We start from the raw sequence: 72,089 nt of genomic DNA, 5'->3' as shown, positions 1-72,089 counted from the left end.
GGAACAATAAGTTGATGTTTCTCTCTCTCTTTCTCAATCCAATAAATAAATAAATTTAAAATATACCTATGAGCTTGTACAAGGCATTATGCTAGACCTCTTTTGGGGAGGGAGATATAGGAATATATCAAATATAAACTGCATATATATATGTGTGTGTGTGAATTTATCTATATATCTATCTATAATATACACACACAGGGACCCCCAAAACAGAATTTATTTATAAAAATTGTACATTTATTCTTACATTTTTAAACCTCAGTCACCTCCTAAGTACTCTCCATTTGATGCAGTATACCTACTGAGACATTTCTTCCACTGTTCAAAACAGTTTTTGAACTTGTTGATTCTGATGCCTTTTAGTGCTTCTGTATTTTTTTGCCACATCAGCAAAACATTTCACTTTAGGACTTTTTTCATCTGGTGGAACAAAAAAAGTTGCTTGGGGTGAAATTGGGTAAATATGGAGGATCATGCCATTTTTGATCAAAAACTGGTGCACACTCATTAAAGTGTTGGCAGGAACTCTTGTAAATCACCCATCATGAAATGGGCAAACACACTGAAAAAGTCTTCAAAAAAAAATTCATGGAAGCCAAATGCAGCCTCTCATAACAGCACCAGCTGGTACACTGATACAGATGGGTTCCTAGAACACTCACCTAGCAGAGGAAGCCTGTACTATAGGGGGCCCACCCTTCAGAAGATAATTCTGGATTTTTGGAGTCCCATCTCATACATATACACATATACAAATGTAGATACACACACATACAGAAAGTGCCATAGAAATGATGAAACGATGGTGGTGGAAGAAGGCATTGCTGCCAGTGGAGTTGGATTAGGAAAAACCTCAGGATCTTAGTTTCCTCTTGAAAGATATTTAAGATTTGAACATGGAGAAGATGACACATTCCAACCAAAGAGAAAAGTATGAGTAAAGGCCTGGATCATGGGATGAGGCATATGAAAGTCTGTCCATAAAGTATCCAGCCATGTACTACAAAAAATAGAGATATTTACTGAAGAAGGTGCAAGATACATAGGACAATGACACCTCAGTCCCCTTCAAAGTAGGCACCTTGGGACCTCACACAGTTCTCCCAATTGCCATCAGCAGCCCTGTTGTATTTTCTTGAATCTCCTCAAAGTTCTGAAATCTCTTCCCTTTCAAAGGTGATTTTAGTTTTGAGAAAAGGCAGAAGTCACAGGGCACTAAATATGGCTGTAGGGGGGCTGAGTTACCTGGGTGATTTGATGTTTTGCCAAAATACTCTACACGAGATGTGATGCATGAGCAGGAATGTTGTTGTGATGAAGCTGCCAATCACCAACCAGTTGCCCATATCTGTGGTCTTCTGAGTCATGCAAATAGTTTCTGTGGAGGAATGTGCAAGCTTAACACAAAATTCGATGCAGATTCATTGCTCTACTCGGGCAGTCATTTTGCATCCAATGGCCACACAGTACACATGCTCATCCAAGGATGTCTACCACCCCTGCTGACTAGTACAGTGAAGTTGTCATTGTTCATGCATGCACATTCCAGTCCACTCTTTTTGGCTGCTAGGTTATGTCCATGGCTCACAAAGTGTTCTTGTTATATTATAATGGCTTGACTTTTTCCAGACAGACCTCATAGATTTGGAGGGAATATTAAGAGATTGGTTTTGAAAAGAATATGAGAATATTGAACAAAGGAACGTTCCAAGGAATATTGAGCGAGGCTTGGAATTTAACCACCAGTGAGACCTGAAGTTATGCCCATTCATTATATTATAACTTGGCTCTATAAAACATACAGTCTTCTCTTCACTCAGGATCTACTTTTCTGAATTTAGTTTCCTATGTTTGAAAATTTCCCCTATCTTCTTATCCTCCCACTTTCCACACTATTCCTGACCTCCTTTTTCTACTTAATTCTTATTCACTGTTCTGCCTAAAGATCACTTCCTCAAGGAAGTGTTCCTTAACTCATCTGATGAACTTGAGTCCCTTATTATAGGCATTCATAATATCCTGTGATTTTCCTGCACAGCAGAAAGCAAATTTTATTTATATAATCTTTTATGTAATGTTTATGTTTCTTGCTGGATGCTGAAGCTTCATGAGGACAGGAATAATTTTCATCTTACTTACTTCTCTATCCCCAGTGAGTTTTAAATTGTTTGGTACATAATCAGTGTTTAATCAATGTTTCTGTAACAAATACAAAAAACAAATGAAGATAAACAATGAGCAATATCTAAAATCAGGGAGGATAAAAACTTTTAGAATTCTTAAAAGTATAGGTGAGCAATAAGACAGTACTATTTTCATCCAATGTGTAGTCTTTAAAGTGTGTACTGGGAGCAATTCACTAATTTAAGCAAAATCAATTAAATACCAAATCTATAATATACATATGTGGAGGTGCTAAAAATATAAACAGAAGAAGAGCTCCTTATATCCAGGGCTTACAGTTTGCCAGCTTATACATGCATTACCTCACACAGAGATGAATAAGAGATGATACCAATCTGCGGAACTCATCACTGAGAGGTGAAAATAGTAATGATTAATGCAAATAATTATCTCTAATTTAATGTACGAACATTATCTCTAATTTAAGATAGAGGTAATTATAGAGAGTTTCAGAAAACAGAGGGCATGAGTGAGATTAGTTGTGCTGAGAGGCATCAAGGAGAGATTCAAAGAGGTGACATTGATGTAGGCCTTGAGTTCAGCAGGTAAATAAGTACAGTGGGACCTAATTTAAGAGTATTATTAAGAAAAATTGTCTGAAGAAAGCAATGAAAGTTTGTGAGTAGTTGGCATACTTAAATAAATAAGTAGTCTTTTGTGAAAGGGAAAATAACAGATAAGTAGTGCCACATAAAAGAAGAAAAACAGAATTGAGGCCAGGATGTGGAAGCCTTGGCATATGATGCTGAGGAGTTTGGACTTGACAATAATCTGTAACCTTGTGGAGAATTCTAAAGATTTTTTCCTCTCCATTTCTTATGTTGGTGTGGTAAACATCCCTATGTTCACAACTGTTAATGAATATAGAATATATTTTTTCATTCTGTCTTCTTTACAGAATTGTAAAACCTTAAAAGATAGAATAAACAAATTGCATAATTTGAAATCTAGTGGCCACATAAGAATACTATTTTTTCTTCTATAGGATTTTTTTAATTTAAAAAAAGAAAACATGGAAATATTATAAAGCCACATGTAAAGGAATGAAACTAGACTATGTTTTGTCCCCATGAACAAAAATTAATTCAAAATGGATCAAAGACCTAAATATAAGATCTGAAACAATAAATTACACAGAAGGAAACATAGATACTAAACTTGGTCTTAAAGAAGATTTTATGGTTTAACTCCAAAGGCAAGGGTAGTAAAGCAAAAGTAAATGAATGGGACTATATCAAACTAAAAATTTTACGCACAGCAAAAGAAACTGCCAACAAAACAAAAAGACAGCCAACCAAATAGGAGAAGATATTCGCAAACAACAGCTCTGACAAGGAGTTAATATCCAAAAATATATAAAGAACACATACAACTCAACACCAAACAATCCAATTAAAAAATGAGTAGAGGACCTGAACAGTCACTTTTCCCAAGAAGACATAAAAATGGCTAGCAGATATATGAAAAGATGGTCAACTTCACTAGTTATTGGGGAAACGCAAATCAAAACTACAATGAGTTACCACCTCATACCTGTTAGAATGGCTATTAGCAACAAGACAAGTGTTAGAGGTTGTGGAAAAAAAGGAACCCTCATTCACTGCTGGTAGGAATATAAACTGTTACAGTCACTGGAGAACAGTATGGAAGTTTCTCAAAAAATTAAGAATAGAGTTACCATATGACCCAGCAATCCCTCTTCTGGGTATCTACCCGAACAATTTTGAGAACATTATTTGCAAAGATGTATGCACCCCTGTGTTCACTGCAGTGTTATTCATGGTGACAAAGACATGAAAACAACGGAAGTGTCCTTCGATAGATGATTGGATAGAGATGATATGTTACATATGTGCAATGGAATACTACTCAGTTATAAGAAAAGATGAAATACTGCCATTTGCAACAGCATGGATGGACCTTGAGAATATTATGCTAGGCAAAATAAGTCCGTTAGAAAAAGCTAAGAACCATATGATTTCACTCATCTGTGGGCTATAAAACTGAAACTCAGAGACACAGACAACAGCATGGTGGATACCAGAGGGAAGGGAGGTTGATGAATAGTAAAAGGTGAAGGGATCAAATGTATGGTGAGGGAGGATGATTTGACTTTGGGTGGTGGGCACACAATGAATACACAGAACATGGATCACAGAAATGTACACTTGAAATGTATATAGTCTTATTAACCAATGTCACCATGATAAATTAAAAATAAATAAATATATCATTGAAAAATAAAACGTGCTTTCAGAATATTTAAGTAGCACATCAGAATATAAACATCTGTTGAAAACCACCAATGGCACTTGTTTTGATATATTATCATATCATGCATGGAAAACATACAACCCCATATTTATTCCTTGTGAAGCGAACTTGGCATACTGTGCATATATTTAGCTGTGTAATTATTTTAACAAACTATCATGAATAGCTTTTCAAGTCAATATTTGCAAACTAACAATACTTCTATAAATAAATGTACAATTGCCTAGCTTGAACATATCACAATTTACTTAACCTATTTTTTACCAATGAATATTTAACTGGGTTGTTAATTATTAACTCCTAAAATTAATGCAATAAATATTATTTGACTAGTTTGCACATTTTCAAGTATTCATTCAAGTACTTATATTTATTACTCTCAACATGTTAAGTCAAAATGTGTTTGCCATTTACATTTTGATTTTTCCAAATCATTAACCAAAAAGATGTAAGAATTTATACTTCCACACAAGTTTTAATGGACCTCCTGTGTTGTCCAACATGCGAACCATTGGTCACATGTAGTTGCTTAAATTTAAAGCAAATTGAATTAAAAATGTAATTCTCAGTCACGCTGGCCATATTTTAAGGAAACAATAACCACTTGTGGGTAGTGACTACCATATAGGACACCAGAGACATAGGACATTTCCATCCCCACAGAAAGTTGGACCACATCTGCAGCCAACATTGGATACTATGGATCTTTTATATTTGGGACAATATGATAAATTTAACACAGTCTCATTTTAATTTTTATGTTTTCATTCCAATTGTAAGCATTTTTCAAGTGCTATTGACCATATTTCATTTAATGTTAATGGGCTGTTTCTTATCTTTCAATATTTCTATAAGATTGTTTGACTTTTATTCTTAATATGCAATAGTTATTGAATGACTCAATATATTTGAGCCAGGAAAACAAAATAAAAATTAAATAATATTACAGTGATATTATTTGACCCATAAAAAGGGTTTTTAACTGTTAAATAATTTCTTGCAAAGATTCTTTATAGTAAATTATGTATCTATTCATCAAAATAATTTTCTAAGATCCTAGATTATAACCCTTGATTAATACATTTGTGACTACCAATAGAAACTACTTGAACTCCTTTTGCGGGGGGGGGAGAATTAAGTACATCTGGTTCATCTTAAATAAGCCCGACTTTATTCCCAGGTTTGCACACCGAAGAACACTTTACTGAACTGAAAGACAGACTGCTTAAGTCCTTGAATGTCTGGAAAAGCAACCTGCAATAAAGATAACATAAAACCCTCTTGTTTTGAGCTGGTTTCAAACTAACAGTAACCAATATTGTGGTTGGACCGGATCTTGTAGTTCTTATTATGATTGCATGGTCCTCTTCAGTGATAACAATTGGTAAACTTTGAAAAAATAATGGTTTATAATTCACAAGACCTGGGTTATAGTGTGCCTGGGGCCACACAGAAAGAGGCAGAGAGAGAGAGAGTGAGCACAGGCCTGCGGTTTGAGGGTGGAGGCCTGGAGTTTCCCAGGGTCACTCTTTATTGGTGGGTTTCAAACGTAACAGCAGAAATTTAGATGGTGGGAAGAGAGAGAAAGAGAGAGAAAGCAGCCCAAATGGTTAGTCATAAAAATCAACCAAAATCTCTAAAACAAGGGAACCTCATTGAGGGCAGTAACACAGCCTGGCTTTAGTGTACCTGTGGTTTAGATGTAAAAGTATAGAAGAAATCAAAATGTAAATGACTTTTTTAAAAAATTATTTATTTAATTTTTAGAGAGAGGGGAAGGGACGGATGAAGAAAGGGAGAAAAATATCAATGTGCGGTTGCCCCTCTTGAGCCCCGGCTTGGGGACCTGGCAGGCAACCCAGGCCTGTGCCCTGACTGGGAATTGAATCTGCGACCCTGTGGTGCGCAGCCCGTGCTCAATCCATTGAGCTACACCAGCCAGGGCATAAATGACATTTTTAAGGCTTTAGTTTTAATTAGAAATTTGTGCAAAGAATTACAAACAGTTGACTGAACGATGAAAATAACAAGTTCAACATTTCTATATACCACTTAATAATTTCCAAAGAACTTTCACATAAATCACTGTTGAGCCAGAATAAAAAAGACAACAATTAGTCCTCTGATTGGGACTTCGAGCCCAGCCTATTTCTGGCGCTGGCGTAGTAGCTTCAGGAAGGAGTCCGCCTTTGCTATCCGCGAAGGTGGAGCCCGGCCGGTCCTCAGCACACAGCACTGCACAGCGCAGCGGCTCCCTGCAGACTTGAGCGCACACTGCAGGTGGCTGGCCAAGCTCCCGCAGCCCAGCCAACACTGCTCCACCTGCTCTGTAGAGGACAGCACTGAAAAGCCGGGACAGCGCAGGCCTTGCAAAGGGCCTCTGAAGCAGCCCAGTGAAGTGCCAACACCTAAGATACCTCGGGGCTGATGAAAGGGGAGCAGAAACAAGGGCAGATGCCAAGACCCAGTAAACCACCATGACTCCGAGGAGGAAACCAAGGGTCAGGCCCCAAAATACTGGAGAAGATGGAAGAAGAGGGCATCTCGCAGGAGTCCTTAGAGAAAGAGCAGTGACAGTACGGTGCCACCTGCTTCTACACCAAGGAGTGGTTTCCTTCTGGGTCTGGACAGCTCTGCTCCCACTGCCCCTCGCCGCTTCCCGCAGGCCCACACTTACCGCCATCCACCTGTGCCCACACGCACCACCGCACTACCCAGCATACCAGCTGCTGCAGCTCCCTCCGTGGTGGGGCCATTGCTCACTGTGCTTCTAATTCGGGGAGGCCCCTTTCCCACTTTTCCCTCTGGCTTCCCATTAAGGGGCCTTGGAGGACTTCCCTGGCCTTAAAGCGGCTTGAGCGCTATCTGACTCTGACGTCGGCACTCCACTGTACTGCCGGAGTAGCACCTCTGGCCAACGGACAGCGCTGCGTGGCCCCAAATATTCTGCCAACCTGTGTGTCAGCAGGTGCAACTCACACCCACTTTCCTTCCTTCCCCACCTTGCCTAGCCCCTGCACTAGGATGCACGTTCCCTTTGGGACACAGGAAGGCAGGCAGGAGGGGTTTGAGTTCCCTACTCCATCTGCCTCTACTCTAAACCTCAGGTTCCGCTTTGCTCTGACGGGTCACTATGAACAAGGATCTGGCCTTGCCCGCTCCCCCGTGCTCCTCCTCAGCCCCCAAGGTTCTGGTTCCATCTTCTCTCTCTTCACAAACTTCCTCCGGACAGTTGTGTTGTTTTGTGTTCGAAGATTCATCCTTAGGCATTCGGCATTGTTGTTGCTGCCAGCGTCAAATGTTCATCTTTATTGCTTCCTGTTCTGCCTAGGCGTCCCTCCTCCAACATGCTCTTGGGGGAAGGGTCTAGGAGCACAAGCAGGCTGGGTTACCTACTACCCCAGTGCCAGGGAAGGTGGGGCCCTGTCCCTAGGATGCCGCAGCACAAGTGAGCAGGGGTTCGGGGAGAACGTTGATGCTGAGAGTGTAGGGGCTATCTACATGCCCCGTTCTGCCACGGGGGAGGTAGCCATTATCTGTCCCAGCCTGGGGCCCCTCTTGTGATTTCCTATTTGCAGTTACATGATTAAAAAAATATATGTGTCCTTCTAAAAAAATACAATTAAAGTTTAGGGAAAGCTTGAAACTGAAGAGTCAGAAGGTTGAAAGTTTAGGTTACAGAAGATAGAAAAGTTTGTTTTGCAGTCTTATCCTGGCCAATGCATGAGAAAGAGAGGCTTGTTCTGATTGGTCCAGATGGTACTCAACAGAGGCATTGTCATCCAGGTGGCAAGGGGGCAACTGAGAAAGCAATGTAGTCTGAAGGCTGGAAAAAGAACCGGAGAACTGGGCCACATCCGAGAAAGTCACAGGAGATGAGGAGTGAATCACGGTTTGAGAGAGAATTCCAAACCGGGAGATCAGAAAGAAAGGACACTATCACTCAACGTGGAAGCTATAAAGGTTTTGAGACCTGTAAAATAATAATGAAGTGATAATGATGATGATGATAGCCACCTATGCTAGTAGTCACACTTAAAATCTTCACAATAATTTTATGAAAAGTATAACATTAGCTTTGGCATTGCACAAAGATCAGCTCAGATTTTGGTAATGAACTGCCGAAATCTAATGAGGAGCAGACTGATGATTGGAAGTTCCGTGCCCAGAGCCGCTACTCTCCTGCGGGCGGAGTGAAGGAGCCTGAGGGTCTGTCTGCACCCTGAGGCTCAACTGAAATGAGTGATAAGGCTGTCCTTCAGTAAGCGAGTATGCACAGTTTGAACTCCAAGTTTCCAGACACCGTGGGGAAGCAGGTTTGAATTCTCTTTGAGATTTGGGGAAGAAACCATGCAGAAGAACAGGAGAAAGACCACACATTCTAGGCTATGGCTTCTGGGGAGAGAAACCCTATTCCTCATTTAGGGAATTTTCCAGAGGCAGAATATGTGTTGCCTTGTGTAAGGAATGAAAGCTACTTAGGGGTGATCTTATCACCATGTAATGCCAATAAGCTTATTCTCGTCCTCTCCCCTCTGTTAAACTTACATCGCCACCTCCTTGCCTTTGCACCTCTTATTTCATGTACCTCAGCAGTCTAGTCCTGTGCTCTTTTCGTCCCTCTGGAAAGGGAAAGGGAAACTTGGGGACATATGAAGAAGAGAATGACTTGACCTAAGGAGAACAGAGGATGTCCAGTGTTGTGGTAACAATAAGCAAGTAAAACCTGCCTCAGAGAGATCCTCCCCTACTTGGGGTGGGGAAGGGGTCCTACTCTTATTATAAGATGGCATCACTTACTAGTGCTGCCTGACACCCTGGCTAAAGGTTTTTTAATTCAGTCTCTTGTGTGCACCTAATACTGTATTTTCTCTGAATTTCCTCAAATGTAAATTTGAGACAAGCATACATATGAAGCTGGAGTTTTGGGAAGCTTAAATGTGATGACTATGTAAGCATTAATCAAGTACCTGAATGGAAAGAGGGAATTTAAAGGAGGCTCATTGTAAGTAGTGGTGAATGATACTTTCCTTAAAAATCTCTCTGAACTCACTTTTCTCATCAAAATACGATACTAATACTGTCATGTTGCTGTGAGAATTAACAGAGGTGCATAGGCAAAGCGCCTGGCTCTTCAGAGGCCAACACAAGAATGAATCTATCTGTGTGAGTTTCCCTGCTAGGGCCTACCTGTGCCGTAAGAGGGATCCTAGGTGACATCTCTTGGACCCCATCTTCAATTTTCTTCTTAGTACACTCAATAATTTATATGTGGATACTACAAACTCATTATGCTGTAGATGCTTAACAAAGAAAGGGTATATAAATATATATACTAAATGCCAACAATAAGGGAATAATTATGGACATTTTGGGACTTCTTTGTGGTGGAATATTCAAAATAATTATTCAAATAAGTAATGAGATATAATTTTAAGCAAAACAATAGCAGATATGAGAACGCTACAGTGAACAAAAGCATGTGTGCACACAAATAGAATCTGCCAGCTCTGAGAGCAGGACAGTAGTACGCGTGCAAGTGTGCGCCTGCGCATTCACCATGGTTGGTGGTTGTCTGGCAAAGCGCACGGCACAGATAAGTACTCAGATGACACATAAAGAGGAGAAAAAGAAGAGAGTAAAATAAAACATGTTGTCTTAAATGAATTAAGGTTAAAATTTTGCCTTTAAAATTTTCTCTATTGAGCTTACAATATAAAACTTTAGATGATAAAAATCATAGCTTCCAAGGATATTAGAGATGGTCCTCATTTGTAACATCAAGGTGCATACATATCAGCCGCCCCTGGCCCCCACCTCAAAGCAACCACTTGTTAAACATTTTCTGGTTGGGCTCTCTGATCCCGGTGGGTAAGACGGCACCTGCCGCACAGTGCAACGTGCTAGTGGTGGCAAAGGAGCCAGAGTTGCCCGACCACAAAAAAGCAAAGAGTGAAGCAGACTCTTCAAGGAACAAGGAAATGCATACTATCCAAGAAAGATCACAGCGAAGCTTATAACTGTTATAAAAAAGCCGTAGATATGTGTTCTAAAAATGCTAGCTACTATGAGAATGGCACAGCCACCTTGATGGTACTCAGAGGACTCCACGAAGCTCTCGGAGATGCACAGCAGTAGCTGAATGTGGACCACAGTTTCCTCCAGGGACATCTACGAGAGGGCAAATGCCGCCTATCTTTAGGGATGCCATGGCAACATATTGCAGTTACCAGAGAGCCTTAGGATTGGATCACAAAAATCCTCAGGCACAAGAGTTGAAGAATCCTAATGTAATCATAGAATATGAGAAAATAGCAGAAATGGATTTTGAGAAGCTGGATTTTTGGAAAGTAGTTGTCTCCATGAATTGTGCCCTAGAGCTTGCCGCTGTTTGCCATCGCTTCAGGTCCCCAGAGCAGAATGTTTAGCAATGCTGGGTCATTATCCAGAAGCACAGTCTGTGGCCAGTGACATTTGACAAATGATTCCACCAGTGCAGAATCTCTATAGGTACCAGGTCTTTGCCGTTATTATGAAGATTGTGTGGAGAAGGCAGTTCAGTCTTTTTGTGCAGGTTCTCGGGATGACTCCAGACCACGAGAAGGCCTGTGCTGCTTGCACAAATGCTGAAGCACTGAAAGTGAAGAAAGAAGATGGGAATAAAGCTTTTACAGAAGGAAATTACAAGTTAGCATATTAACTGTACACAGAAGCCCTGGGGATAGACCCCCACAATATAAAAACGAATGCGAAACTCTCCTGTAATTGGGTAGGGTTAATTCCGAGCTTAGGAAAGTAGATGATGCAACAGAGGACTGCGCAAGTGCAGTGAAGCTCTATGACACATGTACAAAAGCCTACTTGAGAAGGACTCAAGGTCATGTGGACACAGAACAGTATGAAGAGGCAGTGCCAGAACATGCAAAAGAGTATCAGATGGAGAAAACAAAAGAACACAGACGACTCCTAAAAAGTACACAGCTGCAACTGAAGAAGAGTGAGAGGCAAGATTACTACAAGATTCAGGGAGTGGACACAAAAATGCTTCTGAGGATGAGATCAAGAAAGCTTATTAAATATTGGCCTTGATGTGCTAGCCAGATTGTACCAGCGGAGCCAGTGTTGAAGTTCAGGAAGAGGAGGAGAAAACGTTCAAGGAAGTCAAAGAAGCTTTTACCGTCCTCTCTGATCCCAAGAAAGAGACTCACTATGGCAGTGGGTAGGACCTGGATGAGGAGAGCATGTCTATGGGTGATTCTGATGAAAACAGCATCTTCAAGGCATTCTTCAGTGGTCCTGGGGGCTTCAGCTTTGAAGCATCTGGTCCATGGAATTTCCTTTCTCAGTTTCGCTAGTTAGTGAAAGGAAACCAGAACACAGAAAAGGCAGACTTGATTAACATTGTTATAAGGATTGTCTATTCCTTGAATGAAAGGATCAGCATCTCTAGAATGGGGTGAGGAGATCGAGGGAGATTTATCCCAAAGAAAATCGGATAAGAGAAAAACAACACAGAAACTGTTTTTGGTTAACTTAGCTAAAAAATTAATTAATTATAAAAGATTAGGCCAAAGAATAATAAATTAAAAACTGTTTGACCATGGTTATAACTGATAAACAATAACCAAACACACGTTCACTAGCCCTGCCTCTCTGTCTCTCCACATTTGGACAAGATTTTCCCAAAATTTATCAGCTGGTACATTCATCCCTCATTTATTCACTTGTCCTTATCCCTCAACCTCCACTGAAGAAAAAGAAGGAGAAGAATTCAAATTGTTTTTCTCCCCGGCTTTACTGTAAGCTCAGTAAGGGCAACTTATTACCTGCTGAATGGATGAACTGACATTTTTTCAAGCTGAAGTATCTGAAGCATTAGCAGAAGCTTCCTTACTCTGTGGAAACCTGAGGGCCTTGTCTAATCTTCAACTTCCTGCTTTTCGTGAACAGAAGTTTTCTCTGCTTATGGTGAAGGAATAAGGGCAAAGTTTTAGCTCTTGCTGTAACTGTCCAGTTTGAATTCTCTCTCTTTCCTTTCTCTTCAGTACTTTTCTGCTCTATGCAGTTATAAATAATTTATTTCTTCCAGGAAAAGTACTTAAATTTAGGGAAAAGGCTCAAATCTAGCAGGCTCATTAGTGATTTCATTTCAATCTTTCTTTTGAACAAATATATTTTTTTCTTTAAAATGAAAGAAAGTGCAATAGTGAAATAACCCAGAGATATGCATTAGCAATTTCAGTGAAGTAAAAATATTTTAATTCTTACCAATTAATTTAAAATGCATTTAAAATACGACTGTTTTGCCTACAAAATTGATGAAAATGTAATGGATTGAGCATATACTGTTTAGGTGAAACGTGGGTAAATAGGTACTTGCTGTATTATTGATGGGCATATCAATGGAAATAACCTTTCTTAAGAGTAATTTGAAAATACTGGTAAAATTTTTAAGTACATGTACTTTAATTCTGCAATTTCATGTGTTAATGGGTTCATTATAGCATTGCTTCTAAGATTGAATTGGGTAGTAATAGGGGTAGATAAGTATTAATAAATTAAGGAAAATCCATTCCATAGGTTATTTTTGGAGGTTTTCAAAAATAGTAAGACAGAGCTTTAAATCCAGACATGGAAAGATGGCTATAATGCATAATATAAAAACAAGTTATCTGGTAAAAAATGTCTGTAATTTTATGTTTTTATATGCAAAGCCATAAATTACAAGATAACCAGAATTTTTTTCTTTTGCCAGAAATAGTCAAAACATTTTATTCTTTTATTTTTTAAAATAAATTTAAACAATAAAGCAAAAATTCACAAGCTGCCGCCCTGTCCAGCAGCCCCTGCCTCCTTCCCCTACCTGTAGTCCTGGGCTCTGGTTCCCTTTTTTTATTCCACTCACAGACACTGGCATCCGACTGAGAAACAAAACTGCTGTAAGTACATGGAGACGTGATGAAGGGAGGAGGTGAACTGTGTTCACATTCAGGGCTAGTGAACATGTGTTTGGTTATTGTTTATCAGTCATAACCATGGTCAAACAGTTTTTTAATTTATTATTCGTTTGCCTAATCTTTTATAATTAATTAATTTAGTTAAGATAACCAAAAACAGTTCTGTGTTGTTTTTCTCTTATCCGATTTTCTTTGGGATAAATCTCCCTTGATCTCCTCACCCCATTCTAGAGATGCTGATGCTTTCATTCAAGGAATAGACAATCCTTATAACAATGTTAATCTACTTAATTTTATTAACTTGTCAGAAATGCCAGTAGATGGTTAGTGCTTTCCATGGTTGAAGAAATAAGCCTGTTTCTGTCTATCCCTAAAAATATGCGATGTTTTTAAATGTTTTATAAATCCCAACCAAAAATAAATTTCTAAAGTTAAAACTCTGACTTCAGCATATCAAAACTAAAATAATAAACCTAGTCTCATTCTCCACTTTTAGAGAGAACAAAGCAAGATTCAAATGACTTAAATTTCTTTCCTCTGTAAAAACAGTTTACTCCTTTCTGTTAAACCCCTGCATTTGTACAAGAAAACTGAAGCAAAGGAGAAAGATAAGTGAAAGGGAGATCAGTCTGGGTTTGGGTGACCACGTGTTCTGACAGCGTCAGTGAGAGTCACCAGCAGCTACAGAAGGATTTCCTCTTTTCTTAGGGCCACCTGGTGTCAGTTTACTAGTCCCATGAATCCTTCATCACCCCGCCTTCCAGAGCTGCTCAGCCCCTCTTGCCCCTCTGGGGTCTGCAGTACACCCCTGCGAGTCATGGGATCTATTGGGGTGGTATTTGCTCTTATTTTGAAACAAAGGAAGTTAAAAACGACTCTGCTCCCCAAAAGGCAAATCTTTTCTGGTGTTTTTGTGAGCTCTGGCAAACTTTTAAGCTTCTTGACTTTCGAGCTTTTTCTAATGAAAGAAATATTTGTTAAATAATATAAATCCTGTTTGAGCTGTTACAGTTTTTCAAGGGATAATTTGTAGAAGGAAGTAGAGGCTTACAATAATGTTAGATTTTTCAGGTCATGGAGAAAAGCAAACTTTCCTTTTCTTTTTGTACAATAAAAAGTTGGGTGCATAAGGTGTGAGGCATAGTGAAGGAGAGCATGGGGACTGAACACTGACCTCGGTTTAACGTTGACACCATTACCTAGGACCTGTGGACGGTCTAGGAGATGGTGACCTGCACATTGTTATACCTATCTCAGGTTTTCATGTGGATTTTAATAAGTGAACTCTTCGCAGAAGTAATACAAAATATCTGAAGTAGTAGTGGGTACCCTCCTCTTTGTGCTGAAATTCAAATACCCAAATTTCAAATGCCTGGAATTTGGGTAACTCTTTATTCAGTGGAATTGTCATTCCTAAATTTAATTCAGAGACTTTCATGGTGGTAAAATACTCTTTCTTGATAGTTTGTTCTCAGCCATACTTGATCAACCCTGAACAATGAAGTTAAGGCAGGCCCAGGGAGACAGAGTGACTTGTCCAAGGTCACCAGCTGCATGGTAAACTCTGGCTTGAAATTCGTTTTTTGTCATGATTGAAGATGATGGGCAGTAGGCCCCTCCACCTCGTCTCATGTAAAATAGCCACTTTAAATAATTTGTAAATGCCACTGACAACCTCCATTTCTCCTCTATTGCATTAACGTTACTGAGCTAGTTGCCGAAGAACATGCATTTTGACTAAATATTTCTATACATTTCTTTACATAAATTTGTATAATATTAATCACAACACAATTTATATACATATGAAAAAGAGCCTGCATATGATTATGAGACATATTACCTATTTACATCTGTTTTGATGCATTTTGCTCCCTACACCCCATACAACTGCTTGTGTTCTGCATTTAGAAACTGGATATACAGTTCTTCAGGGGTTTTTCAGGTCATTCTTTTCTTCTCAAAATAACTGCGAGTTTCTTGAATGCAAGGAAGACAGGTTCTTGGTAAAAACATGAAGAAGGTCAAAGTTGTTTATACTGTTTCACTTCCCCTTCTCCTCTCCTTTAACTCTCAGGAACCCTCCCACACTTCAGGGCCTTCCTGCCCTGAGGCTCCTCCCTCTGGGCTTTCTCCAAACCCGAATCCCTCTTTCACCCCTTTTCCCAGTGTCACTAACAGGTCGTATGGGAAAAAATAACCTTAACCAGCTATGAAGCTGGAAGCAATTTTTAAATTTTATTAGAGGAGAGATCATGATTTAGGTGTATTTTTATAGTTCTCAGAGGTATTTGCGTTTTAACCAGGGGCAATTCGATTCAATAACCATTTATAGAAACCAATTTCAGGCCTGTATAGTATAGTTACAGAAGATCTTCCACCCCTTGCTCACCGAGGGAGCATGCTCAGAGACAGACAAATAAATGAAGTCAGTGAACCCTGCGATTAATATGGTGATGGAAGCAGCTACGTTATAAAGCAGGTGTGCAGAAGAAGAAATGATTAAGAATAGTTGGTGTACTAGGGAAACCTGGGAATTAATTATACTAGTGAAATACAAGTGACATTTCATCAGGGGTAAACTAGTAGGGAAACTGCTGCCAAAAAGCTAAACTCTGTTTGTTTGTTCGTTTTGACACATTGAACCTTTTTGCAAACAAAATAGGAACTTCTGAGCCTCTTTGTCGAATTTTCCCCTCTAAGGTATATCACTTAAGTGTCTCTCTTTCTCTCTCTCTTTCTCTCTCAAATAAAACCTGCCAGCATCAAGAATTAGCTGAAAGCTTACCTTCGCTGATTCAGTGTAGCAGAATCGATGGACCCTCCCTTTAGGCTCTCCTCACACACTGCTTATCAGATAATTTTGTGTATTAGTGCCATTTCCACCCACTTTAATAGAAATAAGCCTTCACATTTTTATTATAGATCTTATAGTCCACAAAGCACTTTCACATAAATATCACCGTGTGTGATCCTAACAGCAGTTCTTTAAAGTAAAAATTTTCTTGGCCCTGGCTGGTGTGGCTCAGTGGATTGAGTACTGGCCTGTGAACCAAAGGGTCACTGGTTCAGTTCCCAGTTAGGGCACATGCCTGAGTTTCAAGCCAGTCTCCAGTGGAGTGTGCACTGGAGGCAACCACACATTGATGTTTCCCTTCCTTCTCCTCTCTAAAAATACGTAAATAAAATCTTTTAAAAAATTGTCTTTGTTTTATAATGAGAACATCTAAATCTCAGGAAATTCCCCAAGTAAGCAGATGTGGAAGTTTAGTCTTTAACACTAGTACTCTTTCCACAGTAGAAGAATGAGACCATATTCTTTTGTTGTTGTTCTTGTTTATCATCGCTTTTTTAAAGTATTTTTATTGATTATGCTATTACAGTTTTCCTAATTTTTCCCCCATTATCCCCCCTCAACCCTGTCCCCCAATTCTCCAACATCCCCCCCACTTAGTTCATGTCCATGGGTTGTACATATAAGTTCTTTGAGTCCTGTGTTTCCCATACCATTTTTTAATCTCTCCCCATCTATTTTATGCCTAATTATGCTTCTTCTTCCCTGTACCGTTTCCCCACTATTCCTCCCTTCCCCCTCCCCACTGAAATCCCTCCATGTGATACCCATTTCTCTGATTCTGTTCCTGTTCTAGTTGTTTGCTTAGTTTATGTTTTTGTTGTTTTTCTTTTCTTTTAGATTCATTTATTGATAGTTGTGAGTTTGTTGTCATTTTATTCTTCATATTTTTGATCTTTTTCTTAAATAACTCCCTTTAACATTTCATATAATAATGGTTTGGTGATGATGAACTCCTTTAACTTGACCTTATCTGGGAAGCATTTTACCTGCCCTTCCACTCTAAATGAAAGCTTTGCTGGATAGAGTAATCTTGGATATAGGTCCTTGCCTTTCATGACTTACAAATACCTCTTTCCAGCCGCTTCTTGCCTGCCAGGTTTCTTTTGAGAAATCAGCTGATAGCCTTATGGGAACTCCTTTGTAGGTAACTGTCTCCTTTTCTCTTGCTGCTTTTAAGATTCTCTCCTTATCTTTAATCTTGGGTACCTTAATGATGATGTGCCTTGGTGTGTTCCTCTTTAGGTCAACTTCTTTGGGACTCTCTGGGCTTTCTGGACTTCCTGAAAGTCTATTTCCTTCACCAGATTGAGGAAGTTTTCCTTCATTATTTGTTCAAATCAGTTTTCAATTTCTTGCTATTATTCTTCTCCTTCTGGCACCCATATAATTCAGATGTTGTTGAAACGTTTCAGGTTGTCCCAGAGGTTTGTAAGTCTCTCCTCACTTTTTTGAATTCTTATTTCTTCATTCTGTTCGGGTTAATGTTTATTTTTCCTTTTTGTTCCAAATTGTTACTTTGAGTCCTGGTTTCCTTCCTGTCACTGTTGGTTCCCTGGATATTTTGCTTTATTTCATTTTGGGTATCTTTCATTTATTTTTTCGTTTTTTGGCCAAGCTGAATCAGTTCTGTGAGCATTTTGATTACCAGAGCTTTGAACTCTCCATCAGATAGGTTGGCTATCTCCTCGTCGCTTAGCACTCTTTCTGAAGTTTTGCTCTTTTCTTTCATTTGGGCCGTATTTCTTTGTCTTGGCACAGCTGATAAGTTGTAAGGGGGCAGGGCCTTAGATTTCCCACCCGAGCAGGGCAACTGTCTTTGCTGCGGTGCTGCCTGTGGGGGAGGGGCCAGAGAGGGAACGTTGCAACTCACCTGCTCCACTCTAGTACACTTCCCAATGGACTCTCTCGTGTGAGACTGGGAGTTTCTCCCACCATGGCAACCGCCATAGTCCACAGTCAGTTTCCCATTCAGCCAGCCCTGCCCGAGTGGCCTGCCGCCTTGCCATGGGTTCTTACTAGTCTGATTGTTCTGGTTGATTTTTTCTTTAATTACTTGCTTGTCAGAGTTCCTTCCAGTTTGATTTTTTGGTGCTTTTGGTTGTTTATTGATTTTAGATTGGTTGTTATCCTCCTTTTGGTTATGCGACGAAGCAAAGGGTTTCTACCCACATCTCCATCTTGGCCGGAACTCCCCCATATTTTTTATGTGACATTTTAAAAATTGAGAACATTATATTGGAACTGCATAAGAAAAATAATAAGCTACATGTTTTTCAACTTTCTAGTTTCCTTGCTGTACTTATATGTTTATGTTTCTGGTAATAGTAATTTATCATATCTTATTAATATATTAATAAAATATTAATATCTAAGATTTAATAAGATTAACATCTTATTAAAACCCCAGATATTTTCCTGTTTTACAAATTTTCTGTGGAATTAACATGCACATAGAAAAAGACTATTTGAATATCTATTTATAAAGGTATTTCAGCACACAGATATGTACTAGATTGCTTGACTTGATTAACTTAACTATATGCTATTGAAATTATAACTGGACAAGTTCTTTCAAATAAAGTGATTTGAATTTGCTTTTATTTATTAACCTGTGGGGTGATTTTTCCCCTTATATATGGAATAATAAAATCTTAAATTTTAAAGTAGACTTAGAGATTAGATAACCAACTAGTCTTGGAATGTCATTTAATAGAAACTGGCGCCCAGAGAAGTTGTGGCAGCTGCTCAGTGGCAGAAACTTCCCTAGGTTGGCTAACAGTTGAGTAAAGGAAAGTCTGAGTCACTAAGTAGCCAACTTCCAGTTTACCATGCAACTATGAATATCATGTACTCACTGTAATAATCCTCGCTTTTTAAAACAACTTTAAGAATTATGCCCTGGCTGGTGTGGCTCAGTGGATTGAGTGCCAGCCTGCAAACCTAAGGGTCACTGCTTTGATTCCCAGTCAGGGCACATGCCTGGGTTGCAGGCCAGGTGCCCAGTAGGGGGCACATGAGAGGCAACCACACATTGATGTTTCTCTCCCTCTCTTTCTCCCTTTCTTCCCCTCTCTCTAAAAAATAAATAAATCAAATATTTTTTAAAAAGAGAATTATTAGGAATAAGAATAATTTAAAAATAATAAAAATAAGGGCTTTGGAGAGACAATTCTCCATGACATTGCTACACATGTTGTGGTAGATAGACTCCCTTTTCAAGGTTGTTCCCACTGTTAAACTCCTTGGAAGCTAGAATTAGTGTCTTCCTACAGATCAAAGGACAAATTTGTTTCTTGAACAAGATAGTAAAGATGAGGTTTCCCTCTTCTTTCTAGAGACACCAGGGCATTAAAGCTAATATCATCCTCCAAAGGGAGTGAGGATGAGACTTATTTGCCAGTACCTCTGTGTAAGATCAGGATATCGTCATCTGAGAGTTCCTCTGTCGTGATCCAGGTCATCAGTGTGAGCAGTCTGTGCCTGCATTTCCCCCTGCCGCTTCTTTCGTCTTACAAAATAAATTAAATCATAGCGTAAATGTTTTCTCATACCACCATGACCCCGTCACAAACTTTCATTGGCTGTATGTGTGTTGTGATTTGCACACACCATATTTTCCTCATTCTGTATAGTTATTTACTTTTTCTAATTTTAGAAATATACTTTATTAATATCTTTTATCTTAAAATTTTTTGTATCTGATATCGTTTTCAATAGGATAGCTATTCGGTCAAAGGCTCAATATTTGAGTCAAGGGCTAGAAATAGTTTGAGATTTTTATTTCATATTACCAGAATGCTTTCCCTAAGATTTGACCCCATTTGTGTTCTCACTGGTCATGTCACAATGTGCTTTCACAACTCCTGTCTTTCACTTCTTCCTCATTGCTCATCATGTTGGCTTTTCTGAACTCTTCGCAGTTCCTCAAATTCCTCCAGCCTTTTCATAAGTTCTTCCTTAGAATGTTGTTGATAAAAAATGACTCTTAACCTGCAAAATCAGCTTCAATGTCATTTCTTCGGAGAGTTCTTCCCTGACTGCCCAAACTACCACACATTACCGTTACCAGAGGTACCTTTGTGCGACTCCTTCACGCGTGACTGTTTAATGTTTTTATTCCTGCCTTAAATGTAAGCTTCCTGAAAACAGAGACCTCATTGGGCATATTCTTCATTGAATCCCTGGTGCTAGAACAGAGCTTGACAAACAGTATGCTCTTAATAAGTATTTCTTTAGTGAATTCATCTTTTCAAAATTACAACAATTTAGGGAGGTTGATGGGCAATTGCTCTTCATATGACAAGGTAGGAATCATAGGGACAGTTTCAACTGATCTCCTCAACGTCACCAAATGAGTTAGTGGCAAAGATATAATCATAACCCAGCTTTCCTGCCTCCTAGCAAATACTTTTCTAATACATTCAATGCTTCAGCAAATTGTAAAATATGTTTATCCTTAAAAATAGCATATCTTCATGCAAATTGGGATCTCAATTAGGGATAATCATATTCTGTAAATACATGATTGTCTCTGTACACATTATTATAATACCTCTGAATCAACTATTTTCTGTTAATGGATTTCGTTGAACCAAATCAAGGATGATGACCACATTGTTTTACTGGTCTTCTAGGGAGCCACACTCACTTAAGACTGTACAGGAAATGAGATTATGCTTTTGTTTTGACTTTCAGACATGTCATGTGAATCATGTGCAGATGATTTTTTTCATTAACTCTCACAATTATGCAACCGGCCTGTTGTCTGAAACATAAATGTTTCAAAGAAAAGGCAGTAAGGAAATTCAAACATGCCACAATAATTCTTATTTATTTGACTCTGAGCAACTAGAAAGTTAAAATTGTGCTAATGTATCTGTATCATTTTATAAGTAGAGGCCAGTGATAAGTAAGTTAATATGAGAAATTTACTTTTTAAAGTTACTCCCGATATGTGCCACACTGTGGTAGTAAGATATGATGGAACTAAATTGGTTCCAGATGCTACTTAATCTATATCATAGAACCATATAATATGAACCAATGCTTATAATAATGTCCATTAAGAGTAGCCATGCTGTAGTTCAGGTAGCCCTCAGTTCTCGAGGATTTTGAAACTGTCTTCTCCAGGTTTCTTATCAGTTTCCCAAAGAGTTGGGAGTCTTCTTGGTCCTGATCCTAAGAAATGGGACACCAATTTGGCATATGGTCCTGGAAGAGGAATGCAAAGTTGGTCTTAGGGAGAGTTGAAGCAAAAATTCAGGCATTTAACTTTAGACTTGCCCTGGCTGGGTAACAGTTGGTTAGAGCATCATCCCAATATGCCAAAGTCACAGGTTCAATCCCCAGTTGGGGCACATATAAGAAGCAACCAATAAATGCATAAATAAGCAACAAATCATTGTTCCTCTCCCTCCCTCTTCCTTCCACTGTCTCTCTAAAATCAATCAATTCAAAAATATTATACATCTTAGACTCAAAAATCCTTCTTCCTGGCTTTCATCATATCATTATCTTTCCTGGTTCTCATTCTGAATTCTCTTAATTTTTCTTCATAAACATCTTTTCTTATCCATTAAATTGTGCTGATTATAAGCTGTCCTCAGCCCCTTTCCCTACAGTCCTCCTGAATTCTGTGAACTTATTTGGGGTAATCTCCTCTACTCCTATAATATCCACTCCCAGTTATTTGGATGACTAAAACACAATGTACCCAGACAGTATTCGGGCAGCATGAGGACCTCGCAGCTATTCTCATTGGCCTGCCTGTGCCTTGACCAGTGTAGATGACCAGTAAGTATGTGTGCAATGACTGAATGAACCCTCCCATGAATCTCACACCGGTATCCCCAGCTTATTACTAAACATCTTCACTCTAATATCTCATAGGTACTTTAAATACGTGTCTCCATCTGTTTTTACTTTCTTCCCAAAACACCTACTCTACTATCATTTCCTCTTGCTTAGTGGCTACAACACTAGTACTGTGTTGAATAAATATTTATTGAATAAATACAGTTTTGTGTTTAAAGAAGTATTAGACTTCCTTTCTTATCTATGGATGAACATTTATTCAAAATATCTGCCTGTGGCTACAGACTTGGATAGAATTTCCAGAGGAAGCAGGACGGTGGCCATGGAAGTCAGAATCCACTAAGGAGTGTGTAACAACTCATCTGCCGAATCAACTAGCCTTGAAAATGGATGGCACTGGAGCATTGGGCCCATACCCAGCTGTTGTCGGCAGTCAGTGGCAAAAAAGAAAAAAAAAAAAGAATTTCCAGAGGAAAAGGCTATTGTGGGACATACATGAATAGGCAGAAAGCATGCTTCAGAGGAGATATAATTATATAATTACATGGAAATATGCCAAATAACACAGCAGTTAAAATACTAAGAACAAATGATTAAATAACTAAGGTTTATTAGATTGAAGTTACACTGATATGTTCTAACATTCTTTCAGAACTGAAAGATGTGACAGAGAAAAAAATGCACAGAAAGACTTAATTCAATCACGAGTGTATATAGAAGTTCTCTTGAGTAGAGAAAATGTACTTTTATATGTTTATTTCACTAAACTAAGCCATAAATTTTGTCACAATTACTAATAAAATTTTAAATGTTGATGTTTTACAGCCCACATTCTTAGAACATAATCTAAGAAAGAAGCATAGTAAGTTCAATAAAAACTACTTAAAATCAGAAATAGACTCCCAAATAACTTATGAAGTCAACTGAAAAATCAAACCTAAATTATGAACTTTTAAATTACAAAGAAAAACATGCACTTCATACTATAACTTGTGGGATACAATTCAAGCTTGTCTCAGAAGAAAACCATGAGCCTAATGACCCTTTATTATTAAAGGAAAAGACTGAAAATGAGGCACTAAGTACTTACGTTAATAAATTTTAAAAAGAAGTACAAAAGGAAGCAAATAAAGTAAGAATAAAAATTATATTAAAAAGGATGAAATTAATCAATTAAAAAAATACTAGGGTAGATGACTGTACCCAAAGTTGGTCCTTTGAAAATGATACCCAAAATTTAAATCTACTGAATGCCCCATTAAGTTTTTTTAAAAAGTGAACTGGAAGTAGCAAAAGCATACAATTTTGTGGGTGATAAAGAATTTTAAAACAAATGGAGTAATTTTAAAAATTCATAGCAGGTACTATGGAAAAACTGCCTAAGAGGAGCTGAGAAAAATGTGAAAAGAACAGGGAGAGAGCACATGTGCTCTGAAGTCAATCAGTAACACAAAATATTTCAATATTTATGGGAATTAAATCTATTCAAATTTGGTGTTGAAATTTAGAGGGAAAATGGGTTTATTTAATCAGTGGTGCTGGTATCCTGGCCTGAGCCAAAAGAGAATTGAACCTCTATATCACCCCATATACAAAAATAGACCTTAGGTGCTTCAGAGATACAAAGTTAAAGTTAAATAATAGTTACTTAAAACATTTCAACCAATTCTAAACAACTTAAAATATTTAAATTTAAAATATTTAAGACAATTCAGTGAAGAAAGTAGGTTTGTAGGGAGGAGGCAGGGCAGGGGTGGGAGAGGACTGTCTTTTATGTTGCTGATAGAAATGCTGTTCGCTAGGCCTCTTCAAGATCCTTAATGTCGCAACGTCTGTCTGATTTAGCAGTTAGTTCCTGTCTGTTTCCTTCAGAAATAAAAGCAGTTGGAAGGAGCCTGTATGTTCAAAATTTCTAATTGCTCATATGGTATTTGTCCCTCACCACCTGGCTTATTTCACTTAGCATAATGCTCTCCAGTTCCATCCATGCTGTTGCAATAACTGGAACATAATCAACAGAAGAAAAAAGCAGCCAAAATATAACCAGAGACATTGAAGTTAAGAACAACAATCTAAAAATAGCCAGGGGGGAGTGGGGAGGGGACAGTGAGGAGAGGGAATTACAGGAACTACTATAAAGGACACCTGGACAAAATCAAGGGGGAAGGTGGAGGTGGGGGAGGGAGGTGTGTTCGGCTGGGGTGGGGTAGAGGGGTGGGGAGAAAAGGCATACAACTGTAATTGAATAACAATAAAATTTTTTTTAATTTTTAAAAAATTTCTAATTGCAACATTATTTGTAATGGCAAAAAAATGATAATGCTAATATACCTGGAAATAACCCAATGGCTATTTAATAATAGTTAAGTAGATGTGTTACATATTTTAAGTACCATGCAGCTATTTTCCTTAAAGTAATTCAATTCCTTGATGTGATGAGACCTCTGTAATTTATTTTTAAGAATGAGTTTCATTAAAAACGAAACTCTCAGGTTGAAAAGAATGAAAGAAAGAACGAAAATCAGATAGCAGAAATGTAAAGTATGTTCCCGTTTCATAAATATCCCCCAAATTCATACACAGGTGCATCAAAATCTAATCATAATAACGGTGCTTACCCTGTGACAGCATTTCATGTATTAACTCATTCAAAACCTGGCCACAGTCCTCTGAAGCAGGCCATCCCAGTTTCGCTGATGAAGGAACTGAGTCAGAGCACACAGATAACTTCACTAAGAGCACACAGGTAGAGAACAGGTGTCAGAATTCAGACCGTCGCATTCCAGATCTGGAATCCGTGTTCTTAAACGTTATGTGTCCTGCTTCTTATTCATGTTTGTAAATGGCTGGGTAAGTTTAATGACGACCTTGGAATTATGCACACTAGGAAGTGAACATAGATTAATTTGCCTGGATGGGAAGGGAAAAGGAGGTAGGGGAGAAAGAAACCATTTGCCACAATGGCAAAATATACTTGGTATAATTTTAGGTAAAATTTACACAGGTTAGTGCAAGGAAATATAAGTCTATTGTGTAAGAAACCATTAATTATAAGCTGAATTCTGGCTATGACTTAGGGATTCAGGGAGTACTGTTTATGTTTAGGAGGGGTTTATTAGGGTCAGTTTGAATCTTGATGGAGGAGGGGCAAAATAGACTTGACCCATGTCTGTATTTGATTTTGCCCAGAGAGCGGAGGCTGGGGGTGGCTAGATTGTGAAGGGCTGGGTGAAGCTATGTGGTGGGAGAGGACAGGTGATTGGGACCTGGTGAGAAAGAGGATTATCTAAAGTTAGGGATGGGTCTTTGCAAGGGCCTAGGTTGAGATCAAGGAGTATTTCCTTCTCCTGGGAGAAGTCAGTATGTGCATGCTAAATTTCTAAGAAATCTTTGCTGAAAAGTTACGTGGGGGCAGATGGAATGAGTAGGCTGTAAGAGGCCTAGTTGAAAGGTAATAGGTTGAGGTTTACAAATTGTTATAGGTTGGTTAGTGACCCCAACCATTTGAACAGTTTCAGAACTCCTGGGAGGGAACATAAAGTGTTGGAGTTGAGGACTGATAGGGTGACCCCAGTATCAATGAGAACTTTGACTAAATAAGTCCCTAATTTTAATGTCTAGTTCCGCTAGGTGGTTCACTGTTAATAGGGGGAAAGTCCCCATTGAGTCCCTGGAGCATCTCTAATCTTGTTCAGTAACTTTGGATCAGCTGCCTTATCTGGATTGAATTGGAGCCACGGCTTACATTGAAGGCAATCCTTTTCAAAATGCCCAGGATTTTTGCAAAAGAAACAAGATGCAGGGTTTTGATCTGGTGTCTGGGGAGAACTGGGGGTAAGGAGATTATTTAATTGTTGAAGTTACATGGCTATTAGTTCAGCCATTTTTTCCTGAAAGGCTAAGGTTCAAGTAATTTAGGTTTCTTTGTCTTTTCCTGTTGTCTTTCCTAGTTGGTTAGCTAGTGAGGCAATTTCATGAGATCTTTTTGCCATCCAATTGATGTTATATTATTTTAATAAAGTACTAAGGGCCTCGTAAAAACCCACAACAAAGATAGGATTGAATAAATTAGTAACTTCATCATTACGGTCGTTGGTTCCAGAATTTTGTTGGAATACTTGCTCAAAATGATTGAAATAACCTAAGGTGAATTCATCCTTTCCTTGTATGCCTTGATGAACAGCTTTCCAATTTATTTGCCTGGGGAAATTTTGGGGAATGGCTTTTAATAATTTTTATGACTGTTTCTGTAAGGCTCTTAGGCCTGTGGCACTCAGGAGTTTAAAGTCTTACAGGGAGTGGCTTCAACCTGTGTCATTCATCCATTCTCTAGCTGGGACATTGCCAAGCAACACGTGGATGAGTTGGTATAGGTTGGAGAGACCTGGCTGTTAAGCCCTAATGATGAGACTAAATGTGCCTTTGGATTCAATGGGATTAATTTTGCGGTTTGGGAAAAATCCTTTGGCTAAAAGTTCTGCTTCAGTCCCAGGAGTCAGAGACAGTTTTGAATCCTCTGAAGTTATCTAAAACTTTAAAATGGGCTATCCTTGTACAGAGTACAAAGGGAGTTTCACCAAATAGAATAAGTCAGGGGTGGTGTTGCTAAATAGGAACTGAGGGGCTGTGAGATTTTAGAGCATTCTGAAAGTAAAGGAGGAGGGTTGCCTGCACAAGTCTTTTCTTCTAATTTCTGTGGGCATTTATGAAGTTTACAATGATCTCCTTGGAGGACAGCCATAGCTACCTCCTGGTACCATTTTGAGGCCTTGAAATAAGGCATTCAAGAAATTAAAGAAAGCTTCCCACTATCTTTGGTGAGTTCAAAAACCTCAGCATTGGAGTTGAGATAAATAAGCTAATTTGAAAATTTCAAAGAAGCCCCATTTTGACCAAGAAAGTTTTAAGTCACCCCCTGTAATTTTTGATCAGAGATTAAGCCAATTTCAACTATTTGGACCATAAATTTTAACCAAGAGTATTGAGCAAGAGTCTGGCATCAACAACTGAGGTAAGGTGGTTAAATGACCATCTGATCTAGTATCTCAGATGTAACTCACTGAAATCATTTCTGTTACCAGAGAAAAGGTGCCCGTCACTTTTATAGTGATTCCAAAATTTTACATGGAGATATAAAGAGTGAATATCTGAATGTCTCATTCTGTTTTCCGGAACATTCATACAAAGCATTTTAGATGATGGAATATATGTCTTGGTATTAGAAATGTATTTAAAATACCTTCTTATTTGTCCTCTATATTACATTTAGTATTTTCTTTTTTTTTTAATTAAATGTGTAAGTAACTTCTTGTAATGAATTTTACTTCAGGATAGTAAAAAGTTCCTGAAAAGTGTTCTGAAACTCAATTTCCAACATGAGAGAGGGTTCCTTCCATATCAACAACTAATCTTGGACACCAGCAGCATGTCTGAGAATTCAGCTCAATTTTGACACCGTCTACCTGGATGCAGAGTCAGATTCCACAGGTAAAGGGCTCAGTCCCACAAGAACACCTCCACTTCAGAAGCCAGTTTTAAGCCCAGGTTGTTGCATGTGCTTCTGGCCAACTTGCCACAACTCAGGGGTTCCCAGGACCTGCTTGGGTTTGATTAACTTACTAGATCAGCTCACCAAACTCAGTGAGCTGCATTTATTCACTAAATTTTTCAGATCATTAGAGAATATTAAAGGATACCAATTATCAGCCAGCTGAAAAGATACACATAGAGCAGGGTCCAAACAAAGGGGCTTTTGTCCTCGTGGAGCTTGGAGTCTGGCACGGTGGCACGAGGACGTGTTCTGGTTCCGTGTCGTGGAGGCTCTCCCAACCACCTCCTTTTGGGTTGTTATGGGGGTTTCATTACTTAGGTGTGATTGATTAACCCCTCTTCCCACTGAATCAGGGGTGGGATAAAAGTTTCTTACCCTTTATTCAGGGTTGGTTCCCCTGGCAACCAGCCCCCGTCCTTAGGTGCTTTGCAAATGTCACTTTCATTAACATAAACCCAGTTGTGGTGGAAGGGCTTCTGATGCATAACGAGGCACCTGGTTCACCTTTAGGGCTCTGAAGCAGATTTAGGAACCTAGAAGAAATCAGAGAGTATAACAAAAGGGGCTTGCATTGCTCTTATTGCTCAGGAAACTTCACGGGTTTCGGGAGCTCTGAGACAGGAACTGTGGATGAAAACCAAATACCCTGAGAAATATGTTGTGGTCATCTGAATAAGCAAATATATATTTATATATATATTCATATATATATTTCAAATGAGCATATATTTCAGGTGATTTATAATATATATCTTACAGTACTGTGGTTCATATGATATACATCTTACGAATGTGTATCTTATGAATATAGGCATCACAATATTGCATATATTGTGTAAGGATGTATATCTGATGAATCACAATATTGCAGTCTCTATAAAATACTCATTATAAAAATAAGACTTTGGATCTGAGCACTTTGAGAATCACTATTTAGTCTCCCCCCCACCCCTTAATGGAGAGAGGGCTAGTGTTTATTTGGGAGAGAAAACCTTTATAATTAATAAATAATTGGAAATAAACTCAATTGAAAATCAAGGTACCTGAGGTTTATTCTTGAATCTCAGTGACTGGCAGTGTGGCATTCATTCCGCTTCCCCCGGTTGTTCTCTCTCAATCTCCGTTTCCTGGTATTAAATGAATCCATTAGACTAAGGGGTCTCCAGGATCACTTTCTACTTATCATTCATTGAGTAAAGATTGTTGTAAACTTTCTTGGAGTTGTGTGCTACTTTGATTACACCCACGAATTTCCTACTTCACTGTTCAGCTCTTCAATATTGATGACCAAGTAAAAGTTTTAATGTTTTAACAACCAACGACATACTTTTCCAGAGAGTCAGGAAGGCAGTGCTACTCTGCCACTGTTATCTCTGGCCTGTAAGTGTGTTAGCTCGATGATACGATGCCAGCTTTTCACCCTCGGTAAAAGGCAATGAAACCTAGCCGCCGGGTGTCCTGTCTCCTCCCCCTTGCCTTTGCAATTGGTGCCTACATTAGAGAGCACTTTCACTTCTCAGTTTTCAAGGACAACTCCTCTTGCCCAATTGAATTTGGCTTTCAGGCCTAGCAACCAAGATAGTGTTATTAAATGCATTTAACAGCCATAATACTTCCTGAGTGTTTCCCCAGAATCTAGGGAGATAAAGGTGAATAACGTGTACTTACTCCCTTTGGATGCTTATCATCTGGTGGAAAAGGTGGACGGACATACACACACTTATTTTCAGTGTGATAAGGGCAAAATGCATGTTCCCTAGAAGGGAGGGACACAGGAAACTCCTGTTCACCTCTTGTCCTTAATGCTGGCACAGGGCCCGGCACCTCACAGGCTCTGTGCGGGAACGGAGCCCCAACTTCCAACAAGGGCCAGTAATGTCAGAAGAGATCTCACAGGAAAGGTGATGTTTAAACTGATCACTGAGGCACCCGGAAATCATGTGGTGGGGGTGGGGGGGTGGGGAGAAGACACTTTCCTCTACCCTCAAGGTTCTTTCAGCTGATCTAACAATCAAACAGATACTGGACAGATTAACAAGAGAAAATAATTTAAATATATATGTATATGAACCCCACAACAGGAGAGGGTCAAAGACCCCACATGTATGAGAGGTTTAAAGAAAGAAAGGTAGAATATGCATGACATTCTGAGCTATGGTTGAGGCAAGGTGACTTGGGGGCTTCAAAGGGTCATTGCAAGATGACAAGAATAGCAGATGTTTAGTAATCAAAAGTTGGCCCTGCCTTCTACATAGGTCTAAAAATGTTATGCCTGATGTCCTTTTATGGGCAAGTCCTCCAATTCAAGTCATTTAGGCAGTTAATGGAGGGGCAGAAGTTTCTCTTGAGCCCACAGCTAAAGTTGCCTTGAGCTCAAAACAATCTGCATATCACTGAGGCACATTTGGGGGTGGAGCTTTCTGAATCCCCACAAAATGCCTCCTAGTAACTACCAGAGATCAGACTGGCACACTGGGATGCTGCTTATGATGAAATGGAGGCCAACCAAGTCTGAGGCTTGCACTGCCTGTCACCACCCAGCCAAAAGCAGAGACAAGGCTTGGATCCTAAGTGTGCATCTAATATCAGCTGTCGGAAAGCAGAGAAGATGGCGGATAAGAACCCTGACATCCACCTTCCCCCAAGCTCCCAGGGGGCCAGTTTATATAGGGGGAGCATGGGGAGGGGGGTTTGATCTTGATGAATATTTTCATTACTGATTCCTGGAACAGAGTGGTCAGCGTTCTGATAAGGATCTCACAGCCAGTCAAGCAGCGGTCAGTGCGTCAGCCAGGTGTTTCTGGGGTGCAATCCACCAGTCTCCGTGTACCTGGGGACCCGGCATGTGGGCTCAGGGCTGGGTTAAAAATTCCTTTGTTCTTTCCTGTTAACTGCTAACTGCAACAAAATCTCAGCTGGAGGAGAGGGTTAAATGTATTTGATTAATTGGTTACACATTCTATTAGTAATCGTCTAAGGCTGTAATGGAGAAGGAAGAAAAGAAAGGGAAAAAAAATCTTATTTTCTATTCTACCCCTTACACCCCTATCAGTAAGACCAGCCTTCTCCCTTCCTCACCCCGGGCAAATTACTTCCTCTCTCTGGGCTTTACACTTTTCAAGGGTAAAAGGAGAAGGGGTTCAGCAACATGAACTATGAGAGTGTGTGCGTGTGCGTGTGCGTGTGTGTGTACTAAGTCCTACGAAGTCTGCAGGGGAAACAAAAACAACGAGTACACAGAAACTGCAAGAGTGCACTGCACTGAATTCTCTCGCGGGTAATAGGCAAACATTAACAGGAAATCAGGCAGAATCGAGCCAAAAGAGGGTAGTGAAAGTTTTGGGAAAAAACGGAAGGAAGAGCAGTTCTCAAACTGCTGAGGCGGCTGGGGAGAGCAAGTACAACTTTCTGGGGGAAAAAACAACATCGAAAACTTGAGTTAATAAGAAAAAAAATGAAAAAGCAAAACAAAACTCCGCATTAAGGTCTTTCGTTCTCTGGGACTTGCTCACCTGTCTCCCCTCCCCCACTTTCCTTCCCTCGGTCTGTCCCCGACCCCTGTCCCTGCCACCCGTTTTCTCTCTCAGTGTCCGTCTCTGTCCCTCTCCGCCTCCCAACCTGCCTTCCCTCCCCTGCGCTGGCGAGCGTGTATTCCCACTTTCTTCTCCCATTTTCTCTCCCGTTTCTCTCTCTTTCTCTCTCTCGTCATTTTCTTTCTCTCCCTCATTCTCTTTCTCCTTTTCTCTCCCTCATTCACTCTCTTTCATTTTCTCCTCCCTCTCCCTCTGCGCCCCCCCAACCCCTGAAGGAGGAAGTCTGGGTCGCGTGCGGACCAACTGTGACTCTTAAACCTAACTTTGAGTCGCCCTTTGGCAATAAACCTGGTCCCTGGCTCTCCCGGGGCTCCAGGTCCCAGCGAGGGCAGCAGTGCTCGCTCCGAAGCCCGCGCCCAGGTGCCCCCGCGCCCCGTCCCCACCACCCCGACGCGGGGACCGAGACCCCGCCCCCGCCCGGTGTCGGGTTTCCGGCCTCGGGTTATTTTAAGGCGCGCGGTCCGGGCTGCCCGAGTCCCGGGCTGCCTGAGTCCCCGGCTGCCCTCCTGCTTCAGCTCCTGCGCCCCGCCTGCAGCCCTGCCAGCATGGGTCCCGGGCCCCGCTCGCAGCTCGCAGCGGTCCTGCTGCTTCTCTGTGGCACTGGCACTGCGCACTGCGACACACCTGCCAACTGCACCTACCCTGACCTGCTGGGCACCTGGGTCTTCCAGGTGGGCCGCGAAGCTTCCCAGCGCGACGTCAACTGCTCGGTGATGGGTAAGCGGCTGCCAGGTCCCGACTGACCCCCTGCCCTCGCCCTGAGCCCCTTTCCCCGCGGCGCCCACACCGAGCGCGCCTCCACGAGGCGGAGCGCACTTCCACGAGGCCGGGGCGTCTCAGCTGGACTTGGGGCTCCTTGGGATGCCCTCTTCTGCGCCAGGGCCGCCACGTGCAAATTGAGCTGCTGAGAACTTTTAACTTCACCCTTTCTTAGTTATTCCTGGTGTCTCAGTACTTTCTAATCCCCCTTAATTTTTGTTTTCTGTGTTTTGGGTTTGTTTGGTTTGGAAGAGAGTTAAGACCTTGCAATCTTATCATCTCCGGTCCAATCTGTAGTTCTGGTTTTATTTGTTTTGTTTTGTTTTGTTTTGCCAGTGAAAACTTAGCTCAAATACTTGAGAATATAACAGAAAAGTTTTTTGGGTTTTTTTTTTAGGTTGTAGGAAAGAGAGCCCTTATGCCCAGCGATTTTGATTTAGATGTGTGTTGACGCTACTAGTCTGAGAAAACTTCTGATACCCCTGTGCACTGTTTTATGTATTGCAGGGATGTATATAAAATTCTGTGAGTTTCTGTTCTTTTAATAACCCTTTAGCACAATGCCAAGCACTCAATAAATATCTAGTACTTGAACACACCGGGATATTCCATATACCCTTTAGATAACGTGGTTACACCAAGGACTAAGAAATTGGTGACGGGAGAAGGAAAAACACAGTGTCTTGATCAGAAGGGGCACCTTTGTTCTGCCCAATCCCTTGCCAGCCTGTAGCTTGGCCAGACCGAGTGAAACTCAGCTGCACTCTGCTCGTCAGCAGAACAAAGATTGCCAGGTGATTTGCTGCTAAAGGGATCGACTCAGCTGTCTAACTCCAAATGACTGTGGCATTGCGTCATCCCGGGCATTTTAACCATCTTCTGTTTTAGAAGGTGGAGCTGGAGGTCTGAAGCAGGAGGGAGATGAGGGTTTGCACTGTTTGGGCACATTCTATTTCAGAGCTAATACTAACCTGAACTATGGAAAAACTGCCTCGAGTGTGGAAACTTCCAGACGCATACAGCAGAACCCTGTTTGGTCAGCCTGTGACTATAAATTATACTTTTGACCTTAATATAATAATTACAGACACCCACTTGTCTGAACCCCTATCTTCTAAAGTTTAAAAGTTTAGTTCCTGTCCCCACAAATAGCTTTATAAGATAGAAACTAGAGTTTGCTGAATACTGTGGGAGGATTCAGATTCTGAAGTTCTGAACTGTAGAGCCATTACAGAGAACGATGCTCCATTTCTTCTTTGAAGAGGTCACTTCCTTTGTCTGTCTTTTGATCTGATAGCCGTTTTTTTTTTTTACATTTTAACAGTTCCACTTTCCGACTACCATTTTGTCTTCTCTTCATTTCTACCTATCATCTTCAACATCCCCCATTTTCCCCTTTTCTTCAGTGGAAAAATTTCTTCAGTCTTTGGATGCTCTGGGAAGGTAGGGGCTGTACTATTCACACTTTTTTGGAGGGTCTGTCTGCCTGTTGGTGTATTTCTATCTTTTGAGCCCTCACTTTCCAGGCTTGACTGAAACCCCTCTGGAACTATACAGAGGGACGCAACACAATGGAAAGTCTGGTATCTTCACAAGCCAGATTGGCTCACACTTGGTGACATGAAAGGAAAGCAGTGTAAAAATTATGGAAATTGTACAGGAGCTTTTTCCTCCCATTGAAATACAAATAATTTTCCATTGTTGTGCTTTTTTTTTCTTTAGGACCGCCAGAAAAAAAAGTAGTGGTGCACCTTAAGAAGTTGGACACAGCGTATGATGACTGGGGCAATTCTGGCCATTTCACCATCATTTACAACCAGGGCTTTGAGATTGTGTTGAACGACTACAAGTGGTTTGCCTTCTTTAAGGTTAGTGTTGTTGGACTGTCCATTCATATTTTTAATTATTTAATATCTGAAGTCTCTTCTCATCAGTAGACCCTGAGAATTTTAAGATTAAGAAGATAACCAGAACTGACACTGCTTTTCCCAAGAGAGATTAGGTGGTTTATTTAAAATTATGATTTCAGTAGATTAAAAAACCTGATCCATATTTGAATATGTACAATCCATATATATTTAAATTTCTAGTGTGGTAAGTATGACTAAATTTTTTTTTAAAGATTTTATTTATTTTTAGAGGGTAAGGGAGGGAGAAAGAGAGGGAGAAAAACATCAATGAGAGGAACATTGATCAAACAGTTGCCTTTCCCATGTTCCCCAATCGTACCCCAACCAAGGACCAGGCCCGCAATCCAGGCATGTGCTCTGACTAGGAATCAAACCGGTGTTCCTTCGCTTTCCAGGACGACGTTCAACCAACTGAGCCAGGCTGGTCAGGGTTAGGACTACCTTTTTACTTATTTTCTGTATTATTACACCTTTATTTCTAAGTGTTGCCTTAATGACTTGGCTTTGCATTGAATCTGCGGGAAAGATATGGATATTATAAACAATTTTGGACTTTTATGCTATCTTTCTTATCATTGCTTGTTGGTTCTGAGAACTTAACCTAAGTGACTCATTGCAGTAATATGAGGTACTAAATATATTAATGTGGATAACTTATTTGACTAAACTAAGACAAAGAGACAGTATCCGAGTTACTCCTTGGACTAACTAAAGTAAAAGGTCCATCCAGGCCAGCGTGTTTTCTTCTCCCACTAAGGAGGAACTAATATCTGCGTGTATATGCTAACACGTTGTTTCCTATTGCAGATACACTCCAGGGTAAAAGTTCAGCACAGATTGTAGTCCATCTCAGATATCCTTCTGAAGTTGGAAGTTTTCCTCTTGGCAGAGTATCAAATGCTTTAAGTAAATTGAAACCACAAGCCTGAGACTAGCTGTTTCTCATTTATAATCGAGTATAAATAAAAACAGACGTTTTCATGGGGTAGGGTTTATAGCCTTTAGAGCATCTGGTAAGAGTTGACCAATCCTGGGATTCGAGGGGAAGTGGAAGAATGACTGTTAACGATGATAAAAGACAAAGCACCAACAAAAAACCAACTTCTAAATTTATTGTGATTTCTCTCCTGGGTTGGGATTTAACCACTAGGATATGGTGTTAGATCTGAGCCAGCCCTATTTTTTCAAATAATAACTCTCTCTCTCTCTCTATATATATATATATTATGAGGACTCCCCTTTAATAGGAAAAAAGAAAACAGAGAGGAAAAAATTGCCTTCACTCACCTGGATTGGCTGGTCTGTTATTCAGCTGGCAGGAACCATCTATCCATGTTGGCTGTTGGGGGCCAAAAGTCCATTTTATTCATCAAAGCCCATGCTTAACCTGTTGTGAAATATTTTTAAGATTATCTCTGGATAGTGTGTATTTTTAAAATCACAACAGTATTTATATGAATTTTTAAAACTGTAGTGCATATGAGGTAAATGTAATTCAACCTGATTATAATTTTTGGTGTGAATATTCCTGAACTTAGGGCTTTGCAGACTTCTTATAGATACTCCGTCACAGCCCTTAAATACTTCTTGCCTTCAGGTTGAGAATTCCTATGGAATTGATGGCACACAGAAAGAGATATTCAAGGCAGTTGTTACTGTGTTATCATCCTTCCTGCTCCTTCCCTCTTCCTCTTCACCTCTCTGGCTTCTCCATCCCCTCTGCTTTCCTCCCTCTCCATCCTCCTTTCTTGCTTGACACAAAACCGTTGTAATATCAAATAAGATGAGAAGTATTCTCAACTCTAAGTGGGAAGAGTTAATATATATGCTGTAGTAGGACAGAACTCTACCTAATGATCTGCTTCTGGATGGTATTCTCTTACTAGGAGTAAAAATAGGAAGAGTTTTCGGCTACTGATTTCAGTATGTATTTTAACTGCACGTTCAACCAGAACCATTATGAGGGCCACGTTTTCTTTTCTTGCTGAAAAATCAACCACTCTGACTGGTCAGTAGTTAGGAGTTGTGACAAAGATCATAACTCAGTAAACAGAATAGAATATACATAAGATAGTTGGTTTTAAATTTTCTCTTAACATAATCAAGCAGTTCCAGATAAACAGTGATAGAATCCATGTCCTTTTGGCAAAACCAACTGAAAGTTATGGGGAACAGAGTTTTACAAATTTTAAGAAAAATGATAAAGCAAGGTTGATTTTAGATAACAGGCAAGCCAAGCACTTATGGTGAAACTTGAAACTGGTTAGTTAACACAAAAGGCTTGTCAGGTTTCACCAAAGCATTTGGGTATTTCCTGTTGTGGTGGGCGGGGGGACAGTGTAGGTGTTAACTCAAGAAAAGATAAACCCATTTAATGAGTGAAGCACATGAAACTTTTTCCTACAGACTTAGTAATTATCATTTAAATAAAGGTTAATTTATTTTTAAAAAATGAAGAATTATCAAAACTTAACCAGTATTTTGTTCAAGTTTAAGTGTCTTATGTAACCTACAGCATAGTCCACTCAACTGTGGCCATTCCAGGAGCATCTGGCAAATTTTTGCCAGGTGTACCTGCTATCATTGTTCTCTGCATTGTTATTTTTACAAGTCAATTGGATCTCCAGATCTCTGCATTGACTCATACCAGCCCCTGCCACTGGTTTCCTTTTGCCCTCTTCGGATATGCTCTCATCAGATTGTTTCTTACTGTTCCCCCTAGAGTCTGCTGATCTCGTGATACACGCAGGGTATTCTGTTAGGCTCCTGCTCCTCCCTCCGCTCGCCCAGCATCCTGCAGCTCCCAGAGCAGAGAGCGTCCACATCCTTCTCCCTGCATTCCCACTCCTATTGCTAGAAACTTACTTTATTAAATTCTCCTTCTTCAGGACTCACTTGGAAGATGAACATTTTTCATCATTTGAGGTTCCCACACTGTTTTTTCCTTGATTTTGTTGGCTTCGTAATCTATCCTTTTTTATTTTTTACATGTGACTAGATAAATTCATATGCATTTCCATCTAGATAAAATCTTGGCAGGAAGTGAATCTTGACACTGAAAGTTTGTGCATAGTTTGAGTTGGGCAGAAAGCACTGGGTAAATATTTTTAAGATACTTTTTCCTTCTCAACTTCCAGTGGACATTCAGTTACCCGAACACTTTATGGGGGGTTACAAACTCAAATGCATTTAGGGCCCACCCTGGCAGGTACCTAAACATTTGAAACAACCTTATGTAAAACAGTAAGAAGTAATTAGACCTATGGCAAAATAGAAACTTCCTTAGAGATCTTCATTTCAATTTTCTCTTCAAATGTTATGTATGCCCCAAATAAAATACAACACTGTCTGCAGGCCAGTTTCTGAGACTATCAGATTTTAATAGCATTTACCATTTGGTTATAGTTGGCACAGTCCAATAAATTTGCACCCCTCAAAATTACCTGCAGATTAAAGGCAGCCAACTTCTTAAAAACAAGGTAACAAAACAAAACAATGTAAAGGAGATTTAATTATGGTTGACTTTATGTGGTGGGTGGAGAAGCGATAATTTTTTTCTTTATGACTCTGTGGACTTTGTTCATTTTGTGTGATGAGCTTGTATAAAGCTCCTCTATATGCAGTCCTCTTTACCAGATTGCCTGGTGGAAGTCATAGGAAACAAACTCCGCTCCAAAGAATACTCTCAAGTTGAGTGGGCTTTGTAACCTTTTACTGTTTCTCAGTTCACTTTCCCTGAGGCTATGAGAGGGAGTGGTGGAGAAGGAGCTCAGATTTTATTTTGAAGATTAAGCTCTTGAAGGGCTGAAAAAGATGTATAGAAAGGAAATTAGATTCATTGTGGCTGAAAATTTTATTTGGTGATAGTCAAGCAAACTTCATTGATTTCTAATTGAATTTTTGTTTGGGATCCATCCGTCTTCATAGAACTGTAAGCAAAAACCAAACAACAACAACAAAACTACTTAGTGTTTCTTAGGCAGGTAGCTACTCAGAAGATGGAAATTTGGCAGTCTTGGAATGTTTGGGAAATGGTTGGTGAAATTCATACCAGAGGATTTATTTACCCATGTTATGTTCCAGTAACTTGTAAGTTTTAAGCTTGTCACAACAGCCAGAAATGTCAATCATGTGTTTCTATGTAGTGGATTTGGGAATCTTATACCATTTTTCCACTGTGTCTTCTGGGTTCATTTTTAAGATGTAACAATTCAGCTTTTAGAATACTTATTATTAGGATAGGTTTATTTGTTTCAATGTAGATGCAATACACCAAGATTAGGCTAGTTTTTAAAAACACCTTGGGGTTTACTTTTAAGAGTGTGTCCGTTGAGGGAAGGAATTAGAAGTTTAACACTTAAAGCATGCCTAACTACGTATTGTTTTCTTGCATGGTGATGTTTAATCTCAACATAATGACTCGGTTTCCCATTGTGAACTCTTCATAGGATGTCACTGATTTTATCAGTCAGTTGTTCATGCAGCTGGGAACTGTGGGAATATATGATTTACCATATCAGAGGAACAAACTGGGTGAGCTCCATTGAAATATTTTGAACTTTCTTCCTAAAAGCAAGCTTCCCTCCTCCTGGTTGCTTATGCAAATTAATGTTTATGTCTTCATCAGGGAGATGGAGATGAAACTGGAGAGATTGTGGTTTTCTTTTAGATTTCTTGCATGGGCCTGCTTATTTGCTACCTTTCACATGCTAGCACTATTTTGTGTGAGTGGTTTTCCACTTTCACATGTTCTATTTGCACACTTCAGATGAACTCTCCCAGGTATGATGCTTATAACATAAACAGACATGAACCCCAAAAGGGAAAGAGCCAGTTAAAGAATGGTTAGCTTCAGTCCAGTTCAGATCCTTGAAGCAGCTAGGCTGCCTCAGGTAGTTCATTTTTTTTTCCAAAAAAGACTCAGTGAGGGAACCATGTGAAGCCACAGCGTTTGAAGTCTGAGAAGGTGGTCTTCCAGAGAAACTGACGTATCTGTCACTTGTTCCTGTGAGTTAGCACCCGTCTTTTTAAAAATGGCTCCTTCTCGGAATATAAAATATTGACTGGAAGAAGAGGATGTTTTTTACTCTTTACATTCTCACACTTTCAGAATATATGTTTAAATTATTGCTCTCACTGGGTCCATAAATTTAGATGTCCAGAATTTTGATGGGAAATGGGTGTTTAAAGAAAAAAGTTGATAGAGACTTAACCTTTTTGCATTTTAACATTTTCCCCCTTTCCCTTCCGCCTTTACTTAGCTCGTAAGTACTAGAAGTGAGAAATGAAAAATGGAACTGGCTATAGCCCTACCCTATACCAGCGTTTGCCAAACTGTTTAATGTCCCAACAGTTGTCATGGTTGCCAGGTGGGACTTCTCACTAGGTAGAACATTTCATCTGGTTAAGCTTTAGAGCTCATTCCAGGCAGCCACTAATAACAGATCAAAATGAAAATTAGAGTTGAAACCAAAAAGCTGTTTCTTCTGAGTGCTTTTCTGGTAGTTGAATAAGTGTAGATTTTGTTAAATAATCTCCTTTATTTCAGAACTTCTCAGACTCTTCACCATATTATATGGTAATAGCATAGGAGAAAGATAAAATAGGAAACTTTTCCAAAGTATTCACCATTTTTTCCTTACAAAAAATAAGGTATTCTCAGAATGCAGCTTATCAAATTCTGGCTTAAAACTCTCCCTCTCCCTCCTAATTATGGATTCATTCCCGGTAGAAAAGATAGTCCCTGCATTTGCTCTGAAACGGGATAAATAGCCTTGTGTCTGGAAATACAGATCCAAGCAGCACTAAGCGTTTAGAATTTGTAGGGTATACAATTTAATGTGTCTGTGTTGCTAGATGAGCCTGTCTTTTGAATACATTTCAAAGTTGTGCTAGGTTTGTACGGTGGCAGTCCCGTTCAAATGCATCTGCATGCGCTTCTTGTCTTTGGCTGCATGATGCTTCAGCATTCAGCTTTCGGGAATGGTGGCTTTTTGTGGATGTCTTAAATAGCATCAACAAAATCCCAGCATCTCAAATACTAGCACTGGTTTATTTTCTTAAAAGCAATTAATATGATTAATTATTGTTAAGAGACAATATTAACCCTAGTTTTTATTGTCTTATAGTTATTAAATAGAGCATCTGTTGAGGGGGTCTTTTAAGACCACAGCCCAACACAGGCTTGAGGCTAAGAGGCAGACCAGCACGCAGCACTGGACCTACCTACCTCTGACGGCCAGCGGAGGCCTCTAGCAGCTACAGACCTTTCTGGAGTCTTTATGTGCATGTAGAATGCAGAGGAGTCTGGTGACCTACCTCCAAGGCAGCTGCCCTCCCCAACATACCCGTGGAAAGCAGCCACCGCCATTTTGGAACGTGAACAAGCAGAGACTGCGCAGGAGAAAGACAAAAATGTCTGGAAGTCTTAGGTGCCTTCACCATTCAGCCTTTGAGTAAAAGGAACAATATGCACCATTCTTTTTTTTCTCTTTTGAATATTCTTATTGATATGATTTATCAAAACAAGCTAGAATTGGTAATTTGTATTTCATTTTGTTCGCAGTGCAAATTTTATTCGCAGTTATCTTTCTGAATGCCTTTTCTTTCTCTAACTACCTGAGGAACCCCAGCATCTATCCTAAGGAGAAGATGAGGCTTCAGGATGTCTTGAGATGTGCAGATATGTTATTGGTGGGACGATTGTCCTATGGAAGAGGCTTTCTCAGATAAACCAGATTGCTGAAGGGTATCTTTGTAGATCGCAGGCCTGCAGTACCCCTGGCCAGAAGGATGGTCTGATGAATACATTTTATGGGTTTTATTGATTAGGTGCCATCCTTGTGCTAAGAATTTGACATACCTGATCTTACAGAAACACGGTAAAATAAATATTACTAGCTTCATTTTACAGATAGGGATAATTAGTTTCATATAGTACTTAAGCTCACACAGCCTAAGAGTTAAATGATAAAGGCTAGTCTTTGAAACTCCCTTGGGGCTAGAGAGTGAAAGAAAAGCCATTTCACAAGTACCTGGAGTCACATTTGGGTAGATTTTGCAGTGAGTCCCAGTCTGGAAGCACCACCGTCGTTTAATGGAATGGAATACGCACTGCATTGGCTCCTGTTGAGATTTAGGAAAGAATTGGCTTGGAGCTTAGGTTTCTTTTCCAAATGAGACCAGTCACTTTCTTTTCTAAGCCAGGGTCCTGTCATTCAAGATAAAAAATTACCTTCTCCTTCCCTTTGTAGTCCCCCAAATTGGAGGGAGAGCTTCCTAATCTTCAAATTAAATACAACCTAAGTACCTTTGCCAAGTTCACTTCTCTTAATACCGTTATTGTTCACACTGATTGCTATCATCTGGCTCTTTCCTTTAAAACAATGGACTAGTTTCCTCCTCAGTTATTTAGAGCTGATTAATATCAGCCTTCGTAAACCCAAAATGTGGGGCTACACCTAATTCCTATGGGCCGGGAGGACCTCCCTGCTGGATGCCTGCTTAAAGAGAGGAATCTTTCTCTAGAGAGCAGCTTGCCGTCATTACATTAGTTCAGAGCTTTTTGTCCCACCTGGGATGCACTGGTCTGCAATTCTGGGAAGGTTATATCTTTTAAAGATGAAATAGCAGTGTAGCCCACTCCTTCAACCTGGATACGTTCTTCCGTCCTACCTGTGGACCTCATAATTCTTCTTCACTCAGGACCTCCGTGCCCCCTGCTGTGAAGGCCTTTCCCCAGCTCTCTCCGTCACTGGGAGAAACACCCTTGCTTTGCTTCCCATGGTGCTTTGCACCAGCTCTCTGCTCTAGCAGCACTAACTCTGCTCTGATGGGGTGATCTGGGGGGCATGTCCTCATCTTTTTCCAGACAGAAAATCTGTTAACTTCCCTGTATATCTTAAGCACCTAATGTACATAGAAATGTCTAGATGCTTGGAAGATTAACCACTTCTCTTTTCAAAGATTTCCACAAGTAATGCCAGTTTACAAATAATTCTCTAGGGTTATAGAAGCACAAATCAGGAATGGTACTATGTTTATATTTTTGGTTCTCTGTTCTCAAATATATCAAGTTACCTTCCTCCAGAATCCTGTGAGAATTCAGCATTTTCAAACTGATTTTCAGTATGTCAGTAAATACTGACAAAGCAACCAATGTGTGTGTGTGTGTGTGTGTGTGTATGAATTTAAAATCATGTCTACTAAAGTGATGGTTTCTCCGAGAGTAACTTGGCATTTAAATGTTTGTTTTGATTATGAAGAAATAAGATTTGGTGGGTATGGAACTATAAATAATGTTAGAAAGCTTCATGGTATCACACTGCTTAGCATCCTCCATTGTAATTGCCTGCTTGTCTTCTCCTTTGGTCTTAAACTCTGTGATTGCGGGGATCAACTCTGTATTACTGACCATTTTATTCCCTATATGTAGCGCACAAAATGTGAAAAATAATGGGACTTCAATAAATATTTGTAGAAGAAAGGGAATTGAATAATACATCATTGTGTTGTCCTGTTGTTTTATTGATAAGTTTCTGGAATTATTGTTACATTTGAATCCTCAGAGCCTGTGGTGGACCCTCAAGCCTTATTCTTCGAATGACTTTGTACAAAAACGGATGAGGCTTTTAAATTTTAGTGTTTATTTATTTATGTTTTAATTTTTTATGTGATTATAGAGTCCAAGATAGGACTCAAAGTTAAAAGGACTGACCTTTCATAATTACTAAAACTACAGTAGCTGTTGGGGAAGGAGCTTTATGACTGCGTGGTCCCCCAGATCCTGGAGACCAGCTAGTCTGGGGTGCTGTCGCTTACGCAGCCTTCCCTCTGAGGGCAGTGGGCAGCACCAGCTACAAGTTAGATTAGACGGCCGCTGAGATTTCCTCCAGCCTCACAGTGTTCAGAGTTTATGAGCGAGGGATGTAAAGTACATTAGGAAATTAGTCAATAATACTGTAATAAAATCTACGTTGTCAGATGGTTAATACACTTGTTGAGGTGATCACTTTGTAAGCTACATAAATGTCTAAGTTGTAGACCTGAAACTAATATAATCCTGCATGTCAACTGTAATTGAAAAATAAATTAAAAACTAAAGAGTTCATAAGTAAGTGATGAATGAGCCAAGGGATTTTGGCTGCTTTGCTGAGTGTTAAATTGTTGTTTTCCTAACTAGTTCTGGAACATATATTTTGGATCTGACTGCGTTTTCAGTGGAAATGAATAAATTGATGACCCTCCAATTTACATGTAAATCCAGCATCCAATTTCTTCAGTAAAATGCTGGAAGATATTTGGTGGCAACCACTGTGACAGTTTCCTGGCATTTTTACTATTAATTAACATTCAACTTTCTAAAAAAAAAAATGGTTAAGTCTATTTAGTAAGCAGACGACTAGAGCAAATCCTTATAACTAACATAAGGAAGTTTGATTCTTTCTGAAGAAAGGGGTGCTGCTCTTGAGTGGGTTTGGCAGAACACCAACTTAGTAAAATGTGCCTTGTTCTCTTGTTGCCATGTGATGGCTGGGCTCGCCCTCCAGACCTGACAGCAAATGGAAGCGGTTAATCTGCACTCGTGTAGGTTATACAGGGTGGGCAAAGCAGGTTTATAGTGGTTTGCATGGAAATAATACAATAATAAATAATGATACAGGAGTAGACTCTCTTTTATGTCCTCATAACTGTAAACCTACTTTTGCCCTACCCTGTGTGTACACAGTAAACCAAAGGCAAAAATTGAAAAAAGAGTCTTTGTTTTTAAGTATTGTGAAAATGTAATAACGCTGTACATATGGTTTATCATTAAATCATTCCACTTTTCTTTTGCCCTGGCTGGTGGGGCTCAGTGGATTGAGTGCTGGCCTGTGAGCCAAAGGGTCACTGGTTCCATTCCAAGTCAGGGCACATGCCTGGTGGGTTGCAGGACAAGTCCCCAGTAGGGGGTGCTCAAGAAGCAACTGCATATTGATGTTTCTCTCTTCTTCCTCCCTTCCCCTCTCTCTAAAAATAAATAAATTAAATATTTAAAAACAATCATTTTACTTTTCTGAAATGGTGAATGACCTCGATGAAATAGATCTAAATGTTCAAATTTTTTATAATGTATTCCACATGATGTATAGATACATTTAAAAATTATATACAGGCACTACTGCACTAATATGTTTTCTCTCAAACATATGAAATAAATACTTGATTTATTTATTGCCCCAAAATGTCCGGCGAAAATATATTTCGTTGTGATAACCTTTGAAAACAATGTACAAATATGCTTCATTATCATGACTTTGTTGCCGAAGCAATGTTAGAGTCTCCGTTACCAATAATTTTTATTACTGAATACTTCGAACATTTGGAAACAGAATTTTGTACTTAAAACCTTTGAGATAAATAATTTTATTAGTTTTGACCCATTTTGTTAAAAGTTTGAAGGTGTCACAGATTCAGTAGAGATTGGAAGAATTAATGTTTGGTGTTAGGGATGGTGACAATTTAATAGACAAATTTGAACTGAAACATTTGCTTTATTTATACATAAAGTTAAAAAGTGGATACTCCAGTGATGGAACCCTTTCAAAGCATCTGTTTCCAAAGCCTTGTTTTTTAATGTAGCTGACAGAAATCGTACTAGGAGCAGGGTAAATAAGCTTTGTCATATTCCTTTGTTTGCTTTTATTTACAGCATTAGTATTTGAAAATCCTGATTTCTTTGCAAGTGTTATTTTAAACCGCTTGTTCATTTTGCGAGAGGCAGCTTAATTAAATCACTAAGCACACAAGTACATGTAAGCAGACGCGAAGGCACGTGCTGTGCCTCACCATCTCGGGTAGCGCACTGCACGTGACGAGTGAACCTCGGACGCTGGAGCTGCATGGAGCTGGGGTGTTGCTTGGCGTATTAAATGATAGTGGAGGTTGGTTTTCGATTTTATTTCTACACTACAAATAGAGATATAAATTATTATATTTTCCAATATTTTCATGGATCATCTTTTCATCTCATTTTGGAAATCACTGGTCGGCGGGATAGGACTTGTATCCACTCCTCAAGTGACAGTTTGGTCTGACATGTAAGTTTCTCGGTGGCATGGAAAAAGTCTTAAACATCTCTGTGTGCCCATGGTTACAGATGGTAGTGTTGACGTTACTTGTTTGTGTTTTAAATTTTTTAAACTCTTCAAATTTCAACATCATCTTTAGCTTTTATAGGAATCCAGTAAAGTGGGTATTACTCCCATTATCAGGTGAAGAAGTTGAGGCTCCCCAGTTGTGACTTGGCTCCTGGTTACATGAAGAAGTGGCAGAACAAGGACTTAAAGGGCGAAGTCCTTTTTACTACACGGCATTTGTCTCATAGCCAGTGCACTACACAAAGTATTCAAAGTATCAATAGTATTAATAAGATACTATTACATAAGTATCTTATTAATCAGGTAAATAGTGGAACACAATGTAAATGATTTATCTCCCCTCTATGTCAAAAAGCAGTTGAGAAAGTCACAATAAATAACAAGTTCTAAAATAGATGAACCTGCTTTTTTTTTTTTTTGGTTAACATTACTGAGTAGAGCTAATTGAATAGTTGATAAAATGAGAGGGAAATGGAAGAAGGGGGTTTGTGAATGCTTGGCCACTCAATGGTAATTTTGAAGAAGCAAATGGATAATTATTGAATACTAGTAGTTTTCTAAACATAAGTGCAATGGTTTGGAGATTCTTCAAATTTTATGAAATTATCTATTTGCTTCGATAAAAACTGGCATTAATGAATAGAAATTTAAATTACCCCAATCTGTGCAAAGCAGGATTCAGAGACTAATGTTTATATAAAAGACATAATACTCTTAGGGGAAAAAAAAATTGGCTACATTTCAAAGTGGATAGTGTAGCCAAGACTTCAACTTCTTAATTGGTAATAATGTCAAAAATCACATAAGAAGTATTTCACAATAGCAGGAAGAGCGGCAGACACCCTGAGAACATTCAAACCAGAAGACAACAGGGCACAGTGTGTGGTCCTTCCCAGCAGAGGTGCTGAGTGCACTTGGCGGCTGGAGGGGCCAGTGCCTCATTTCTCCCAAGTGGAAGCTGCCTTACACAGTGTGTTATGGCCCCGTCTAATCTTCTGTAGGGTGGTCTTAGGTTCTAAAAGAAATTATTTTAGATTGGGAAAACTACAGAATAATATAAGATAAATTTATTAAATGGAAAATAATTCCATCAATCTAATGTATCAGAAATGGTACAAAAATGGGCAGCTTCCTTCGTACATTTGTTGAGTTAAAACAACCACCATTGCAGGGGTTTTAAAGATTATTTAGGATCACTTAGATGTATAAATACTCTTAAGTATGTAAACAGTGTGCCTGAAGTAAGAATTACTTACCTGGCTTTATGAATATTAAATAGGAAATCCACAGATATAAGGACTATATTAGGAAGCTTGAAGAGATATTTTGGAACTCCTAGGTTGAGCTGAATTTACTGATAGGGAAACAGGTTCGGACAGGAAAACTGACATTTCTGAAGTAGCACTAAGAGTCAGAATTTGGTCTCTGATATCATGGCAACACCACACTTCCGTTAATTTTAAACTTTGTATTTCTTCTGAGTTTCTGTGTTATTGTTGAAATAGGACTTTGCATTTGTTGTTCTAACTGCTTCTTAGTGCCAAATTCCTACATACTGAATAAACAAAAATCCTGTTCTCATGGTGCTTATTGTGTGTGTGTGTGTGTAAAGAATAACCTCATAGGCTGCTGTGAAAATCGAATAGGCTAGTATGTATAAAATAGGTCCTGTGAGGTGAAGGCCGTTATTGTCATCCTCATTTGCAAATGTGGAAACCAAAAGTCCAGGAAGGATAAGTAACTTGCTCAGGACCACACAGCCAGTAAGTGGCAGAGCTGGATCCAGTCTGGGCAGTCCCGCCTGAGACCAGGTCCTCTATACTGCTTTGCATTCAAATCCCTTGGCAAAAAGGTAAAAAGACTGACGGGTCAAGGAAACATAGGCACCCGAACAGTAAGGAATGGCCATTAGTGCTTCCAGAGTATTTAGGTGGCCCTTGAAGGACCTTGAGCAGTAATTTGGACCTCATGGTTTCTTTAAGGGAAAGGATGGATAAAGCAGTGAGCCTTGTAACTGTCAACTCGTATTTGAATTTTTCCTCTCCATTTAACTTTGTAAGGCCACTTTTTTTTTATGAGAAAAATAATGCCTATTATCGCAAGAAATCATTATGAGGCTCAAATGGTATGGATGGAAACCCTTTGCAAACTGGGTGTTAAGCCTTTCCTGCATGGATTCTAGGTATCTTCTCAGTGTTTTTGACAATTGAATCACATGGTTACTTCTCTAGCTCTTTGTGAGAAGACCAAGTATGTGAAGAATTGGTGCCTGGTACTGGGAAGAGTGTTCATTCTAGGAGTCCTTAATTAGAAACTCTGGTTCGACACCTTCTCTATGTCTCTCTCTCTCTCTTTTTTTTTTTGTCCCCTGAGACTATTATTTCTATTCTCTTAAACATCTAAGATTTATGAGTAATCTATGAAATGTTTATGAAGCATGAAGTGATAAATAAAGGTTAAGGTCCAGTAGCTTTATAATACTGGTGATGAGGAGGAGTACAGAGAGCTTGAACAAACCTAATGATCAAAGGGCCAAGGCAACATTAGTCACCCTCTCGTGATTTCCCCTCTTAAAATAACAAGCCAGCTGTCCTGTCACAGGGGAACTTTATTTGGTGATAGCCTTCATGCTTATAGCGCTGACTCAGTTGTGCCAAGTAGGCGGGCGAAACCACACGATGGGAAACATAGGGCCTATTTCTTCTCTGTGAATGCCCCTAACTCTTTTGGTCTGTAGGGAAAGTCATTTCATCCGTGATCTAAATTTTTGCTTAGACGGGGAAGTTTTCTGGGCTTCTCCAAACATGGTTAGGTTGCTGAACCACATGGTGTTGTAATGAATTATTTACATATTTGTTTACTTCATTAAATTCTAAGCTTCTTAAGGGCTGGGGCCTCATCAACACGTAGGTACGGGCATACCTAGCACTGTGCACAATGCCTGGGAAATATTATGTGATCAATAGATATTTGATCAGTAAATGAAAGAGCTCAGTAAAATACAAACTGTGTTATGTCAGTAATGATTGTTTTCAGGAGGTGTCATCGCAGTGCCAGATGGGTCCACGTTAGCAGCCACTGGTGCATCTGGGCCCTCCCGCGTAGACGTCCTCTGCTAGGTGTTCACAGGCTGTGAGTCTTCTTCTTAGGAAATAAGGATATTTTTAAAGTGATTAGCTTTACAAAATATATATAACAATCTCCGTTTGGTAAATAACCAAGAAAGTCCCTCCCACACACTCATTTCACCTCTCATTTCCATTTTTAAAAACCATATTTCATAAAATAATTTATATATTTGCATTCAACTTAAGTACTATCTTGTATTTTTGCCCCTTGATGTATCATAGGTGTTCTGTTTTCATTGTTCTGTGGAGGCGTCAGCATACTCTTTCTTAGACAGTGAATGTTTTAGGCTTCGTGGGCCTCACGGTTTCTGCAGCAGCTACTCAGGTCTGCCAGCCTCGCACAACCGCAGCCACGGGCCGTATCCACGCGCGGCCGGGCGGTGTGCCAGGAAAGCTGTTTATGAGAGCAGGTGGCCTGCCCTCGCTTTAGATTGCCTAACCCTTCTATAAAACTCCCATTTACATTTAAAATGTTATGTAATGTGCCTCTGAAGCATTAATTTACGTAATTATTTTTATACTTGAAAATTCGGCTATTCTTTTGCTCTTGTTTTTGTCTTGACCTTTTCTGTGATGCTGCAGTGGGCGTCCTCTGTGTTTAGTAGGGTTATTTCCACTTATTTGTATTTGATGATTTCTGTAAGGTAGATCTCAAGAACTCTTACAGCTTTGCCAAGACTGCTTTCTAAAGCAGCAGAGGAGGGGGGAGGGGAGCATTGGCTTAGCCACAACCTGGCCTGCGTGACTGGCATGTGCCGGGGGAATAGGGAATATGGTCAAGAGCCTGTGCGAAAGAGAAATGCTAAATAGAACTACGAGGCATGTAGGTGGCATCATATGAGTTTACCAATATTAGACTGCTTTCGATCTATAAAAATTGTGGTTTCATGTAGTTCAGCATGATAAGCATGCATTTTGTCCCCTATTTCACATAATATATCCTCTAACATTGCATCCTGATTATATCCTTGGCCTTTGTTTCCGAGTTCCTTGTCCTGAGTTAGGCTTTAGCAGGGACATGAGGAGTGGTGAGCTGAACTCATGCTAGTGAGATATTCCTAGCCAGAGGTAGACAGAGGGGCTTCACAGTATCCTGAGCCACTGAGACTGAAGCAAAATGTACCTAGGAGTAGCCCATAGTAACTTATCCTGTGCTGTATGGCTTAGTGAATGGGGAATCCAGAATTCAAATCTAGCTCTTTTGGATTCTAAGGCCATTCACTTTTAACTCTACCAACAAATATGATTTGAATTCAGAGATAGTCATATGCAATAAGGTAATTTTATCTTTTAAGTGTAGTTTAGCCCACTCATTCCTCTAAATCTGGGGTTTGCAAACTACAGTCTTGCTTTTTTAAATAAAGTTTTATTGGAACATATTCTAATTTATTCATTTATGCATTCCCTAGGCATCTTTTACTTTGCATGGTGGAGTTGAGTGGTTGTGACAGAGGCCTTGCAGCCTGCAAGCCTTAAAATATTACAATATGGCCATTAAAAAGGAAGTATGCCAACCCCTGCATGCAGGAAAAGTAGTATTCGTTACCTCAGAGTAGGAGTCCACCCAGTACAGCCCATGAACCAAACCCGACCCACTGTGTATTTTTGTCAAGAAAAGTATTGAACCACAGCTGACTGTGGTGCCAGTTTGGCTGCTTTTGTTTCCTTAAATCAATGCCTGAAATTGTGCCCAAGTCCTTCCTCATAAAAACTTAGCATGCTTTCTACTTCCTGCATCTCACACTCTATCTATGTTTTCACTGCGGAATATGTGTCCTTCCTCCCTGAAAAGATGTTGTAACATGAGGATTTTAGGCTCTGGAGCCCAAGTCTTGGCAGAAAGGGATTTGGGTATCTGCTTCCTCTTAGGCTTATTGTGAGGATTAAATGAGGTAATTTGTAAAATGCCTGGAATGTGGCATTTGCTATTAAAATGTTAGTTTCTTTCCTTGCTTTTCATACCCAGAAGTGTTTTGTTATACAAATGTTATTTGGTGACGAACAATGCTTATCATGTAGACATTTATTTCTCCTCCTTGTCCAGAATACTCTCTGAGAATGTAAGCTCTCAGGGTGAAGTTTTTGTTTTGGTTGGCAGAGCTGATCCCCAAGGTGAAACAAAAAGGGGGGTGTCTTTCCTGTGACTGGGAGGCGGGGAAATGGACTTGAGAGTTGGCCACAGATTCACCTGGCTTTTCCTCCCCTTATTTAATTGCAGTATAAAGAAGAGGGCAGGAAGGTGACCAGTTACTGCCACGAGACGATGACTGGGTGGGTGCATGATGTACTGGGCCGGAACTGGGCTTGTTTCACCGGAAGGAAGGCAGGAACTACCTCTGAGAATGGGATCATGAACACGGCACCCCTTCAGAGTCTCAAGGAAAAGTGAGTGAGTTGTCACCAATGGAAGATATATTTCCTTTGGTTTATAGTATATATAATTATGTGTGTATGTTGATTCTTGAAAATTTTTATTTTGAGTATATAAAATTTATTTGGCTTAGAAACAAAACTTGACTGGAAAAATATGTTGACTGATGTAATTGAGAGAAGAACCTTTTTTTCTCCCCAAAGCACCCCAAAACCAATGTAACAATGATGGCTTTAAAGAAAATTTATATAAGAGGACTACATAACTTCAATGACTAATAAATAAAAATCATTTTATTATTGCCATGTAGAAACATGTTGCATAATATTTGTAGATACATATGTTTATGTTGCAACAACTACAGTACTAACTGAACATAAATTTTAAACAAGGCAATAGTACCTGAAATAAAAATTCTTAGTATTTATGATGTGTATGGCATTTGCTAGGGCTGCCACAGCAAAGTACCACAGGCTTAATGGCTTAAACAACAGAAATTTATTTTCTCACAGTTCTGGAAGCTAGAAGCCCAAGATCAAGATGTTGGCTGGTTTGCTGTGCTCTGACACCTCTCCCCTTGGCTTACAGATGGCCACCTTCTCCCTGTGTCCTCATAGGATTCTCCCTCTGCCTGTGTCCTCATTTCCACTTCTTGTAAGAACACCATTCATCCCGGATTAGAGCTTACTCATATGACCTCTTTTTCCCTTAATTTCTTCTTTAAAGGCCCTATCTCCAAATACTGCCACATGCCGAAGTACTGGAGGGCAAGACTTCAACATTTGAATTTTGACAAGATACAAATCAGGCTATAACATTCGGTTAGTGTTTTTGTTAAGTTAGGTGTGCTTTAGATAACTGTGGACGACACAAAAAAGAGATTTCAGACTTTCGTTAGTTTGGGAAGGAAAGGAAATATTATTGGTAGCGACTTGCCCTGTTTTATTTAGTTGCGAAATCCACTGGAGGTGCATGTGAACAAATCATCGGAAGCAGGTCACACTAGCAGGAACGGCTGCAGCGGGCGGGCGGGCGGGGGCATGAATTTAAAGAGGACAAAATGCACTTGCCGAGGAAAGTGCTGGCCTGGATCTAGACTAACCCATGCCCCCCCATTTTTAATTTGTCTTTTAAATTGCTTGGCTTCACTTGACCAATGAGCAACCCAGTTCCTAATAAGCTGTTCACTTTTTACTCTACCATTTAGAATATAGTCCATACTATTGTACCTTTCTGACATTTCAAACATTGCTTCACTTAGTGAGGAAGCTAAGCTGCTAATTGGGGTGCTCAGAACATATGCTGCCTCACCTGTAAAAGGAGGGTGAGATTAAGAGGTGTTGCCTCACCTGGGATGAAGTTAAGCTCAAGATCTCTTTCAGCTCTTAATGATCTGCTAACCCATAGTAAGGTACATTATTTTTAATCTCACTGGATTTTTAAAAATACATAGGTACATACATTTTTTAATCCTCACATGCTTATTAATTTTAGGGAGAGGCGGAGGGAGGGAGAGAAACATCAATGTAAGACAGAAACATCAATCAGGCACCCTGGCTGGAGATAAACCCACAACTGAGAACCTTTCGGTTTATGGGATGATGCTTTAACCAAATAAGCCACACCGGCTAGGGGCGATATATATACTTCACCCATTAACTCTGTAATTTGGCAATCACAAGCTAGTTTTCAATAGTTACATTCCCTGGATCATGGCTGCATAAGAGTGTGATTAACTGGAAAACAGGGAGACCGAGACATGGCCAGAGGTGACATCACACAGCCTGTGCCACTGTAGTACAATTGCCAAGTTCAGTGGTGGTTTGGTAAAGCTGGTTCGTTTCTGTTCCCTTTGTCAGGGATTCTTGTGTTTGTGAAAACTGGACTAACAAGTGGTAGGGTTCCATTGCCTGGTTTGAATTCTCATTGGCTTTATCCAGAATCTCACTAGCAACTGGTTACTGTAACACCAGGCCAAACTTCTCTGCCCACACGAGGGGCTCATTTCTGGTCGTAAAGGTAATGGTGCAGGTTGCTGTCCCCTATGCCAAACTTGAGCTTCTTCAGGAAGGATTTGTTCTCCATGAGATCCAGTGCATTGAACAAGCCAAATGCCTGAATTTTGGCAAGAACAAGGGTGTTGCTCATGAAGTCTACAGAGGAGTCTGGGTGTGAGCATTGTAGAAAGACTCAGCAGCCTTTAGACTCTTATGAGTTGGATGGCTCAGGATGGTGAAGGGAAGCATATAGAAACACAGGAAGTCTGGCACCTCCCGTTTGCATTCTCCACCACAAACGTGTCAATGATATTCTCCTGGGAATAGAACCAGTGCTCCGCCTCTTCCTGGCTCATGACTGGCATGAGGTGAAAAGGCTTAAGGTGCCTAGTGAGGAGCTGGTTCACTGCTGGAATGTCCTTGTTTCCGTTGGTCACTGTCTTAGAAGACTAGGGCAGTCGGTAGAGCTTCATGGTGTCTGCATGGGCATATTTCCACTCAGGTAGAAAATCTTCAGTCGGCTTCTGTGGGTTTAGGGACCGATGCCAGTACCTACAGGTGTCAATAGGCTTTGGAAATACTGCCACGGCAGTGTAAAATGCCCTCCAGCTGAACCCACCCACTTATCTCATGGACCAGGACTGGAGCCAACTCCCTGGAGGGCATGAGTTGTGCACACACAGGAAATTGATCTCCACCACGTCTGTGTGGCATAAATGTGGTTGTTTGCTGGGATGGCCCTGATGAGCCAGATTCTGACCTGAGGCAACTCAAACCCCACAGTGCCACTGAGGAAGCCAGCCAGGCCCGAGAGCCCGTAAGAAATTCTCGGGAGTAATCAAATTAAATTGAAACACTTTGTCATCATCTTCCACATAATTCTCATTCAGGAGGCCGTGTAATTCTTTTAGCACACCTCAGTACCCCAGGTCCAAGGCACACAAGGTAAAGCCCTGGGGCAGGTGTGGGGCTCCTGGCAGATGTTGTCTTTGTTGAGCTCCTTGGACCACGGGTGTTTTCCACTTCCCCCAGTTTGGGGAAGGGCTATGTGTCCCTGAAGTGTTTCCTTTACTTACTAGCTTCCTCCACTGTTGTGGCAAGTCCCTGACCCTCTGAAAACAGTTCCATGGCCTTCTGTGTTTCCTGGATCCTCCCTGCTGGCGAAGAGTTCATCTTCACACGTTGTTTCTAGGCTGCATCTGTCTCACCGCCTTTCTCTTTCTTCTTTTTTTGTCTCTTTTGGGCTCTGGTGTCATTGGCTGGCCTCAAACCACCCGGGTGGTTGCTGTTGTCCTCATTTTTGCAGTTGCTGCAGTGCTCATGGCCAGCCGTGTCCGTTCCCTTCCATCCTCTGCGGACCGGAAAGTGCCAGTGACTTCATGTCCTGCTCACTCTCATTCACCAGGAACTGGCCTCCGTGCCTCCTTAATCTCATTGGACCTCAGAGCCTAAAAATAACAGTGCTTAAGACCTACCATATTTTTCGGACTATATGATGTACCTTACCCCCCAAATCTGGGAGGAAAATGGGGGTGCATCTTATAGTCTGAATGTAGCTTACCTGGCTCGCTGGGGCAGGGCAGGGGGGTGGGGGGATGGGGCAGTGGAGTGGGTTTTTTTTCCTATTTTCCTCCTGTAAAACCTAACCTAGGTGCATCTTGTGGCCCAGTGCGTCTTGCAGTCTGAAAAATACGGGACTTGGTCATCCCTGTAATGTGCATAGCATAGGATGTTTTGCTAGAAGTTACGATACAACAAAGAGGGAAGTAAGGCTGGTTAGTGCTCCTCAGACACTTGAAGGCCATGAAATAGTGACTCTTATCAGTGGAAAATATTTCAAGATACACATTTACAATTTAAAATTTACTCCTGTCTAAAGAAACAAGTACCTGTAATTTGTTTTTGTGATAGGGTTGTAAGGAACATGATACAAGCAGTTCTATAATCTGTTTAATAAAGAAAGGTGCCTCTTCGGGTTCTCTCTGCAGCAATGGGGAAGAAGAGGAATGACTTTGGTAAAACAACCAACCATTACCTATGTGGCTGCGTGTTTTTCTTATAAATTTCAGTGCTGCCAGGTTTTTTCGACTATAGCAAAATGGTTTCTCTATGAACATCTAAATTAAGAGAAAGAAAAGTTCATGGTTTGCCTAAGACATCACTCAGGTTAGGGATATCCTACTTTGCCCAGTGGAAAGTTTATGGAAGTCTGGGGTAGTGAGTCACACTTAAGCCACTGAATCTTTCTTAGTAGTAGTAATATGATAAATTCTATAACTCTTAGTACCTGACACATAGGTGTGATACATGTTTGAATTAAATAAATAGTCAACTCCCCCCATTTGTTTTTTGCTTTGTGAACATGCTTTTAGTGTGCTATATTTATTTACATCTGAATCCAAGCATTTAGCATTAGGTAAACCGGTGCGTCTCAAATTTTAATGTTATTGTGACTCACAGGTTGGGGGAGGGAGGGTCTTATTAAAATGCATGTTCAGGTGGTCTGGGTTGGCTGCTTAGAGTCTGCATTTCTAGCAAGTTTCCAGGGTCAAGAACCAAATTTTAGTAACAAGACTGTAAATCAAATGTCCATACAGAATAAATTTTTTAAGTTATGTAGCGATATGATTTTCCATGCTCTCTATACATTATACAGTTTGTTTTGTCCTCTTCTTTTTTCTTTTGTTACAAAGTTATAAAGGGGCATCGTAGGAATTGCGGGAGGTAGGGAGCGATGGTGCTCCTGTGTCACCACTCAGAGATTACCATGGTTGGCGTTTCACAAGGCACTCACATTATAAATCATATTGTACTCTCACATAATTAGTTAATTTGATATAAACTTCTTTGATATCCTAGGGTTAGTACCCTTTCATGTCACTAAATAGTCTTGCAGACATTTTTACTGAATAAACTATATAGTAAATTAAGTACCAGTATTTATTTAATCAGTGCCTTATCTTAGAGCATTTGTTTTAGTTCCTTATAATCAATCACAAATATAAAAGTGTTTCACTGAACAACTTTATACATACATCTTATTTAGCTGAACTTCTGTTTTCATAGGAGACATTCCAATTCCAGGCAACTGATATCTGTACCAGTGTATGTACACTGATATATATGTCTGTACATGTGCACAAACATGCATGTATATACACATGTATACATTCAGTGTATGTGTGTATACACTGATATATGTCGGTATGTGTGTATATGTGTGTGTATACATGTGTGTATACATATATGACCGCAGGCAAAAGTGGGAGGTGTCTTTTGGACTCATAGGTTATGTCTTTATATATGAACCAAACCCAAATTTGCTTTGATGCCAGAAGAGCAGCTTTGTTCGAACACAGGATATCAACACAGACTGTGCCATAAACAACAGTTTGTTTAAAATATGAGGGGCCATAAGGAGGATGTATTTCAAAAGCCTGATGTCTGTAGCCAAATTAAGGGAATTTTTCAGATCAAAATTGCTTACCATTTATTGTTGGAATGTCTGGCGCTGCCACTCAAGGCTCCCAGGGACCCCTTAGCTGGGTCGATGGGGTCGGTGCTGCGTGCCGCACTGTAAGATGACTTGAGTGCAATGGAGTCTCATTAGGGTTAAGGATAGTTCAAGGGTCCTTAATATTTTGATTTTTGTTTTCTGAAACTGGATTTTATTTTATCTTACGATTTCAGTTTATCTAAGTTTTGTGTTCTGTATATGTGATGTTGCTTGTCCTGTTGACTGTTTGGAAATTCAGCATTGTACACCTCTCTATGTACTGTGGTACTCCTAATGTGTGGATTTTTTAAATACATTTTTATTTTAGAATAAAGATTATTTTGAAGATTTGAATAAACTGCTGATATTACATTACCAAAAAAAATTGCCTTCCTGAAAAATTATACCACTTTCCACTTTGGCCCAGAAGATAAGAGTGCCTATTTCAGAGGAGTCTATTTATATCAATAAAAAGTGTACTTAAAGCTGTTTTATTTTTGTTGGCAGGTATTCCAGTAGGCTCTACAAATACAATCACGAGTTTGTGGAAGCGATCAATGCCGTTCAGAAGTCTTGGACTGCAACCACATACATGGAATATGAGACTCTCACCCTGAGAGAGATGATTAGGAGAGGCGGTGGCCACAGCCGGAGAATCCCCAGGTAATAAAGCGCATCTCTTTACCACTGACAAAGACATTTGTGTTGAATGCCATCCTCTCTTCCAATCACCATCTCTCCCTGGACTGCCCACCATTTTACCGGTCATCCCAACCTAATTTTATTTTCTGTCATCTTTCTGACCACCTTCCTGTCCTATTCATACATGCTCTAGTGCTCTCCACGTCCTATTTATGGGTATTGCTTTCACAGCATCCGACGCTTGCACGACTTCCTTTCCATTTCCTGAATGCTGGCTTAGCTGGGGCTTTGTCGTCTATTTCCTGCACTATGGATTAGCCTCCTGCCTCCTGTCTCTTTGGTCTCTCTCCCTCTCTGTCCTCATTCTTAGCTCTTCTATAGAATATTGTGTTTCATCTTTCTATACTCAGCTATTATTGTGTTACTTCCTATTGTATAATGAATAAATTTACCTTGGTAACAAAAACCACCTATATTTGACCATAACTATATTTGCTACTGTGACCTGCTTTCACATGTATGACACAATTACTGGAAACTTTCCTTTCACATAACCGCCATTCATTCCATTCCCTTTGCCTCAGATGCCCCTCAACTTGCCTATAATACCTGTCAAACTGGCCACCTGTAAAAATCTCAAAAATCCTCTCTCTGTTTTAAGGTCCCCCCAAAATGTTTCTTATTTATCATTATACCTCTACTTACCCTCAGCCAGAAGTGACATTTCGTATCTTTAGCTTACACACCCCATAGTGTATTCTTCCTTTCGGAAATTACGTGATAATACTTGTAATTTATATAATCAGGAATTTGGTAGATTTTTAAAAATTCTCTCAAAACCATAGCTAGATAGATCTGAGTTTAAAAGCTTAACATTTGTGAGTAGCCAAGGGTGTTTCTGTGGTGCCATGCGGTGCTTCAGGAGGAATGTATACAGCTCAAACCAATAGGGAGCGGATGGGAGGCAGTGAGTTGTGTGGGCAAGTATCTTCCCTTAGTATATCACAGTATGTTCCAAATGCCTGAGAATACACTATTTCCTTAGTGTAAATAGAATCTGTGGTTCAGACTGTATTGTTTGAAAAGGCCGCTGATTAATTAAGTGTTAACTAAGTAAAATGCATTCTAACTTTTTATCTGTGGACTAATAATCCTTAATGCTCTGGTATTTTTCAACTACGAGGCTGTTTAGAGATTCTTCCTATCAAAGTGATAGCATATTCTCACAGTTCTGCCCCTTTTTCAAAAAGAATATACAATATTCATAATGTTGTATACACTATTTCTCAAGGTGTGTTCTACAGAATTTCTAGTCTGCGAGATGCTCTTGATATTCAAAACTGGGGAATGGACCATGTCCTATCCCTTCTTAGATTCGTAAGGTGAATGGGGAGAGGGGCTCATGCCTGGAAAATTTAAGCCTCAGACACAACTGCTTTGCCACATTTCATGTGCCAAGTAGAGGAACTCTTTTAAACTATATTTTTTAAGATTTTAGTTATTTATTTTTAGAGAAGGGGAAGGGAGGCAGAAAAAGGGGGAGAAACATCTATGTGGGGGAGAAACAACTATGTGAGAGAGAAACAGAGATTGGTTGCCCCCTGCACGCACCCCAACTGAGGACCAAACTCACAACCCATGCATGTGCCCTGACTGGAAATCAGCAACCCTTCGTTTTATAGGACGATGCCCAGCCAACTGAGCCACACTAATCAGGGCCATCTGAGGAACTCTTGTGCTTGATTCTTCTCTCCTTCCACCCAATCACCTTTGTTCTAGAAAAGAGCTAGCTTTATGATGGACTACTTTTGAGGCTTATGTTCCATAGAAGATTTGAGATATGGAGATGGAATTGAGTGAAGTTGGAAATCGTGAACCAGACATCATGATCTAGCAGCCTCATTTTCAGTAGCATTTTGTATATAATAGAAAATCCCAGAGATTTTTAATTTCAGGTATAGGGAGTTTGTGCAACTGCTGAAATTATAGAAAAAAATGTATTGTTCCTGGGCATCTCTCTGAGTCCACAAAATTCACCAGATTCTTAAAGAATGTGGACCCAAATGACTAAGAGCCAATAATGTACAGTATAACTGTAATCTTTGCAATTCCCACTTCTCCATCTCCCACATTCCCCATTCACTCTCTTCATTTTTACACCATTCAGCTTCGGGCGCCACGTTGTTTTTGCTTTGTCTGTGTGAGCACTGAACGGCAAATGTTCCACCCAATGGAATGGTGGAAAGGAGGAAGTTATCATTTGAATGCCTTTCATGTGCCTGAGAGTCACTTAAATCTGTCAGCATCATATTTACTCCTCTTAATGACAGTTATTATAGTAGCTTAATAACTTACCAAGGACTTATCAGAGACAGGCCTGTTCTAAGCCCTATTTTCATAAAAAATCCCATTTTAATAGGAGTCCCTCATAGTTTTGTGATCTTAGGATCTTTGTCTAATGTCACACAGCTGGGAACTGGTGAAACCATTTGAAGGAGGTTGGTATGGCTCTGAGATACCTGCCTTGAAATTCCTTTTTTATCTTCCATATTTCTTAGTTATTATTATGTATATACAAGACAATGAGTTAATATTTACTGACTGATTGAATCTTTTGGCCTCTCAATATAAAATCATAGAAACTGTTTATTTCCTTCCAAGAATTTTTGTACCCTAGTTTTTATTCATAAATCTCAGAAGAAATATCCCAGGTTTTAATTTCGGTTTATTTTTTTCCTGCCCCACATACAAAATTTTTATGATGCATAGCTTTTTATGTACCTTGGTTAGTCCATGGACATTATCCAAGTTAAAAGTTTTATAGCATTACTATAATTTCTTTGTAATTTCTTTATGTTTCAGTCCCTTTTTTAAAATATTTATTTATTTATTTTTAGAGAAAAGGGAAGAGAGGGAGAGAAACATCAATGTGCAAGAGATACATCAATCAGTTGCCTCTCTCATGCCCCCTACCTGGGAACCTGGCCTGCAACCCAGGCATGGTCCCCAACTGGGAACTGAACTGGCAACCCTCTGATTCACAGGCCAGCACTCAATCCATTGAGCCACACCAGCCAGGGTTATGTTTCAGTTTCTTAATGCTTTCTTTCATATGGTCAAAGACAGCCTCATAGTTCATCTTCTAGCAGTGTCCCTGGCTTAGTTAATGTTTTAGTGAAAAATTAGTCGACACTGCTGTATAGAACATATTGTCTATTCTTTATAGTGCTCAAGGTTATAATTGCTAGTCATAAGTGATTTTTCCCTTTGTTTCATCTCACTTTTCTTTTGTCCTAGCATTAACTTATACCACCCCTGAGAGAAGTGTGAGAGAGAAGGAATTGCTTGGGATTAGGTGCAGAGGACATGAAGAAGCCCAGAAATAATCTTTGCCAGTGACTAAATTGGAACCTGGTAAAAACCAACTTGGTAACCACTGGAAAGTTAGAACACTGTGGTATGATAATGCCAAGTTGAGCAAGAAATTCAAGTAGTTTACAATAACAGAAAAATAAATGTTACCACAATACAGCAGTAGTGCCCTAGCAAAAGAGTTGATGGAGTAGAGAGAGAAGTGAGTTTTGGTTAGGGGTTGAGAGTTGGAGGCTGCTGCTATATGAGCTGTCATCACAATTAGAAGTCAGGGGAAAACTCTAAGGGGATTTCTTCCAAGCTTTGGACCACGGGCATTTTAGATAAAAGGGAACAGCAGTACAACGACACTGAACTTCGCATTCAGCAGACTTGGGCAAACTTTAAAAAGTCTGCTGTGGCTAGGGCTAGAATGCTTTATTTGTGTGTGTGTGTTAAATCTCTAATACAGAGAAGCTTAAAGAACAATTTTCTCCCTTCCAGAAAATGTCTAGCCATCATTTCATCATCCCAGGCAACTCTCCTTTTGTGTCTTATTTTCCAGGCATATGTTCTATAATGGTGAAGCAGTTCATCCTCTGTTTATGGAGCCAGTCTGCTTACATTATACTCAGGCCTTTTGTTTCTGTGCCTCCTTCACTTCTTTTGCCATCGCATTATCTCTACCATACATCTCCTGAATCAGACATCAGCAATTCCTCTATTTCTCTTTATCCTTTGTAGGCCACCTTTACCCTCCCATGTCTACTTTCTTGGTCAAAATCTGTATAAAGTAAGAGAATGCAACTATTGAAACATACTAAAAATGTCATTGCAGTGATACACACAACTAGTGTCATTTCACAGGGGGACATTACTAAATCGTGAAGAAGAAACGGGTGATGAAAGCCATTTACACAACTTAGTTGTAGAATAGATACATTATATAGGTTGTCACATTATTGTGCAATAGACACATTGAAACATTGATGGTGCAAGTGTTCCTTGGGACTGAATCTAGATCTTAGCCAGCCCTGAGGTTGAAATCATGGAAGCACAGCTTAGGCAATCATCCTTAAAGGAAAGACTATGTATTAATGTCAAATGGATATTTCCATCCTAGGACCAGTCCTGCACCAGTAACTGCTGAAATACGTGAGAAGGTTCTACGTTTGCCAACCTCTTGGGACTGGAGAAATGTTCGTGGTACCAATTTTGTTAGCCCTGTTCGAAACCAAGGTAAAAAAAAAAAAGTTTAATGTTTCATTAATTTATCCTGAAGCATTTATTAAACATTTACTATGTGCCAAGTTCTGGAGTAGATTCTGCGGAGTCAGAAATAAAATGGGCGTGATTTACTTTCAAAAGAAATAGAAATGATACGGCCAATGAACACTCCTTCCTTTTATATCCATGGCAGACTTTGGTACTAAATAACTTCTCCCCCTGAGCACGGAATTTCTTCATTATCCTTCTTAGTAGAAGTTCCATGTAGCTAATGAAATTAATCAGAGTGATATGTAAGCCAAACTCATTTGCCCTCCTAGTAGGAGAGATTCATGTAGAAACGAAGAATCCATACAACTAAAATCGGTCTTCCTTCTACAAGTTGTTTGCTGGAATCCTACTTTGCTACCTGCCTTCCCATTCCCTGCCCTGACCCCATTGTTTAGTCAGTAATTACTGTAGAAGCCCAGAAAATGGAGCCATAATTTTTTTCTGGTAGATTTTTTGAACTGTGACCTTTCCATTCACTTTGTGTCAGAATATTATATATTATGGTAAATATTAACCCCGCTTCCAAAATGGTGGCCTGGGACCAGAGCCCAGGGTTACCAAAAGTATCGCTGTAAATGCATTTTATCAGTTATTTCCAGAAACTGGATACAGTATGATTTAATAACTCTTCCTTGAATAGCACTTGACAGCAAATTATCTTATCCTAAATTTTAGCCAACAGTGACGTAGAGAATCATTTATGTAGTACTCGAGATTATTACTTCCAAGTTCGTTCTGAAGATAATTACCGTATATATGACTGATTTCTTACTATAAAATATGTGTAGTATTTGCTGTCTGGAGTCATTCTGACTAGTGTCTCCTGAGAGGATTATAAGTTAGTAATACCCCAAAATAAATTTTTCTTCCCCTTACCTAAAAATTCAGTGACAATCAGCTTCTACTTCTCAGCATTCACCACTGACCCTTCAATTCCATCCTCACTGAACTCTTACACAGTGTTGTAAGTACAGAGCTCTGAGCTGGTTTTGTAGCAGCCAGTCAGCACGGTTCCTTGTCCTGTGGGCAACACCAGAGGTCTCATCTCATTGTCCTTCCTTTGTACCAGTTATTCTAGACTCTTGGACTCCCACTTTCTCTTTCTCTGGGGAGGGCTCATTAGGAAAGGAGGGATTGGAAATGAGAGGTATTTGTAGGTAATTGAGAAATGAATGGAAAGTGAAATTAAAGAATAGATGTTAAAAAGAGGAATAAAATTTTCTGTATCATCCAACAGATTTCCTATACTTATTTGAAAGGAATAAGTAAATACTGCATGTCCGTGTTGATGAGGAGGGCCTGGCATGTAGTTGCTTCTGTTGTGTTTCATGTTTACAAAGTATCAACAGGTTAGGAGATTTTCTTTAATGGCTGAGGATATAAAGACCAGTGTGACATTAGTCTTTAGGAAAGTCTAGGAAAACTCCTTTTCCTAGAGGATTATACTTTAGCAAGACCTGCAGGCAAAATGTTAAAATACAATATGATAAATGATTTGAGAAAGTGTTTTTAAAATTCATTGGAAGCATAGGAGAAAGGTGGAAAGAAAAGTTTAGTTCCACCCACTTCCCAAAAGATATGACTGACGGTGATGAGACAATAATTAAGGGGAAGAAAATGAGACTTTCTGAAGCCTCATTTGCAAATTCTGTGACATGGGTTTTCTTGTAGCTTGGAAAAGCTAATAGTGTTTCCAATGACCCATATTCCTTGAGTGTTATAAATATGATTTGTACAGACATGAGTAATTTAAAATCAGAGGAATTTGATGGGTTAATTGCTTTTGAATTAATCCCTCATCTGTAATACCTTGTTTGGCACTTGAGAAAATAATGTACTTAGAAGTTCCTCTTTCGACTTTCTTTTGTTGTTTTTTTTTCTACTTTCAGTTGGAAAAAAAATATTTTCTCTTCCTACTAATTGGGCTACTTGGAAATTTCCACCAACTTTAAGAACACTGAAATTTTATATAACCCAGAATTCAAAATCAGCCACGGTCAAGGGAATTCACAAGTTTATGCAGAGAGAAAATCAAGATTAATGGAAAAAAGAGGTGTTGGAGGACAAATGAGGTTTTGTGTTTACACTTGAAAACAGGTTTAAGCACCAGCCTTATAACCAAGTTGACCGTGAAGTGTGAGAGGGAAGAGAGCTAGGAAATTGCAAGAGAAGGACTTCCTTAGTTTTTCTTCCAGCCATACTGACTTTATTTATTATATAATATCTCCAAGAGAGAAGGGGAATGTCTCTCAGGTCATGTTAATTAGGAAATGCAGAGTGTTTTGCAAATGTTTAAAATGTTCATTTTAAACATTTAAATAGTTCATTTCAGCCTTGTTTTAAATACTATTTTTACGCTGTTAGAGCTGGGAGGCAGGAACCTTAAACTCTCTGCTTTACTGTACTCATTTTACACACAAAATACCGAGAAATGCCAGAACGATCAAGTGACTCGCCCAGGGCTGAGTGACAAAGCAAGAGGGAGAGGGGGCAAGAAAAGGAATCCTGACTCCTTACTCCTAGTTCGGTGTATTTTCCGCCATTGGAAGGTGCAGCTGAACATAGTTAAATCGTGGGAAAATCATATTCTCTATTTGAGATTGTGAAAATTTGATTTTGGCAGAGTTCTGTCTGGGCCAGATCTCCCCTAGCTTTCTTCAGGGATAATGGTTTTTTAGAATGTCGACTCTGGCCTTGACTTTTGCAAAGCCATTAATTAACTTACACGTTCTTCCAGGAACTACAGGGGTGTGCGGGAGGCTATCTCCTTTTCCCATGATTACGCTGTCACTCTCAGCTCTTGAGTGCACACGTGTCTTGTCCCTCCCACAGTGACAGATGATCTGAAATAACCAAGAGAGGTTATTTCTGTGGCTGTCATGGGCCAAGAAAGCCAGATAGCCAAAGTGGGGCTGTGTCCAGACTCTTGTGGGATGCTATTTTTTTTTTTAAAGATGCTGATGTTTCGTTATAGGAACACCGGCCTTGGCTATTTACTGTCACTCATGTAATTCTTTGACATTCTATGACTTGAAATGTCAGGGATGCCTAAGGGTAGCATTATTTGGATAGTTTAAACATACACTTTGTTTTGTTATATATGTGCCCTGTTTTTTTATTTATGTCTGAACCACACATATTGAAGAAACAAAGAAAATAATATTGTTCACATAGTTTGCCTCATAATACGACATTTTTCCTTCCTTTGAAACAGCAGCTATGTTCCTCGCCAATTAACTCTGTCTTTGCCAGAGCATTGAGGTGTCACATAGAACGCCTTTTCCCCTCGCCCCGCCTCCATCCAGCCCCTTTCCTGTTTCTCTCTCCTCTCGGTGAGACTGTTCAGGGCCCGTGGCTGTGCTACTGGCACCCTCATTCCCGCAGAGCCAGTCTGCTTTCAGTTTCACTACCTCCAGCTGCCTTAGATCATTTCCTCATTGGCCGCCTGAAATACCATATCATTATCATGCCCTTCTTGGGCTTTGTGGTATTTTGCCTCCTTGACCCTGGTTAAGTCCAACTCTCTACAATACACTCATGCCTCAGTCATTCTTAGGGTTAGTTCCACCTAGCAAATTGCTTTAGAAAATGCTGCTGTAGAGATAGTTAAAAGCTCAGTTTCCATGTATCCCTCCATGGTTTTCTCTCAATCTGATGGCTCAGAATGTTGCAGATATCAATCGAGTCTTCATGATCAAGAGTACTGTCAAATGCTTTGCAGAAGTTGGGAGTTTTTTGTTCTTTTCTTTTTTAAACTTAAAATAGTCTTAAAGGAAAGCCCCATGTAGTAACGTTTGCCTTTTGATGGAAAGCTGAAATTTTAATGTGTGCATGTCAGGTCAGGCGTGCCTGGCTGTGGGCTCTGCTTTAATGTGCTCATCCTTACGAACAACCACAGCCACACTCAGTATAAATGTTTCAAGGGGTCTGGTCCATTCTGCTTTTTCTATGTTTCTTTGTGACTGCTGCAAAGGTCTCCTGGGTTACGTATCTTTTTTTTTCTATCACCAGCATCTTGTGGAAGCTGCTACTCCTTTGCTTCTGTGGGTATGCTGGAAGCAAGGATCCGTATACTGACCAACAATACGCAGACACCAATCCTGAGTCCTCAGGAGGTTGTGTCATGCAGCCAGTATGCTCAAGGTAAGTGCTGATTCCAAGCACTGTTTACCTGTGTGTGTCTAGGCAGTGCTGGCAAAGGCGAAAGGATGGTGTAATAGAGAGAGCACAATGTCTGTAGTCAGAAAACCCTGGTGCGAGTTCTGCCCCCATCACTTACTAGTAGGTGTTTTCTCATGCAATGCGCTGTACCATCCAGCAAAACGTCAGTGGTTACTATATAGGGGATGAGCACTGCCTTTTAGGGGACTCTTATATATATTACCCAACAATTCTCAAACCCTTGAAAGAGTAGATATAATCCCTAATTTATACACAGGGAGCAGACATGAAGTTGCTCAGTAATATTTTGAAGGCCCCTCAGCTTCTAACCCTTAGAGTTTCAGTTCCCACTAAGGTCTCCCTCCAAAACCTGATTCTTATTAAAACCAAACTGACACTGGTTTCTCTTTAGGGTAATTTTAAAATGTCGTGTGTACATTTTTAGAACAGGGCATTTGTAATGTGTGTCGAAGCCTAGTTGCCGTTGGTGCAGGGAGAAACATCCCCATCTTAATGCTTTATTTTGTCAACCCCACATTTGGCCAATAAAAAGTTGCCCAGTTCACCAGTGACACTGCTGGTGCGTAATTATTTGTCAGCGAGCCTTTCATTCTTTCTGAAATACTTCCCCAACACTGACACTGCGACCCCGAGGCTCTGGGGACTGCGATGTATCCAAACAGTCCTGCCACTTGTGAAGAGCCCCGGTGCAGCGTCTGGATATTTAATAATGACAATAATAATGAACTCTGTTTGCTTTTCCGTGAAGTGGCTAATTTAAGTCCTATAAGAAAGGTAAAGTTGCCATCTGTATTTTACAGGTAAGTAAACAGAGGTACAGAGAAATTCTTCACACAGTTTTGGATGTGAACCTCCGTAGTCAGGCTTCTGAGCTTCCCAGTTGACCACTATGCTACAGCCCCTTCAGGTGCTGAAGGGATGTCTGCTGAGTAGACAGGGATGAGAGGATAGTGAGCTACATGGCCACTGGTTGGATGAATGAAGAGACATTTAAGCTAGGAACAACCTCTGGGGTAGCAAAAAATTAATGGAGTAGAAAAGAAAGACTAGGAAATGGGACAATTTCTCCTCGTGCCCCTTTCTAATAACGGGGTAATAACTCTGTGTTATTCATCCTCAGGCTGTGACGGCGGCTTCCCATACCTCATTGCAGGAAAGTACGCCCAAGATTTTGGGCTGGTGGAAGAGGCGTGCTTCCCCTACACAGGCACCGATTCTCCGTGCATGCTGAAGGAGGACTGCTTTCGTTACTACACATCCGAGTACCACTATGTGGGAGGTTTCTATGGGGGCTGCAATGAAGCCCTGATGAAGCTGGAGCTGGTCCATAATGGGCCCATGGCAGTTGCCTTTGAAGTCTATAACGACTTCCTCCACTACCAAGAGGGGATCTACCACCACACTGGTCTGACAGACCCTTTCAATCCCTTTGAGCTGACTAATCACGCTGTGCTGCTGGTGGGCTATGGCACTGATCCAGCCACGGGCATGGATTACTGGATTGTTAAAAACAGCTGGGGCACTGCCTGGGGTGAGGACGGTTACTTCCGGATCCGCAGAGGAACTGATGAGTGTGCAATTGAAAGCATAGCAGTGGCGGCCACACCCATTCCAAAATTGTAGGGTGCATCTCCCAGTATTTCATGCTGCCTGCCCTCAGGCATGAGAGGGGATGACTGATCTACCTCCCGCTGGAGACTTTTAACGCAGCATTTGCAGAAGATTACAAATAAATTTCTATGAAGCTTTTTGCCTTCAGAATTAAAACTTTCCTTGATTTTAATATACCTTCCCATTAACCACTGGCCTAATTTTTTCCAAGTACTCAATTAAATGAGGTTTTTACAGATGAGCTGTGCAGTAATGGATTTTTACTGATCATTTCTAATTCAAACATGCCATGTATTTTTTTAAATCTATATGAAAATCACAAGAAAAGATGGCAATGACTATTTTAAAAATATTTTGTAAATGATGAGTGATCTATGTTAGGGAATTTATGTGCGTACATAAGGGAACTTCTACCATTGGCTCTTTCAGTTACATCCACAGTCACTGTGTCACTTATATAAGCACTTTATTTATTTTTTTTTTCTACTGGACATGGGAGCTTTATTTTTAAACCTCACAGACACAGAGGATTGAGGGCTGGACACAGGGAGGCGGAGCACTCAGGCTCGGCAGTCTGGCTCCAAGGGGTCGACCTCCAGGCCACCCTGGCTGCAGCCCCACGGTGCCACCCCATGGTGGGAAGACAGGCTGGCCCAGAACCTTTGACAGATGAGCCTTTATGTTTCTGTAGGTTGTTTTGGAGCTTAAGGTGTAGTCGTCCAGAAATTAAAACCACTTGTATTTTTTAAGTACCTGGTGAGGTCATCAGGTAAATTAAAGGACTTTTGAAAAATTCCTATTCCTGATCCTTGCTAATAATATCCGACAGATGCCATCAAGATTAAGTGTTAAGGTATAAAAGTACTGTATTTATGTATATATACAATGGCAACAAAACTAAACCACATTTCTAAAGCAAGTGTACTGTGCCAGAGGACATGGCGTAGTTTTGTTAAATGCATTTATAATCTTGGCATCACCTCCCACTCTTCTCAAGGAAAATATTTTAAATAACCTAAATAAAAGTCAGGGGATGAAGACTACTGTCTAGGATTTTAAGAGGGTGGATCACTCCGGCACTTCAGCAGCTTGACCAGCTGTGGTTTCATGGGTGTCCTTCCCTGAAGCTCATGGTCAAATTCATTTGGTTTCAAAAGGAGCTTGGATTTTGCGGAAGACAAAAAAGCGGTAAGAGTATTTGTATCAATTACAAAAAAGAGGAAGACACAAATATCCTAACTCCACTGGGAAAAAGGGCTCGGTGCCATCACTAGAGACAATACAGAAACCAAAGTGCGCAAATGGAAGGGGCTGGAAATTCGCCCAGAACATATAAAAGCTTCAGATACAAATTTAGTGTATACAAAACCGATCGGAATAATTTCAGAAAGAGCCTGCAGCTTAAGTGAGGACCTCACGGAGAAGCGCTCAGGAGTCGCAGCCCTCGGGCCCGTGGTGGGTATCACACAGCCCCTGCCCTGCTTCCCTGGCCCCCTGCGTCTCCAGAGGCAGTGCTGAGGCTCGCAGAGGGACCAGAACAAGAAGGGGAATGTCAGTTTAGGCTAAGTTTTCAGTAATTAGTACTCACTCCTCAAGGAAGGTGTCCTCCACGTTTTCACCGAGGACCGAGCTGCGGGTGTTGGGTGTTTCACGTGCCAGTGCACCAGTGAGGCGTCTCCCAGTTTTGGATCATGGCAGCGATGGGAGTGACTGTGCCCTAGAGGCCTCAAGGCTGTACAGACGAACGACACACGGGAAGTGCCTGGACAGCCTAGATCTTTGGGGACAGCAATTCAGGGAAGCAGCAGCCAGCAGGAACACCTGCTAGTGCAGAGACTTCCACAGCTGTAAAAGGTCTTCCTTTACAGTTGCAGCTGTGCATCAGGGGCTCCTCCACATGCTGACTCACCTTGATGTCCCTGCACCCAGGGCTGCCACGTTTCCCGTGTTGCAAGGCTTCGAGACTTCGGCAGAGATGGTGCCAAAAGGGAAGCTCCAGGTGAGCAGCTGAACCAGAACTGGGCAGTGAGCCCAGAGCCTGTGTGGGCCATGGCTCTCGGATCAGGGGGTGCTGTAGTCAGGGAAGGGGCGCAGACTTGCTGCCGCTGGACTGACCTCACCTCAGGGCAGTTTCAGAACCGTCTTACAGGCTGAGAGACATCGGGGCACACTGCTCTCCTTTCTCCCTGCCCCCACGGGCCCTTTTCAGTTTCAAACGGTAAAAAAAAACTTATTTGGGAATGTTTTTGGCCTGCATTTTCTGCAAATTGGCCCAAACCCCTGCATAGTGCCCACTCCCTGCAGAAGCACAGGGTACCGAAACTTAAAACAGATGGCAGAAAGTCAGGGCTTGGGAGGCTGCGCAGGTCCCTTCTGTGTCACCCACGGGACAGAATCAGGCAACGCAGGGTGACCCATCGAGCAAACCAAACACCTCATTTACAAAGTTTATACCTGTCTTGTAACTTTAACCTTTTCTGAAAACATTAAAACAATCTACCAAATCTGAAGCTTGAAAGTTTATCCTGTTAGCTCTGGCCTCATTCATATGCAAAAATAATTATTTTTCTTCAAGTACGTCAGAGTAGAAGGGGAATCCGATTCACTCTGTCCAGTGTGTTGAACTATTATTACTCCATGGACCAGCCACTCAGGACCTGACTCCCACGTAAGCCCCACCTAGGGAGCCCTGTGTCTGGGACTGTGGCCCTAGGAACAGTCTTTGCTAGTGACTAGTTCACTTGCTTTCTAGATGAGAAAACTATTGGCTTAAATAAACAAGATGTTCCATTAGACTCGTTTCTCTATTTATAGCTCATCTAAAATGTTATCAATGGTGTCCTCTGTTTCTGAACAAGGCTGAAAAACAAAAGCACTCTTGGTGCGTACAGTAGATTTGTTGACTGCTTCTGGGAAATTCTGAAATGAACACTATGACTTAACAGCTCATTTGCAAGCAAAGTAACCAATTTGGAATTTTGCAAATTAGGAAGACAGTGGGCTAAAAAACCTTCACTCTCAATGACAGGGGTGAGCCCTGCTCTCTGAGGAGACCCTGCCCCTGCCGAGATCCGGTTTGGTTCCACACATGGGAAAGCACGGCCAAACTTTACCTTAAAGGCATAGGTTAGAGAATGTATTAACTACATGGCCAAGTCATCAGTTGGTTAATTCTTTCTCTAGAAATATTTCAGACACTACCATGTACATGAAGAGGACTGACTGGATGGAGCCTTACCCATTGGAATGACCTGGAGAGGCTGGCTAGCAAGGTTCAAGTTCAAGAAAATATTGTCATCCAGGATGCTCTTATGTTTTCATTACATTACAGTCTCTTTCACAAAACAGTATCCAAAAGAAAACAGGAAGTCTTCACTTTACTCCCAACCATTGTCTTTGATCATGTGGGCCAGCTCGATAATAAATTTTCCTCCTTTATATTTCTGACTGCTTTCAAACACATGTTCGCGTTTCCACCCGAGTGTGGTTTCGCAGTTCTCACAGTAGATGTCTGCACGGCAGGCAGGCCAGCGTGAAGGACTCTCTCTGCGGGGCCACAGCCCACGTTCACCACAGAATTGAGGAGGTAGGTGCGTCCCTGACTTCCCTGAAAGGTCTTGGAGATCAGCTCCTCGTGATTGGCCAGGTGGGCTCTGCAGTGGACACAGCTGTATGGTGACAGTCTGGTAGATAAGCTTGGAAAGTTTTGGATTTTGTCATCTTCACCATCTCCGTCGGGCACGCGTTGCTCAGCTCAGGGCTGGCACTGGAAGAACTGCAGCTGTGCTGGGCTCTCTGACAGAAGCAGCACTGGAACGAGCACGCAAGAGCCCTTGCTGTTCTGAGGGCATGTGGCGCTGTCCACACAGCTGGGGCGAGAGGAAAACATCACAGCGGCTGCTCGGTGGTACGTACCCTGGCCCGCAACACCCACCCACCCAGCCTCAGTCAGCTCGGGCTCAGTTCTCAAGCTGCCCCAGGCGCAACTGGGGATGCACTGTGACTCATCCTCCCGCCTCCTTGTAAGTACTTTAAAGAGAAAAGCATTTGAGGGTGTTTCAATTAAAAAAAAAAAAACATGAAACTTTATGATAGGGGACATGTTCAAATAGTGATTAGTGAATGCTAAAGTCATCCTCTGGGTATTTGATGAGCCAAAAGTCATAGGGAAAAGAAACGGGAATTTTGATAAACATCTTGATGTTGGTTAAACTTTTTTATGGTCTTTCTTGAATTTGGAAATGTTGGTTAGCATTCATTAGGTAAGTGGTAATCCCTTAATTGGCAGAATATTAGCAGTTTAGATTTGGACATACCTTTGGGTCTCCGAGATGTATTTCGCAGTGGTGTGAAAGCTCTATGCTGAGTAAACAGGTGGCATCTGTAGAAACGATAGAGCAGGCAAAGTTAGGCAGTCACGCTCTAAAACATGGATAAGAACCGTAAGTCTTTCAGAAGAGACTGCAGGTGGAAATCATGGAGTCCAACCTCTGCACGTACAAAGAGACTAAGGGTTAGAAAGAGGACAAGTAACTCATCTAAGGTCACACAGGTGCTTAGTAACAGAGTCGTGAATAGCACCTTGACCTGTGTCCTTGAGCAACTGAGACACAATCTCAGCACTTCCCACCAGAGCATCCAAAATCCTCAGGGATACTAGGCGTGTGCTTGCAAGTTTCACCTTGACATGTTAAGTCCCAGAGTTTTGCCTTAACCTCATGTCCTTTCTGCAATGCCATTCACTACAATGACACTTTCATTCTCCTTGAACTGAAGTGGCATTCCGGGAGTTTGCCTCATGTTTAAGGTGTGGCTTCTTGAGCCTCTTGGCGCACTGACAGACCTTTGACCTTTTCAGTGCATGGTGACAAAACTGGAAGGCATCAAAGGAGGTGCATTTTCTTTGTTACTGTTACTGATTGAATGTAATTTTAGTCCTACTTTATGCCTAGCCTTGTTGCTTTGTGAAAGTGAGAAAAGAATTTGAAGTCAA

The 72,089-nt window shown here is 40.4% G+C and overlaps 1 protein-coding gene and 3 pseudogenes across 2 annotated transcripts; 2 read left to right on the top strand and 2 right to left on the bottom strand.

Moving 5' to 3' along the window:
* Positions 1-10,503: 10,503 nt before the first annotated feature.
* Positions 10,504-11,816, top strand: LOC112315877 (dnaJ homolog subfamily C member 7 pseudogene; annotated as a pseudogene).
* Positions 11,817-31,554: 19,738 nt separating this feature from the next.
* Positions 31,555-67,337, top strand: CTSC (cathepsin C). 2 transcript variants are annotated; one of them, XM_024572737.4, is made up of 7 exons: positions 31,693-31,950; positions 33,715-33,860; positions 50,387-50,553; positions 56,540-56,695; positions 61,149-61,264; positions 65,315-65,446; positions 66,606-67,337. In XM_024572737.4, exons 1-7 carry the CDS (start codon positions 31,779-31,781, stop codon positions 67,106-67,108), a joined length of 1,392 nt encoding a protein of 463 aa, XP_024428505.2. In that variant the 5' UTR covers positions 31,693-31,778; the 3' UTR covers positions 67,109-67,337. The 2 variants fall into 2 exon arrangements, with proteins under 2 accessions (XP_024428508.2, XP_024428505.2); XM_024572740.4 differs by lacking the exons at positions 50,387-50,553; positions 56,540-56,695; positions 61,149-61,264; positions 65,315-65,446; positions 66,606-67,337 and adding exons at positions 38,351-38,435; positions 40,031-43,730 and having other exon boundaries at positions 31,555-31,950.
* Positions 52,498-53,724, bottom strand: LOC139440917 (glycylpeptide N-tetradecanoyltransferase 1 pseudogene; annotated as a pseudogene).
* Positions 67,338-70,473: 3,136 nt separating the features above from the next.
* LOC112316103 (protein yippee-like 1 pseudogene) lies at positions 70,474-70,825 on the bottom strand (annotated as a pseudogene).
* Between the last annotated feature and the right edge of the window lie 1,264 nt (positions 70,826-72,089).

This window comes from Desmodus rotundus, chromosome 5 (genome assembly GCF_022682495.2).
Source record: "Desmodus rotundus isolate HL8 chromosome 5, HLdesRot8A.1, whole genome shotgun sequence".
NCBI classification, from domain to species: domain Eukaryota; kingdom Metazoa; phylum Chordata; class Mammalia; order Chiroptera; family Phyllostomidae; genus Desmodus; species Desmodus rotundus.
Note: the sequence above shows the minus strand (reverse complement) of the source record. Positions and strands in the feature narration are given on the sequence as shown.

Excerpts from the sequence above, each read along its gene's own strand:
- CTSC (XM_024572737.4), top strand. The coding sequence starts at position 31,779 with ATGGGTCCCGGGCCCCGCTCGCAGCTCGCAGCGGTCCTGCTGCTTCTC. Across the intron at positions 33,861-50,386 it reads AGTGGTTTGCCTTCTTTAAG|TATAAAGAAGAGGGCAGGAA; the intron begins GTTAGTGTTGTT and ends ATTTAATTGCAG. Across the intron at positions 65,447-66,605 it reads ATGCAGCCAGTATGCTCAAG|GCTGTGACGGCGGCTTCCCA; the intron begins GTAAGTGCTGAT and ends ATTCATCCTCAG.